Source organism: Carassius gibelio, chromosome A7 (genome assembly GCF_023724105.1).
Source record: "Carassius gibelio isolate Cgi1373 ecotype wild population from Czech Republic chromosome A7, carGib1.2-hapl.c, whole genome shotgun sequence".
Lineage (NCBI taxonomy): Eukaryota > Metazoa > Chordata > Actinopteri > Cypriniformes > Cyprinidae > Carassius > Carassius gibelio.
The window spans coordinates 11,544,881-11,616,969 of NC_068377.1; the positions used below are offsets into that span (position 1 = coordinate 11,544,881).

General features: G+C 37.6%; 2 protein-coding genes and 1 long non-coding RNA gene across 4 annotated transcripts; 2 read left to right on the top strand and 1 right to left on the bottom strand.

Moving 5' to 3' along the window:
* The first annotated feature begins 14,921 nt into the window (after positions 1-14,921).
* LOC128017691 (calponin homology domain-containing protein DDB_G0272472-like) lies at positions 14,922-28,250 on the top strand. 2 transcript variants are annotated; one of them, XM_052603140.1, is made up of 6 exons: positions 14,922-15,078; positions 17,253-17,402; positions 20,242-20,313; positions 21,491-21,577; positions 26,341-26,379; positions 26,812-28,250. In XM_052603140.1, exons 1-6 carry the CDS (start codon positions 15,042-15,044, stop codon positions 27,903-27,905), a joined length of 1,479 nt encoding a protein of 492 aa, XP_052459100.1. In that variant the 5' UTR covers positions 14,922-15,041; the 3' UTR covers positions 27,906-28,250. The 2 variants fall into 2 exon arrangements, with proteins under 2 accessions (XP_052459100.1, XP_052459101.1); XM_052603141.1 differs by lacking the exon at positions 21,491-21,577.
* A 48-nt stretch (positions 28,251-28,298) lies between these two features.
* On the top strand, positions 28,299-36,079 carry LOC128017719 (uncharacterized). The gene is made up of 3 exons (XR_008184515.1): positions 28,299-35,567; positions 35,854-35,939; positions 36,057-36,079. It is a non-coding gene; the product is annotated as an uncharacterized LOC128017719 (long non-coding RNA).
* A 16,922-nt stretch (positions 36,080-53,001) lies between these two features.
* On the bottom strand, positions 53,002-68,090 carry LOC128017701 (gamma-glutamyl hydrolase-like). Its single transcript, XM_052603156.1, has 9 exons — positions 67,847-68,090; positions 67,644-67,752; positions 64,175-64,225; positions 64,018-64,102; positions 54,992-55,130; positions 54,624-54,730; positions 53,832-53,922; positions 53,589-53,723; positions 53,002-53,435 (listed from the first exon to the last, which is right to left on the bottom strand). The coding sequence occupies exons 1-9, from the start codon at positions 67,944-67,946 to the stop codon at positions 53,314-53,316; spliced, it is 939 nt and encodes a 312-aa protein (XP_052459116.1). The 5' UTR covers positions 67,947-68,090; the 3' UTR covers positions 53,002-53,313.
* Between the last annotated feature and the right edge of the window lie 3,999 nt (positions 68,091-72,089).

Here is a 72,089-nt window from a genome sequence, read left to right on the forward strand (position 1 = left end):
CCCCTATTGTTCCAAACCCGTATAAGCTTCGTTTGTTTCCAGATCATATTTTATGATATTTTGGATGAAAACAGAGGGTTGAGCCAATGATATGCAGACTAATCCAGTTATTAATGCAGTCTTGCAATTATTAGAGAGAGAAAGAGAGATTAAGCTTTGTTGTAATTAGCCATATTATGTATTTATTTTACATATGTAAGACAAAATCATCATCACTAAAAACTGTATTATTTAAAACTTTTGCAGGCCAGCAGAAACAGTCCAAGTTGTATTTATTTTGTTTAATGTTTTCATGTTGCCACTGAACAAGGGCACTCAATCACAAGTAATGTGCTGGCAGAAAACCTGTGGGCATTACATTCATTACCTCTGAGATCCGGTGTTCTGAAATATTCGAGATTTTCGTTGACGCTGGGCGGAGCATATATTAATATCCATGAGTTTCCTGTTTCGCATTAAAGCGACTCAGAAAATATTAGTACGTTGTCACTGAAATTGACATAAACAATTTTCAAAAAGTTATGTTTTAGACATTATGACATTATGATTAGTTTATTGTTGTTTTTACTAACTTACTATTCATAAAATGCAAAATTCTTTTATACTTTATAGATTGTGTCATGGTTAGTGATTTTTGTAATGATTTACCTGAGGTAGGCTATGCTCCAAATGAGCCTACAATGAAGCAATAATATTCTTATTTGACACAAAATGTGTCGTTTAATAACTTGATGATTATTCTGTGTCATTCCTAATCGTTTGCTTAATCATTAAAAAATTGTTTTTAATAAGTGAAAGCTGAATGTTTTTTTTTTTTTTTTTTTTTTTTTTAATGCACACATGAACTGGAATATAAACATTATTAATTTCTGTATTTTATTTATTTATTTATTTGCCCTAAATATTTGTAGTAGATAAAAATGCACTATAAAATTAAAAAATGTCTTATACACTTTATTTTTGTATTTAATCATATACTGCATTGTGGTGCACTTGAAAATCATTTTGACTCTAATGTGTATTGATCAAGTTTTGAAATCCACAACCTTGCAGAACTTTAACAATGTTTTGCTTATTTTCTACAAACTTATATAACAATTAAAATGTTTTGTAGTTTAATAAAAAATGGCTAAATGAGTATATTTGTATATTTTCATTTCAAAGATAAAAGTAGATTGCTGAATAAAGACTTCAATTGATTCTGTGTTAAAAGTTTTATTAACCGATGTGGTGAAGGCATTTCATAAATGACATTTACTATACCTGCATAAATATAAAATACATGTTTAAAAAAAAAAAACTGCTGAAAGCTACACAAAGGTTTACTTGTATATGTGTTTAGGGATAGACCTACTGATCAACACAAGCAAGCACATGTTATAAGATTTCTGTTGTAAGTAAATTATTAAATACATTAAAATAAATTCCTATATGAACAACAAATGGCAAATAGAGATTTAAACACTATGAACAAACTCAAATAAATCAGTCTAAATGTTGGGAGAAGAAACATGCTTCCAAATCAATGGGACCACCGCAGAATAAGCTATTCAAGAATGACCCACATGTTTTTAATATTAGTATAATATCCACCAACATGATCTTTTTGCCAAAACCCTTTATCCATGAAACTTGTTTTATTAGGTTGTGCTTGGTTTGATTACCTTTGGTTATTTTGATTTCAAAAGTGTGGATTTCAGGAAAAAAAAGGGGTAAAACGTTAAAACTGGTTAAATAAACAACATTTGTATCAAATAGTAAACTATACAATTTATTTTGCATATGATTTGTCTAACTGTTACACTAAAGTATACATTCTGTTGGTCATCATCCACCATCCCCTTCATTAGATAAAAAAACAAAAGTTAATTCTGAGAACGTTTACTCATGTCTTCATGTGCGCAATAGAGGCCTCATATAACACAAGAAAATATAAGTTTCCCCATTGGGAGAGCTTCTGCAAACTAGGGGGAAAAAAAACAGACAGAAGTGCAAGTATCAAACTCTGCTGATTTCTAACAGATATATTAATTACAAACAAACAGCTTCTCCACATGAAATGTAGGCTGCACTTCCATGTGACACCCTTTTTAAGCAGAAAAAAAGTTAAACAGTTGTTACTTCATAAGAGTCTTAAATCCGTCTTTATTTCTCACCTTACAGTTTTACAAAACAGTGAGCAAGTTTGTGCCACCATATGATACACAACTTTAAACAAAATACTTATCAAATTACATGCTTTTAATAGCAAAACAGAGGAATATGAGAAAATATTTAACATTTGCTGGTACATTTACTTGTAGCGTATTCTAACAATGGGCTGCCTCTGGCAAATAAGTGGCTGTAATCATTGAGTAAACATTTAAAACAGCAAACAATTAATAACATTTAGTGCACAAACAAATATATTCTACGTTTGCTTATCTTCATTCAAAGCTGAAACGTAATTAACCGAACTTGTTTTGTGATCCGGTGAAAACGTACTAATATTTTAGGGTCGCTTTAACACGAAACAGGAAACTCATGAATATTCACGTATGCTCCACCCAGCATCACCGAAAATCTCAGAAACTGAAAATATTTCAGAACACCGGTGAACTAAATCAGATCAGATACTATCAAATAAACTGGACGGACAAGAACTAAATCTGTTTAATACTTTTTTTGGTGTGCATAGACTTCTGCTTCAAGGTGAGTGTGCATCATCCTGACCATATTCTTACGCTTCAGGAAACGAGTTAACGTTGACTTGTTACACTTACAGCTATTATGTATAAATATTAATTACTATGAATTACTATAAAATAGGCTATATTTGTGCTGTATTTTATTCTATACTCTGCTAACGTGCATGCTCCACATTTACATTCAGGAAAACCTTCCTTGTGCGATCGACCAGTAGCCTAATAGCTAATAATTTATCTATTAGTAATAACTGTAACTAATAATAACTGTAATTTAATATCTTTCTAAAGCAAAAATTACTGTTTCACCTTGACAAAATTAAGAAATATGCGCCTGCGATGCACCCAAAAACATGTACAACGATAATAACAATAGCCTAAATAAATACAATAATAATAATTATATGGGCTACGTTTGTATTACCTGTTTTATGTTTTTGAACAGTAAGCTCAATTGTATTTCTGTTGTTACGAACTAAACGTGAACTTTTCTTCCGAAAATGCATCTAGTGTTCTCGAAACAGGATAATGACATTGTATCCATCTCTAGAAGACATGAAGGTGGACAAGTTCATACAAGTTGAACATTATTTGTTTATTAATTAAAGTATTTATTAAAATATATCTGACAATCCAAAATTCCAAAATGTACAGACTGGACGGAGATGATCATAAATAATGCTCGTGTTTGCAGTGCACACTTCATATCAGGTAAAATAATCTATGCATATGAACTGGTGTGTTGGTTTTATCTAGTAAATCAGCAAGTTTCTGTTTTATAGGTAAAAGTTACCAACCTTCAGCGCACTAGTTAGTTTAAATGTTAAACAAACATACAGATGTGTGTGCCATCCTTTGAATGGTCTCTTGTGTCTGATGTGTAAAGACACATAACAATCGGTCTGTGCAAGAAACTGAACAGTATTTATATTGGGGGTTTTTTTACCTCTGTTTTAACGCAGCGGCGGTAATGCAATTAAGTCTGTGATCCGCTGTAAAGTTTTAGCTGTGATTCCCATTCAACTCCATTATAATACTGACAGACTGCAACGGTTTGTGCTAAAAATCTTTGTTTGTGTTCTACTGAAGGAACAAAGTCACTTACATTTTGGATGCTCTGGGGGTAAGCAGATAAACATAATATTTCCATTTTTGGGTGAACTAACCCTTTAATTAACAATAAGACCCTGTAAAGCACAAGCAGGTGACTAGTTAAAGACATGATTTCATTTAAAGCTACTTTCCTCTCTTTTAATCTCTTTTATTAGGACTCCCAAATCACAGACATCCTTCCATCCTCCAATTCCAGTGGAGGTGTTGTCACAGTAACTGTGATGCCAGTGGTTATTTTTGAAGACATGATGAAAAGGTATGGAAAATAAACTGAGGGTGGACAAACGACTATGCCAATCATTAGTCTATTCATGTAACTTTAATAAAAAGTTAATTTAACTCTGATGGTCTTCGTTTCCTGTATACACTCCTGTTCTTTGGGGTCTCCAGTGACCCCAGACAATAACATTTAACATTTTAATTTTTTTTTTACAAATGTAATTTTACTCTGTTTGTTAATGTTTTTACTCAACATTTGTGCAGTTTTTGGAGGGTTTATGATATCTTTTAAATTTCTATAAATAAATAAATATTTATTTAAATAGGCTTTTTACAAAAAAACAGCATTTTATGTAAAATTCACTTTATAAAAGACCCAGATTTCTAACTTTCATTCATGGGGATTACATGGATCATTTTAAATGATTTAATGTAACATTTATACCCATTTTTTGGAAAATGCAGTTTTAAAATAAAAAAAAAATCATTTTAACCACTAGATGGCTATAGAGCTCCACTATATGCTATTTGCTATTTGACTACCTGAAAGATATCTTTTCACAAGTTGGATTCAGTTGGATTCATATCTAAATATTATAAAATCACAATTATAACAAAAATATAATATTTTTTGTCAAAGTTTAGCATTTTTTTTCCTGTTTTTCAATAATGTTACATTACAATGCATTGCAGGCAGTAAGCATGGTAAACCGCATGACTTCTGAGAGGTTGGAGCAGGTTTGTGTGTGTGTGTGCATGCTAAATTGACATCTCATCCTGTCATCTCTCTCTCACTCCCTCTTTGGTGGTTCTGCATTTTGCAGTTGTTTTATAACCTCACAAGTGTGTGTGTGTGTGTGTGTGTGTGAGTGAGTGTGTGTGTGTGTGTGTGTACACATTGTCGGTGTTAGTGTCACCACTTTATATTTGTGTTGGTTCTGCATTTTGTATGATTTTATTTGACAAATGATAAGAGAACAGTTTTTATAGTCTCAAAAATGTATTTCTCTATGTGTGTGTGTGTGTGTGTGTGTGTGTACGCGTGTTGTGAGCAATATAATTTAGCATTGTGGATTTTTTTTGCATTGGTGGAAGTGTGCCACTTTATTTGTGCCATTTCTGTCGATTTGTTCTGCGCTGTTTCTGAGTTTGATGATGAATTTTGTCTTATTTTGATTCAGGGTCTCCAGAGACCCCAAAGACCCCGAGTGTCACAATTTTTGTCACGCTAACATAAAAACAGATATCATTCCAATTTTTTTTTTTTTTTGTAGATCTAGAAAGTGTTGAGAGCCGTAGAAGGTTTCATACCATTTGGACAAAGGGAACATTTTTTTTAATTTGAGCAAAAGTCATTTGGGGTCAGAAAAGACCCCAGAAACCATCTGAGGGTTTTAATAAAATGTCATATTTTTCCTTCTTTTATTGCTTCTCACAAAAGTGTTCTTAACATTCTCTTTCATACTGCAGGATGTTCAGGAGTATTAATGTATCATTCTATTCCTGAAGTGTGAGAACGTTTGGATAAAACTGTACATCTGAGGATGATTTGGCCACAGTTTTGGGACTGACATTTTGTATGGAGCACAAGTTCAGTTGTGTGTCCACAATCATATGAATTTATATATGTTTATGTTTGTTTAAGAGGTTATTGTCAGGCAAAGAAAGGGCGCTTTCACATCTCTAGTTCGGTTCATTTGATCCGAACCAAGGGCAAACAATTATGCATTGTAGCTTTTTTGGTTCCTTTTCACACCACACTGATTGCTTTGGTCCAAACCAGTTGAAACGAACCAAAATGCAGTCACATGACAACATCCACATCACTCATTGGCCATGACGTATTTCCCTTAACTGCTTTTCAATTGGTCATAATTTATGTGTGGCAATATTCCAGCATAAGAGGGAAAGCCTGCAAACAACACAGAGACAACACAACTATGGAGAGACATCTGCGCGGGCTGATTTTGTCCCTGGCCATAATCTAGTACATTGTTTGTTTACACCACAATATACAAGCAATACATTTCTATAATGAAGCGTGGATGCGGCTTGAAAACAACATTCTAATGCACTGCAAAGAGTGAGCGTTAATTCTTCTTAACTCTGACATACTCATGGTCATCTGACCAAATTTCTATGAGGCTCCGCACCTCCTCACTACTCCAAGTTTGTCCACGAGCTGCCATGCTAAAGTGTAAACTGTCAACAAACACTTTTACTCATCCCATAATGCACAGTGCAGCTGACTACGGCAGCTGGTTTAGTCCAAAAATGATCAGTACTTTATGCATTTGGGTCTGTTCGAGATCGGATCACGTTCTCACCACAAACGAACTGCTCCAGAGTTCGTTTGAAAGCGTAACGAGACCACGCTTGTTTGGTCCGCTTTTGGTGTGCACCCGAGTGCAATTGCTGCTTTCACACCTGCCCAAACAAACCGCACCAAATGGGGAAACTTTTGTCAGTTTGCTTCACAATTTTATATACATAAACACAAATAAGGAGCTGCTGTGAAGAATATTTTCCATAAATAATTTAAACATCAGTATGTTTACTGTATAGCTTCATAAGACTTACAGTACACAAGTCATACAGTTTTATGACATTTTCATAGTGCTTATTTGTACTTTGATTATTTGTAGTGCATACTACTTGTTTCATATTATTCTGTAGTGAGAATGCTCTGCTTAACTTCTCCTTAGGTTTAGAATAAGGTTTGAAACAATATGAAAATGAGGAAAGGTTGACAAATTTTCATTTTTGGGTGATGCCTTTAATTGATCTCCTTCATCTTTAGATGGTTTTTAAGCCTGAAGCTTATTTAAATTTCTCACAAAAAGCATTCTGGATTATCGATTATCATGTATTACAGCATGCTGATGCTGTAAATCAGTCATAATAATGGTGTTAAAATTACATTCTGAAAGCCATTCAAAACAAAAAACGATGCACTGCTGAAGATAATTTTGATTAAAAAACCTGTACAGAATTCAGAGATACATTATATGACAACTTTGTGTCCCCGTATTCTTCTTTATTGCCGTTTTTCTTCATATTGTTTATGTTTGTGTGGCTTGTGTGGTTTAGTACTTAAAACAGTAGTTTTCTTCCCTCACCTTGGTTTTTTTGTTTTGTTTAATTTTTTTCCATGTCTCTACAGACAGGACTACATCTGTTCGGCAAATTGTTTTGCTATCTTGCAATTGCATGTTCATCTGAAGACAGTGTCAGGCTGTGAATTATCAATGAAAAATCTATTATTTTCACTGGTTCCCAATAATAAAATTATACATTTTTATTTTTAGCAATATATTTTTTTCTCCAAAAAAATAATATATATATATATATAGGTACAAAAATCTATAGCAATCCTGACAAAATATAAATTCAAGTCAGCTAGATAATGTTGCCATGGTCATATATTTAGTGTTGGATGCATAAAATATTTTTTTTTCTTTTTTTTTTTTTTTTCTTTTTTTTTTTTCCAATTCATAAAATCACATGTATATGACCAGTGGCATTTCCAAAGCTAACTGTTTTATCAGGCATTCATTACACTTTGGGTCTTCAACCTTGCTCCTGGAGAGCAATCTTCTTCTTAAAAAAAATAAAAATAACAAATTAAAAAAAGGACAATGAAGCATTATGCTTTCCTTTTTGTTATTAATGATTCATACTGCTAAACTGTGCATTAACGTAGTGGTTCCCAATCCTGGTCCTGGAGAGCCCCCAACACTGCATGCTTTTGATGTCTCCCTTATCTGACACACACATTTGAGGTCTTGGACCAGCCTTGAAGCTCAGGACTGGACTAGGACAGATGTGTCCTCTCCTCATAGTATTTCTATGAGGAGAGCACGATGTACAGTAGGTGGCGGTATGTGCTTACGACACCAATCTACTATTGGACCCAAATAAGAAAAAGAAGAAAAGCTTTGTGGACAAAAGCAGAACTTTTAGATTATGCAATATAGCCAGCCTCTCCAAACTGGAGACTACTACATGGACTACTTTGATGATGTTTTTCTTACCTTTCTGGACATGGACAGAATACTGTACGTACAGATTCAATGGAGGGACTGAGAGCTCTCTGACTTCTTTTAAAATATCTTAAACTGTGTTCCAAAGATAAATGGAGGTCTTACTGGTTTGGAACGACATGAGGGTGAGTTATCAATGACATAATTTAGATTTTTGGGTAAACTATCCCTTTAATGACCTCATGTCGTTCCAAATCCGTAAGACCTCCATTTATCTTTGGAACACAGTTTAAGATATTTTAGATTTAGTCCAAGAGCTTTCTGTCCCTCCATGGAAAGTGTGTGTACGGTATACTGTCCATGTTCAGAAAGGTAATAAAAACATCATCAAAGTAGTCCATGTGACATCAGAGGGTCAATGTAAATTAATTACTCTGGGATATTGGTTTGTTTTAACTGCGTCTAGACAACTTGCAGTTTCAGTATTGTTTAATTCCGGTCCCAATGCCACAGTGCTCTGCACATTTTGTATGTCTCTCTTATCTAACATGTCTAATTCAAATCATCATCATTAGAAGAGAGCTCTGCAGACTGATTGTGTCAGACAAAATGGATTTAAACCACGGGTGTCGAACTCAGTTTCTGGAGGGCCGGAGTTCTGCAGAGTTTAGATTTAATCCTAATTGAACACACCTAATCCAACTAATCAAATCCTTCAGGCTCATTTGAAAACTACATGGTATGTGTGTTTTGCAGGGTTGAACCAAAACTCTGCAGGGACCCAACCTTCCAGAAATTGAGTTTGACATCCCTGATTTAATGTTTAGGCAAATTTAATGCCATTGGACAAAAAACATAAAATGAAAAAACATTTGTTAGAAATTAAATAGATAACTACAATGAAATATCATACCATCAAGTTTTAAATGGGTGTTTTAAATAGTCACAGTTTTCTTCCATTGTCATGATTTCTGTAACCAAATTTTGCCATGAATTGTTTGGAGTTTTTTGTATTCTTTCATCACAAAGCAACAATTCAATGATTTAATTAAATTCCGATGGGCAAAATCAAGTCCTACTCTACATTTTTTTCCTTCAATAATCAATTTCAAATAAATATACAGGGGTTAGACAAAATAACATTTCACCTGGTAAACAGGACATATTTAATTATTAAGGTGTTGTAGCATCATTTGCCTTTAATACAGCTTCCAACTTTCATTGAATAATTCATACAACTGCCAGTTGCTTCAGAGATGTTAAAAGAAGGAAACAGTTTCTCACTCCTTTTTTCAAAAGTTTTCCAAAAGATGTTTGATAATATTTAAATCAGGTGACCTAACCAGGGAAGATGTTCTTAGTGCTCCAAATGTCCAAGTTTATGATCATGACACCATCTTTTTTCACATTTTGGGATTAGTGTTTATGATTTGTAGAAGTTCTTTTAGCTCTTTCATGGATGTTAACTTTCTGAATTTTTCTGAGGTCAGTTTTTGGTCAGGCCTTATTTTTCAACATGGAAGTAAGCCTATGGGCAAGAGTTCCAGTTCATTAGCTGCTATAGACGGTTTCATCGAGCGCATGCGCCTGGCCCCAAGTTAACCTCCAGTCTGTGTTGTTTATATCGGTCTGGCTGCAGTGCCTTCTACAAACACAGTTAAAGTCAAGGTGATGAGTAGACTGAATTTGGGCTCAATTGGTTGTGCTGTGAGATGTGTTTCCCATACATTTATTTAGTTTGGGAGACTCTCTACGATTTTAAAACTGATTGATTTTCAAAAAGGCTTTGTTGACTAAACATGAGTAACATTACATACTGCATGTTTAAAAATAATAATTCCTTACATTTATATGTTTAAATATCAAAAACGAGGCACAGGTGTTTTTATATCACTATTTCTGAAGGAAGACATGCATGTTATATGCCTGATAACGCAGCGCTTGTGAGCGTAGCTCTGCTTTGTTTACTGCTGTTTAAAAGGGAAAAATCTATTTCTCGCGCTTTATGCATCTCCTGCTCGGAAATAATTAATTTGCATTTTCATTAAGTACACCTGATTTACGCAGCAAACATATTTAATTTGTTATCAAAAACAAAAAAATCTACTCTAGAGGGACTTGGCTGTTGTTATTGATTCTATTTGGAAGTCTACCAGAAGTTAAGTTAGGACCACAAAAGCGCGCATGCACAGTAAAGTTTTTTTATGTTGTAGCCGTTGAAACAGTCTATAGGGAAATAACGAGAAGAATAACAATGTGTAGTTATGGCCATAAGACTGAAGGTCTGGAATTCATGGCAGCTTTCATTGGCCAAGGCCGCCCATGAGGCCGCTTGACCGACATGTCAAACAACCAATCACATTTCATTTCGTTCATCATCATGTTTTGAGGCGTGGAAATGTTGCCACAATAACAGACCGGTGTTAAAAACTCTTGGACTTATTTTTAAGATTCTATTCTGCGAACTTTAAATATTTCACATACTTTTGAAAATCCAGTGTTTAGTTGATCCGAAGTGCTCATCATCACAGTTGTAAACACGGCAGCTTTCTTCTTTCGTGAGGGGGTTTGGTGTCACAGTATCTTTGTTTCCTGGTGGAATGTTAAAGAATGCGACACACACATCTTGCAGAAGTTCTGTAGAACTTAAGTTTTTCCAGTGTTTTTGTCCCATATGTGTAACGATCGGGAACACAGGAGACAAGAGATCCAAAAGCAGCGTGAGTTATATTGGGTAATCCAAAATCTAAATCCAAAAACAGGCAAAAGGTCATAACTAGAAACATCCATCCAAAACAAAACAAACAGGAAACAGGAAACAAGAAACTAGAACCACAAGGAAACACGAGGAAACTAGGTGACAGAAAGTAAGGTCTCCATGTAACAAACAGAAACAGACTGGTTTAAATTGGCAGGATAATGACTATGAAGATAAGACCTGAGTGCAATTAACAGGGGTGCACTTACTGTGATGAAGGGACAAGGCCTTTTGGGAATTGTAGTGCCTGCGGTGAGGTGCCTATGGGGAAGTGAGACCACTAGTGGAGAACCAGGGAAACAGAGACCAGACACCATGACATGACCCTCTACTCTAGGGAGCAGCTACCAGATGCTCCACCCGAACATAAGAACAACCCAAGGAACACAGAGAACGGGAGGGAGGACCAGGGGGAGGGGCGGAGGGCTAGGTAATAGAGGGAAACAGAGACAGTAAGTGCAAAAACAAAACAACAACAAGGACACCAGGAGGGAGGTGGACCGGCTGAGGACCAGGGGGAGGGACGGAGGGTCAGGTCCATAGAGGGAAACAGAGAGAGAAAAAAAGGAGAGAAGGCCAGGAGAGAACAGAAAGTTCAGGGGCCCAGGGCCGAACCAACAGCCCAGGAATCCAGGGTGGAGCAATGTGGAACTGGAGCCATGCGGTTGAGACAGAAACCCACCAGGGCGGCGCAGAAGACCACCACAGCCATGCGATCGAGACATAAGCCCACCAGAGCGGTGCAGAAGACCACCACAGTGACTTGCCTTTGCTCATGAAGACTTGACTTCTGAGGTCTAACTGTGGTAGTGATTAACTCATGAGTGTCAAAGGTGATTTGACCCGACTCTGGAGTGTAAACGGTGACCTGACCCGACTCTGGAGGGTCAACGGGAACCTGACCTGACTCTGGAGGGTCAACTGTGGCTGTCATTTTGTGCTGTAGCACTGGGCTTGTGGCCACCTTGTGCTGTGGCGCTTGGCTTGTGGCCATCTTGCGCAGTGGCGCTGGGCTGGCGGCCATCTTGCGCCGTGGCACTGGGCTGGCGCCCATATTGTGCAGTGGTGCTGGGCTGGCGGTCCTCCTTTCTGTAGACCCCGGTCTAGAGTCGGCCATCCCACCGGGAGAGACAGGTATGGCTGGGGTATCCCGCGGAGACCGATGCTGTAGGGACAAAATTAAACCCCAAAAATCAAAGGCATCCAGCTGGTCCATTTCCCTTTCTGTAACAGGGTTATCCAGACCGGCATTGAAAAGATCTTTCAGGGCCGCATCATTATATACCATTCCACCCGCAAGGGTCCAGAACACTTGTGCCACACCACCCACCTCATTCCCCTCTTGACATAGGGTGGTTCATTTGAGGAATTTCGCCCTCCGCTCCTCCAAACTTGCTGGGGACGGACACAAAGTCCCAAACCACCGGGTCTAGACATGATGGAGTCCTTCTATAATGATCGGGAACACAGGAGACGAGAGATCCAAAAGCAGTGTGAGTTTTATTGGGTAATCCAAAATCAAAATTCAAAAACAGGCAAAAGGTCATAACCAGAAACATCCGTCCAAAACAAAACAAAAAGGAAACAATAAACTAGAACCACAAGGGAACGCGAGGAAACTAGGTGACGGAAAGTAAGGACTCCATGAAACAAACAGAAACAGACCAGTTTAAATGTGCAGGGTAATGACTATGAAGTGAAGACAACTGAGTGCAATTAACAGGAGTGCAATTAATGTGATGAAGGGACAAGGCCTTGTGGGGAATTGTAGTGACTGCGGCGAGGTGCCAATGGGGAAGTGAGACCACTAGTGGAGACCCAGGGAAACATAGACCAGACACTGTGACAATATGTATCAGACATTTAGCCAACGGTCCATGGGCGTGATGTCTGAGGCTGAGACTAATAATATAGTTTAAAATTTGTGATTATTATATATATATGGTTTGTTTATTAAGTTGTGGTACTTAAAAGTCATAACATAATACTGGTACATATTATGTAATACATAGGCCTAATGCATAATGCACAGTGTTGTTAGTCCCCTTTTGTTCAAGCCAAAGGCTACTGTGGCAAGGTATGAAAACTCCATGTGATATTTGGATAATGGAGAAAAAAATGCCTTAGGAGAAACCAGATAACACTGATTTGTCTGTAAGTTACAATTTTATATGGATAATGTTTTTATGTTTTTAAACTTAATCAACAATTAGACTAAGTGAACATTGAGTCACATATTTAAATTATTTAAAAAATTTATGCCATGATCCTTTTAAAAGTCAAATGAATCTCAGTTACATAGTTGTTTGGTTTTGTTAGCTCTGTATTTTCACTTTTAGAATTTGTTTAAAAACAGTGCAATTAACATTTATCTCTTAAATGAAGTATGTTCTCTATTCTTGCATTGTTCAAGTGTTCACATTGTCTTCTGTTTATTTTCCTTAAAGGGGGGGTGAAATGTTCGTTTTCACTCAATATCCTGTTAATCTTGAGTACCTATAGAGTAGTACTGCATCCTTCATAACTCCAAAAAGTCTTTAGTTTTATTATATTCATAAGAGAAAGATAGTCTGTACCGATTTTTCCCGGAAAAACACGAGTGCCTGGAGGCGTGACGTGTGGGCGGAGCTAAAGAATCACGAGCGCCAGTAGGCTTTTGTGTTGAGCACGTCTGGAAGCTGTGACACTGTGAGGACAAAACCAACCAAAACAAACCACGGCTAACAGTCAGATTCAGCGTATATTTATGATCCAGAATCAGATCCAGAGGCTGAAATTGAACAAGAGCAGCATCAGCAATCAGTCTCTATGTGGTATGTACTGAAACTGTATATATTTGCTTAGCAGTTTTGGAAAATGACTAAGTTCCACTTTCTTTGTCGTCTTTTTTTTTTCTTTTAAGCTGTAGATGTGGAAAGTGCAGTTGGCAACATCGCATGTTGTTTACTTGATGTGCTTACGCGCCGATAGCTAAGTTAACAACACAGAGATATTTGAAGCAGTTTTACTCGTGCAGTTTGATGACAAAATCGCATGTTGTTTACTTGATGTGCTTACACGCGGATAGCTAAGTTAATAACACAGAGATATTTGAAGCAATTTTACTCACCGCCTGCGGTTCCAACACACGATCGTGACCCTTTTTCGTTGGGACTGCATTATCCTTAAGAAATAAGCGATGTGCAAATCCATGGGTCAAACTGGACCTTGTTGTAAAACAAGCATCTTCGAAATGCAGGGAACAAACACAAACACTTGCACAACTCCGTTGATGCTCTGTAAAAATAAACTCCATCCACTGGTCCCTTAATGCTGTTTCTCTTTTGGTAATCTGTGCAGGGTTGTCTTGCCCTGGCAACCAAAAACACACTTCTTTTGTGACATTTCGCGTCGCTCTGATCAGTGAAGTGTGTTGTGCTCTCAGTGCTGTGCTATACGGGGGCGCGCGCTCTTCTTCTTCTCTAGTAAAGAGCGCGCGCTCTTCCGGCAGACGTGCCCTCATGACCCATATAAGGAAATTCCGCTCCATCTAACGTCACACAGAGCCATACTTGAAAAAAACTTTCCGAAACTTGTGACAAACCGGAAGTAGTTTTTTTGGAACAGAAATACTCCTTCAAACATACAACTTAATTTTTTAAACTTTGTCCATGTTTAGCATGGGAATCCAACTCTTTAACAGTGTAAAAAACTCAGTATGCATGAAATAGCATTTCACCCCCCCTTTAATAACACTGGCTGATGCATCATCATCATCATTCTCAGTTGATATATTATATACAATACAATATAAAATTAAATACACATTATTTTTAAGGGTTTTCACGCATCCTATCCTATGTTATTTTTACACGAACAGAATATGCCATAGAATATTTAGTCTGGGTGGATTTTGGTACTTTCATGATTTATTTAACGTTTTATTACAACAAAAAAAAAAATTATAATAATTAACTAATCTGTACTAACACTTAAAAAAAATATGAAAAGTAAAAATATATATCATAAAAGTCTTATCTTTGTCTTGAATGAAATGTAGGGAGGTGGTCTCAGTGGTCAGTTGTGACAAGCTTTTCTCAGTAGTCAGTAAGTATGTGTGTGTTTAGCTAAAACTGTTGTGTCCTTATGAGGTCCAAAAGTGGTTGTGTACAGCAGCTCTAAAAATACCTAGGAGGTAGTGCATATATCATGTTGCAGCTAAACCAGTGAGATGTACTTCATGTGAGCAATAAAACCTTTGCTTTTTTTTGCAGTTTAGTCTGCAAAATCTAAAAACCCCAAAGGATGGGGGAAACCAGTGTAGCTGGAGCAAAAATGACAGGTATTGTCTGACATGTTTAGACGTGTTTTTTTTTTTTTTTTTTTTTTTTCTTGTGTGGTGAGAGCAAAATCTACATCTGTCAGATATAGTGTAATGTTTCATGTGGGTTTGTTGAACTGGTTGGAGCATGAAGTCTAAAGTTAATCTCTGTGTGTTTGTGTATTGTATTTTTCATAAAATCTGAGCTTGTTAAATTGTTTATAATGTCATGCCATTTGTAGTTCAATCATTCATAACATACCACTGTAGTTTTACTTATAACAACTTTCTGTAATTTTTACATTTGAATTGATTTCATTTAACAAATGTATGTTTGATGGTTTGATAACTGGTTGTATATATATTAGGGCCTGACCGATATGTATTTTAGAACCAATATTAGGGAGTAAAAAAAAAACAGACAGATACCGATATATCGGCCGATATTCTTCATGTATATTATAGTACAGTATCAGTCAAATGTTTGGACACTTTCCCATTTGTGTGTCCAAACATTTGACTGTTACTATATATAGAAAACCGAATATATACATGTGCTGGTCATATAATTATAATATCATCAAAAAGTTGATTTATATCACTAATTCCATTCATAAAGTGAAACTCCTATATTATATTAATTCAATACACACAGACTGATATATTTCAAATGTTTATTTCTTAAAATTTTGATGATTATAACTGATGAGGAAAATCCCAAATTAGAATATTACTTAAGACCAATACAAAGAAAGGATTTTTAGAAATCTTAGCCAACTGAAAAATATGAACATGAAAAGTATGACCATGTACAGCACTCAATACTTAGTTGGGGCTCCTTTTGCCTGAATTACTGCAGCAATGCGGCATGGAGTCGATCAGTCTGTGGCACTGCTAAGGTTTTATGAGAGCCCAGGTTGCTCTGATAGTGGCCTTCATATGTTCTGCATTGTTGGGTCTGGCATATGGCATCTTCCTCTTCACAATACCCCATAGATTTTCTATGGGGTTAGGGTCAGGCGAGTTTGCTGGCCAATTAAGAACAGGGATACCATGGTCCTTAAACCAGGTACTGGAAGCTTTGGCAATGTGTGCAGATGCCAAGTCCTGTTGGAAAATGAAATCTGCATCTCCATAAAGTTGGTCAGCACCAGGAAGCATGAAGTGCTCTAAAACTTCCTGGTATACGGCTGCGTTAAACTTTGACCTCAGAAAACACAGTGGACCAACACCAGCAGATGACATGGCACCGCAAACCATCTCTGACTATGGAAACTTAACACCCGACCTCAGGTGGCTTTGATCAGGGTTGGAGCCAAACTCTGCAGTCCATTGGACCTCCAGGGCAAGATTTGAGGAAGGGGGCTCTAGACTCTGGGATTCTGATTTCCAAAGGAAATGCTAAATTTACTTTCATCAGAGAACATAACTTTGGACCACTCAGCAGCAGTCCAGTCCTTTTTGTCTTTAGCCCAGGCGAGACGCTTCTGACACTGTCTGTTGTTCAAGAATGGCTTGACACAAGGAATGCGACTGCTGAAACCTGGTGGACATTCCTGCAGTCACCAATTGAACACTCCCTCAAAACTTGTGACATCTGTGACACTGTGCTGTGTGACAAAACTGCACATTTCAGAGTGGCAATTTTATTGTGGCCAGCCTACGCACACCTTTGCAATAATCATGCTGTCTAATCAGAATCTTGATATGCCGCACTCGTGAGGTGGATGGATTATCTCGGCAAAGGAGAAGTGCTCACTAACCCAGATTTAGACAGATTTGTGAACAGTATTTGAGAGAAATAGGCCTTTTGCGTACATAGAAAAAGTATTCGATCTTTGAGTTCAGCCCATGAAAAATGGGGGCAAAAACAAAAGTGTTGCATTTATAATAAAGTTCAGTATATTTATCAAACCATAGTACCAAATTTTTTTTAATTATTAATGTTCTGAAGATGAATTATTTTTTTCATGGATTTGGAATGAAATGAGGTTAGTAAATGATAACGGGTGAACTAACTCTAACATGATATTTATTTTTTGTATTTGCTTAACTAGCATTTTTGAAAACCTATTCTGATTCTAATTCTGTATTAAGGTTTTCAGTGTACATTTAGTTTGTATTCAAATTAGAATGATATCTTCTGACAGATACGGTATCTTTGAGTATCTCATTCTGTGTACGTGTCTTCTCAGACTCTCCAGGTGGAAATACAGCCATTAAGAATGAAAAAAAGACAGAGGGAAACTCTTTCTTTAGCTGGCTGTTGGTGCTGGCTTTGCTGGGGGCTTGGCTGTCTGTGGGTGTTGTGTGGTTTGACCTTGTTGACTACAACAGTGTGGTTGGTAAGTATTTTTTAAAACAGAAATCTGTTTAGAAATGTAGACTGTTCACTTTTTGGTGAAATTACTACTTTTAACACAAATTGAGATATTTGGTAGGGCTGTGCAAAAAAAATTGAATGCGATTTTCATGTGCATCTTGTCAGTAAAGCCACTCCTATGATTAGTAGTATATCTCCAGCATGTGTGTTTAGATCAGGGTTGCCAGGTTTTCGAAACTAAACCTGCCCAATTACGTCTCAAATCTAGCCCAATTGCGTTTCGTTCCGGGTGATAAAATACAAATTTTTTGGTGGGGTTCCCTTGGTAAAATTTGCATTTTAGGGGCTAAACATTACACTATTTGTATCAGGGTCGCTTCGACCCGCTGACATGAAAAACAACCCCAGACTTGGCCAAATTGGTTAGCCTTTACTACACAGAGCCATAGTTCACAGAAAATCCTCACAAAATTAATTTCAAAATCGCAGGCGATTCTTTGTCGATTTTGAAAGCGATTTTGTGTAGCTTGTCAGTGGACTATGGGTCCAGTATAGGCGTAGTAAGTGCCGCTCCACCTGAACCAGTGTTGCCAAGTCCACAGTTGTTTTTCACGTCCACGGGTTGAAGTGACCCCGATACCAATAACTGGATGTTTAGCCCCTGAAATCTGAAGTTTACCAAGGCAACCCTCCTGAAAAATGTGTATTTAACCCCGGGAAACAGTTTTTATCAGGAAACCTCATGGAAACGTGATTGGGCTAGTTTTGGACTAGTTTTGAGAAACAAGTGGGCAGGATTTGTTTTGAAAACCTGGCAACCCTGATCTGAATGCAAATGGTGGAGATGTACTTCTAATCACAGGAGCGCCTTTACTGACGAGATACAATTTCTGGCACAGCACTAATTTCTGGAGTGTTTACAATTTTTTTATAGTGATGTAAAATTTATGAATGTATGAGATAACCCTTGAGAACCCTTGTCTTTATTTTTTCTTTTATTATTTTCCCTTAATGATAACAAATACAATTCATAGAAAGATTAAATATAGTAAACATATAGTAAATTATTTTGTTAAAGAGTTGCAAAAAACACTGATTAAATGTTGACTAAACTTGATTAAAAAAGTGTAAATGCTCTTGTACTTGGTATATCCTTCATAACTTAATAAGTGTTCTGTTCTACCCTTCTTGGCATTGAGTGTACAAGTTCATAACACATTTTCACATCTGTCCACCTTATTTTTTAATGCAGAAATAAGCTGTTTTCTGTGAATGTGTGAGACATCCGGTTTACTAGACCCAGTTGGGAAGTAAAGAGAAAAGTGCAGTAAACGGTAAAACTGTTTGCACTACAAGCCAGTGTGTTCATAATTAAGAATACATTAAAATAATGTGGTAAGACACAACCGTTTGCAATATCGAGCAGCAAAACAAGCTGTTTTGTACAGCTAAAAGTAGATGGAAGTGGATGACACTAGAAGCCAGACACCTTAAATTTACAAATGGCTGGAAGAATAAGGATAGAAATGTGGAAATTTACATATTTGTTAAACCAGTAGAATATGAGACAAATAATCTGTGAAAAAAATCAAGCTCCTCTGGCTTCTCCCAGTGGTCCTATTGTCATTTGCAGAAAGTCATCTGCTCCCGTTAAGAAACAACCAATCAGAGCTGCGGTTCGTAACTTTGTTTGTGTTCAATATGTAGAAAAATGTATATAATAAGCGTAATACACCATGAATCCATTTTCTAAACCGTGTTTTTAGCTTGTACTGAATCACTAGGGTGGTACCTATAATAAGTGTTTATATTCTGACTATTTTAGATTGCTTCGGGGATACCGCGGCGGAGTAACCCAGTACCTTTGTGATTCTTCATAGACATAAACAGAGAGAAGTAGTTCCAGCTACGATGTTCTTCCTCAAGACGCAAGCAGTTCTGTTTATTAACCGCTAGAGCGTCAATAGTTACCTACCGCAGCTTTAAGTAAAACTACCATCATATCATATACAGTAAACACTGAAATTTAAAGGTATACAGCAACCCATCAAAATAAACATTTGGTTTAATATTGTGCCAAAAATATATTACTTTTTCAGTAGAAATTTATGTAATACTATTACTACTACTGCTAAAATTATTAAAACTTATTTTTTTAAAGAAAAATAACACAATGATATTCTTCCATATGTTTTAGAAAATAGTAAATCCCCTTCACCTCTACAAAAAATGTCTCTACAAAACTGCTTGTGGATTGTTTTTCAGTTTTCATTAAGAGCACCGCATTTTTTAGTTACTGAGCGTTTGTTTCACACTAAATGTTGTGTGCTCTGCATTTATTTTTTCTCACCACTGGGAGTCTAAGAATGTTCAACTTCTATTCAACTGGGTTAATGCAGAACTCATCACTGTCAATTTTTAGTCAGCTAACTAATTATAGTGAAGGTCGAAACTAATACAACACAAACCAAACCATGCTTGTACGACAGAACACCAGTGTAGAATTTATTTATTGCTTGTCTCTGAGTATTCATGTCTTGACAGACAAATTTAACAGGTTTTTTTTTCAGTCTTTGATTTTTTTGAAGGAGACATATAACAGAGAGTTCACATCCATCAGTAAAGCTTTTTATTGTTCAAACCAGAGATGTACACTGTGAAGTCATGCTCAGTGTGAATGGGTCTTAACCACTTCATTATTCATTGTAGGTGTACAAGACCGACAAAAGCACAAACAGGGTTTTAGGCAAGAAATTATGTTTGGATATGCATTTGGTTTACAGTGTTAATGTGTTGGACCCTGTTTGCTCTGCATATTTACTTGTTTGTTTCACAAGTCTTTTATCCTTCCTCAATGAAAGGTGCTCTTGAAGGAATATATGATGCTGATGGCGATGGAGACTCTGATGTAGAAGATGCCAAAGTTTTGTTGGGTGAGTGGAATTTACTTGTGTATGTTACTTTTTCCCTGCATCACTGACTGAGGTTACACACACACACACACACACACACACACAAAGTCTGGTTCACTATCCTTGTAGGGACTCCCCATAGGTGTAATATTTTTTATATGTACAAACTGTATTTTGCATCGCCCTAGACCTACACCTACCCCTCACAGAAAACTTTGTGCATTTTTACAATCTAATTTCTGTATGATTTATAAGCTTCTGTACCCATGGGGACCTCAATTTAGGTCCCAACAGTGACACAAGTCCCCATGAGTTGGTGTGTATTCCACCAGTATAGAAAAACCTGTACACACGCACACACACTTTTTTCAGACTTAAGATAACTAATTGGTCTTAAGAAGCTTTTCCTGTGCCACTAAATTTAAATGTGATGGTAGTAGACTCCTCCGCCATGTCTCAAGTGTGTCTGCATTTGAGGTTTCCTGTCATTTGATAATGTGAGCAAATACTTAGCATTAAAACGATTTATTTTTGTGTTAGTAAGACTGGTGTCTCGTAGCTCATAGTTTGTTTCTCTTTTCTTAATTCTTTCTCGGTTATAAACTTTATTTATAGTTCTGACACGTTCAGAATAATCACTAGCAATTGATGTGCCAGATTTGTTACCTTGGTAGTGAGCAGTAAGCTTTGTCTCATTAAATAACAGATGAAACATTGTCTAACTTAGATCTGTTTCACATTATCTCCACAAACACAGGGCCATTTATTGAAAATTAGCTACTTTAATCAAATTTATTTAGTTTTTATTATTATTATGGAAGTTGAGAGAGTCACCTGTTTATTGACCTGGAAATAATTTTTTCCACTTAACCTGCACATAAATGTATGCTTTCTACAGCAAACACATATTGCATAGTTAAGTGACTCCACAAATGATCCAGCTTTGCAAACTTCACACTTATTTGCTTCCTGAATGGGTTCTTACAATCTCTGAATAAAATCAAGATATATATATATATATATATTTTTTTTTTTTTTTTTTTAAGTCAGGTAAGTGTGAAGTGCTTGTTTTATATGCAGTGGTTAATAACTGCTGTAGTGTTTTCTTGTGGTAGTTAGCATTTATTTATCTTTCTATGTGTGTACATACATGCATTTCTATTTATAGGTATCATTCTTATAACTTTCTCTCCTTCAGAGATTGCTAATAAGGAAAAAACCTCACAAAGAAAAAATATCACAATAGAGGGAGACCGTATCCAAGCAGGCCATTCCAAGCATACATGTAAAGACATTTTGTGGCTATCACGGGCACTTGTACCTAAGTTTTATATTTGTCGATTGTGTTTGCTTGCACTGGAAAAGCTGCAAAAAGTTTTAGTTTTTGTTACACTGGCATGTTGAAAGGTATCCATTGGTTTGTTGTTTGATGTCTTTGAGGATGCATTTTGTTCTCACTTGGCTCTTGGCAACCAAGATTGACTGAAGTTTTGGTTAAAAAAACTTTTCAAATTGACAAATTAATGGTTATTTGTAACCGCAAAACAAAATAAATTTACTTCAATTTTAAAATGATTGAATTCATGTTTAAAATATGATGTAAATGTATTTTATGAATAAATACAATTCATGTTTTTTTTTTTTCAGAATGATTAAAAAATATTTGGTGAATAGATTAAAAAAAGCAATTAAAATTATTAATCAATTTATTATTATTGTTTTATTTAATTGGGGTAATTTGGTTTTAAAAAATTCTGTCAATGTGAAATGTTTTTTTTCCTGTTTTTTTTATTAATATAATGATCATTTCTGTTTTTAATAATCAACACTTTCGATAATTTTTATGTGGCACTACTCCTCCATGAAACTGTTGGCTGATGCATCACTTTGTAGATCCCTGCATGGTTCAGTCTTTGTTCCAACATTTGAGAAGGTCATCTGTGTAATGCAATGTGCTTCAACAATATTGGCTGTTAATTTGCACAAAGTACTTGTACTCATCTTGTACTTGTACGCATTAGGGCTGGTCAGAATACCATTTTCTCAGCTTCAAAGCTTCGGTAGTAATCAGCATTGAATATTCGGAGGAAAGGGCTGAACATATTCTACTCTTTAACACTGTCTACACTGGACGCAAGCAGCGCCAAAATGCAATAAAAACTATTAAGCTGTCTTCACTGGATGCGCTGCAGCAAATTTCCAACAGTAAACTGCTGCTGGGTTCTGTTTATGATGAACTGACACAAATTTCTAAATATTTTCATACATGTGAAAGTTGTTGAACTGAATTGACACTATTGAGCGATAGTTGATTATAGCAATAACTAAAAATAACAGATGAATCAACCAATAGTTTTTAAAATGAATACTGAATAAAAACAAATACAACACTTCAAGTAAAATAGTACTGAGGTTTATAACAAAACAAAAAAAAAACACTATTTGACCATTAAAAATTTACTGTAAAGTTAAATATTAATATTTTAGTTATACAGTGATAATTTGCATTAATGATAACAAATAACAACTTTAATATTTAACGACTTTTAAAGTTTAAAGAACTATAAAATTATTTATTTATATTAAAATTATTATAAAATTAAAGGTATTAGAAAAAGTTTAAAGTTGAGAAAAAATTAGCAATCTAACAATAAACAATATTTCTACAGCATTTATTATCCTTAGTGTTACCAACCCTACTTCAGTATCAATATTTTACGATTTACCATAACAAATAGTAACTTATTCATGCTTAATCAAATTATTTATCATTATTTCATATTAAAAGATAAATAATTAGAAATTGATGACAGGAATGCACAAAGCAACTTCATTACAGAGAAAAATATTGATAAAACCTTGTATGTTTCTGTCACATTTCTTTAGAAAGAATGAACATTTATATTAATTTTCCATGATGCATGTAATCTGAGGAGGTTTGACCGCCATCCTTTCTCACTGTACTGTTATCCTTTCAGCCAAAGCAACAGAAGAAGCTCACTGACAGAAAATCTGAGTTACACAGAGTATATGAAATTTATGACATATTTGGATGTAGAAATCGGGTTTAAACAAAAATGCATGGAAGAGGCAGACATATTAAACCAAATACATGTAAATACATAATTATAATCTGATATAATTTGTCTAAGTTCTTCAAGCGATCTCTGGTAATTTCATAAGCATAACAAGTTTTTACTGTATGTTACCAAGTAGCCTTTAGTATAGTGTATAATACATCTCAGCCTAATTTGGTGATCAGAATTCCCATCGAGTCGCAATCATAAGTTAATTCAGGCAGTCGCTGTTGTCTGAAAGATAGTTTTGCCATTAAATTTTTTTAAATGTCTTAAATGTCGATGCTAGTTGATTGCTTGATTATGAAAAAATGGGAAATAAACAGGGGTGTTGTCTGTCTCTAACTCGGATAAATGCTCCGTTTTGGACCAAGGTATTTGGTCGACTGAAAATCCCTGGCCATTGGCCCCATTGATGCCACGATGAGGCAACGATCAAGCATCGGAAGTGACGGTGAAAACGCAACTGGACTTGGCATACACTAGCAAGCTCACTTTTGGTTTAACAGTGGAAACACAGATAATGATTCTGTCTCTAGAGTCTGCTCTAGTACTGTAAGATGACAACGGACCTTTGAGAAAAAAAAAATATGCCGATGTGCCTTGCTGATAAGATGAATAGGTCACAATGTACTCAGAGTGTGCTAGCAATAAAATCACATAAACAGTGTGGTCTTTCTTGAAGAGAACTTTTGCCTGAATGATGTTTTGGATTGCTGCATTTAATTAGAGAATGCACTTGCGATAGAGTCAACAGTTACTAATGCATGCAGCAGTGGCAGCCTCCCCCATGCCATAATGCCTAGCCTTTAAGGCGTTTTATGTACTTAGGGGGCACTTTTGGCCTACTTGTAATAAAAATGAAATTAAAATACGCAAATATCATCAAGATACTTGTGTTTGTGAATAAATAAAGCAGTGATTGATGTAATAAAATCACATGTTTTGATTTAAAGGTCAGAAGCCAAAGTTTATATGAATAAAAATCACAAACATGAACCATGAAAATGAAATAATTTAACAGTGTTCCTGTAGCTGGGTGGTAGAGCATTGAATGCACTGGATATCACTTTGAATAAAAGTGTCTGCTAAATGCATGAATGTAAATGTAAAGTTGACTCACCTTCTAGGTTTTAATAATGCATTTACCAGTTCTTTACCCAATTCCAGCGATGCACCCTAGTTGATGCAGACCAATATTTTGCCCCTTCTAAAACCCAGTAACATAACCATGGGAGTATTTCTTCTGACAAGAATAATTTTCTAAAAGTTCTGAAAGTCTTTTTATTTTTATTTTTACAGTGTTTAATTGCTGTGGATGACATCGTCTGGTGATAGTCAGTGTTACCTGTCTGTGCATGTGCCTTTGTGAGGGTCTGTTTATCATTCTTATTTTTTCTCCTACAGACAATGCTATTTGGATACTAAGGAGGAAAAACAAACTTAAGTTGAAGGGTTAGTTCAGCCAAAAATGGAAATTAGGCTGTGTTTTACCCCGTGGCATCCTAGGTGTATATGACTTTCTTTTTTCAGACGAATCAAGTCAGAGTTAATACAAAAAAAAATGTCTTTGATCTTTCAAGCTCTATCAATGCAGTCAGCGGGTCCTGCATTGCTTCAGTACAAATGAAATTAAATAAAGAGCACCCATCCATTAAAAAAAGTGTCTCACATGGCTCCTGGGGGTGAACAAAGGCCTCCTGTAGCGAATTCATGTGTTTTTGTAAGAAAAATATCCATATTTAAAACATAATAATCAAATGAGTCTCATGAAAACCAATGTTTGTTAACAGGATCAAAGGAACCAAAGTCTCCTCCTGGCTAAGGCTGGACAATATATCGAACGATATGATCAAGCACATCTCATCAGTAAATTTGGTTCCATGATTGGCGGTAAATCCCCATCACCTGCTTTCAAATGAAGTGGCAGTTAATACACAGAGCCATAGTTCACTGACAAGCTACACTATATAGAGTTCATTATTGAAGATGAATCGCCTTCGATAATGAACTCTATATAGCGTAACTTGTCAGTGAATTACAGCTCTGTGCATTAACTGCCGCTCCATTTGAAAGCAGGTGATAGGGATTTACCGCTAATCATGGAACGGACTTTACTGACGACATGCGCATGATCATATTGTTCAATATATTATCCAGCCCTACTCTTGGCTCATATCGAAATCCTCTAACATTCTTCTTTACAAATCCTTGTTGTGTACTAATTCTTGACCATGGTTTTGTTTTAATCTCTCCGCTACATTTCCAAGTGCGTCACTTCTGAGCATTGCATTCGCAAAGCTGACCTCATACGTCATTCCCCCGGAACTGCTTCCATGTACAACAGTGAGGGCAAGCTAGATTACATTTTGAATATGGATATTTTTCTTACAAAAACGCATCTCTTCACTACAGGAGGACTTTGTTCACCCCCCGGAGCCATGTGAGACACTTTTTCTTTGTTTTTTTTTTTTTATGGATGGAGTGTTTTTATTTCACTTCTTTTTGACTAGAGCAATGCAACATCCACTGACTGTAATAATAGAAGTTGAATATACACCTAGAATGCCTTGGAGGTGAGTAAAATGGAGCCTAATTTTCATTTTTGGGTGAACAAACTCTTTAAATAGTTTTTAGAAGAAATAATTAAATATCTTAATTTCTGTTCTGAAGACAGATAGAATGACATGAGGGTGAATAAATTATCATTTTTGTGTGAAATAACCTTTTGAAAAGTAATATATTGAATTAACTAATGCCATCTGATATGATTCCTTACTATCTCTTACTAGTTGATTTATTTATTTATTATTATGTTTTAAAATTAAGCTAAAGATGTTTGTGCCGGGTATTGGATTGCTATTTTAGTAGAGCATGTGTTCTCTAACTTGGCAGTTGCAACAATTACACAGCTTTCAATTACACCGGTTATTCATTCTTCTAACTTCTGTTTGCCCCTCTTTCAATGCAGATGAGAGCCCTAAAGAAGTGGGGCATAAAACAGACAGAGGTACTTAGCATGAGCTATGGAGTTTGTAGCATAGTAAATTAGCTTCAGTGACCCTTAGAAATAAGTCATGTTTTACTCACCCTCATGTTGTTCCAAAACCTGCATGACCCCCCCCCACCCCCCCCCCCCCCACTGCAGAACACATTATACGTCTGTTTGATTATATAAATGCATACAAACTGTGTGTGCATGCGCAGCATGTAATGTTTTACATTAACATGTGTTTTAAAATACAAGGGACATCAATTGCAAAAATGCAACAATAAACTCAGCATCAGAAAAATTTAAATGTAAGAACTGAATCATGAATTTATAAACAGGTAGACAGTTATTCATTTACCTAAGACAGCTCAGTCACATAATATATGTGTTTGCATGGCACATGAATGATGAGCCTTCTGAGATGTAAATTTTTGTCCCATTCATTCTCAGAACATCCTACCAGGGATATTGGCCAAAAGCTGAAAGCAGCTCTAAAGGAGCAGCTACAAATTATTCATGAGAAGATTGAAGTCAAAAAGATTGCCAAACTAGCCCTTGCTGAGGTCCGTAGTGTTTTGGCTCAAGATAAAGAGGACAGACAAGCTGCTATTCCAGCCAAAAAAGGCAAAGAAGAGGCAGAAGTTAAGCTTCAAGAAGAACGAATACAAAGAGAACGGGAGGAGAAACTAGCCAAGGGGAAAGCAGATAGAGAAAGAGTGGAACAAGAAAAACTGTCCAAAGAAAAAGTAGTAAAAGAAAGGATGGAGAAAGACAAATCAGAAAAGGAAAGACTGGCTAAAGAAAAAGCAAAAAAGGAAAAACTCGCTAAAGAAAAATCAGAGAAAGAAAAACTGGAAAAAGAGAGGGCAGAAAAGTTAAAACATGAAAAAGAAAAGGCAAAAAAAGAAAAAATGTCTAAGGAAAAAGTAGAACAGGAAAGACTGGAGAGCAAGAGATCAGATAAAGAAAGAATGACCAAAGAAAAAGCAGAAATAGAAAGATTGGCTAAAGAAAAGTTGGGAAAAGAAAGACTTGCTAAAGAAAAAGCAGAAAAAGGAAGACTGGCCAAAGAAAAGGTGGGAAAAGAGAGGCTGGCCAAAGAAAAATCAGAAAAAGAAAGATTGGCTAAAGAAAAGTTGGGAAAAGAAAGACTTGCTAAAGAAAAGGCAGAAAAAGAAAGATTGGCTAAAGAAAAGTTGGGAAAAGAAAGACTTGCTAAAGAAAAAGCAGAAAAAGGAAGACTGGCCAAAGAAAAGGTGGGAAAAGAAAAGCTGGCCAAAGAAAAATCTGAAAAAGAGAGATTCGCTAAAGAAAAAGCAGAAAAAGAAAGATTGGCTAAAGAAAAGGTGGGAAAAGAAAGACTTAAGAAAGAGAGAGTGGAAAAGGAAAGACTGGTCAAACAAAAGGAAGAAAGGGGAAATCTGGAGAAAGAGAAACTTAAAGTAAAAGAGAGTGCATCAAAGGGGAAAACCAAGAAAGAAGTAAAGAAGAATATGAAAACTGCGAAAAATTACAAAGTAGAAAAAGAGGCAAAATATAAATAAGGCTCATGGAAAATGAAAAAGTATCAGCTGATGAAAAAAAATACCAAAGAAGAGAAAATATCTACTCGTGGTTTACTTAAATCTTCATGGGAATAAATAAATAAATAAATATTTTAATTACGTATATAATAAAGATAATATAAGATGATAAAGATCTGAAATGGGACACATTCAAAATGTGTAGTGTTGGGGGACTCAAGGGAGAGAGTCGAAAACCTCTGCTATAAGTGATTTAGCCCAAAGTCTGGCCTAGACTGCACATAAAAAATATTTAGTGAGGTATATTCATTTGTGTGTTTTAATAATTTTACTCTGATAAAATTATATATATATATATATATATATATATATATATATATATATATATATATATATATATATATATATATATATATATATATATATATATATATATATAATATTATCATTATTATTTATTTATTTATTTATTATATTCTTTTTTTGTCGGATAAAAACTGCTCTAGTTGTGAAATTAAACATCAATTAAAAGTAATGCATTTATAAAGTGTATACTCTTAGCTTCAATTTAGTAATTTTTTTAAGGATATCTTGATTATGCACTAATTATAGCTGCTTTACACTTGGCATCAATCTGTTTTCGGTATCGAATGACAATTTTAACCTTATTAAAAGCCAAGTGAAATGCGCCCAAGATATATTATCAGATAGTGATCGGATCTCTCAAACTACAAAAGTTTGGTGGTGGTATGGTTTAAAGGTAGATGTCCCAGATGTCCATTCCCAGAGAGTACAAAGATCTTACAGGTGACTTCAGTAAGGAAAAATCATCCCAGTCACAACTCCACATATTCTGGGACACTATCTTCTAAAAAAAAACAACAACAACAATGTCTACAACATCTAATTCACTGCAGTTTCAAACTAAAACAAACACTAATAGACCAGGAAAAAAAAAAAAAAATTGGTCAAACACTAAGAACGTTTATTCTTCACGAAACATGATTACAGGGCAGTATATTGATTAATAGATAATTATTTTCATGTGGTTCCTAGCACAATACTATCGTTACTAAATGATATGGATTATTTTGATGGCATATGCTGATATTTTAAAGAGCAAGGTGGCCGAGTTTAACTTTGTATTTTAGTAGAATAACAAGATAAGTGCTGTTAAAACCTTTAAGACCCATTTCTGACACTCAGCCAAACAGAAAAACTAACACCTGGCGCAGATAATTAAATAGTCTTCTATATTGGTTATAATATCAGCCAAACAAATAAATTTTCATGTTTGCATCACATAACCAGTTGAATATGTATTGTTTTCCTGAAGTGGTAAATTTGCCTAGTAGCTCACCAGTACATTGTGCAGTCCCATGAAACACGTGTCAAGAAATTCAATTGAAAAGCTCAAAGACTTGTAGTGTAGTTGTACTTTATTATATGTAACACATCATTAAGCTCTCTGAACTGTCGACATGTACAACAGCCAAGGTAATAAAATGTTGGCACGTTCATCTGTTTTTGAGATAATCAAAGACCGATTTTACTTATGTTTTTCTGATCACACTGGAAACCAGAATTAAGGCATAGATGCAGTCAAGCTAAACAATATGCATATACTGTGTGAATACAGAACACGTAAATGCCAGGTGTAAACTTTACTTGGGAGCCTCAATGACTGCTCACAAAATCACATAATAAAAAAGAGGTTTATATAAGGGTGCTGCTAACTCAAATCCTTTTAGTAACTTGAAATGCAGTAATAATTTTTAAGTTTTTAAATTGCACTTCAGGCTGAAAAATTATTATATTTCAGTCTTTGTTTTTCATTTTTATTGCAACATGGCATATGAAAACATTTTAGTTTGTACAGATGTGCCAGAATTTGTTCATATAGTGAACTGTGACATTGATTGTAGCGATTCTTGAATGAGCAGATGAGTGAGTGGTTTTAATCATTGTATGTACATGAATGTGTAAAACACATATTCGTTTAATTTGAGTTAAGTTCAGAACATGAGTAGATTTTTTTTTTTTTTTTTTTTATAATCTATTCAAACTGACAGTTGTTTTCACTTCTTGTTGAATTATCTCACTGGCATTTAAATCATTGAAATTCAGTAAAGATATACTGTACAGATTGATCCAATTTCATCTGATTACTTGCTTAGTGATTGCAGAGATTCTGTACTTAAAGGTCATATTTTAAAAATGAATTACACTTGGGTGCAGTGTAAACAAATTCTAAAGTGCAAAACATATCAGATAATGAGTTCTGATTTAGCATCAGTTTAGCTTTTTCTGAGTTTTTTTTTTTCCATTTTTTTTTTCTGAGGATTATGTTTTTACCATTTGCTTATATTTATTCAGCAGCTGTTAGACTAGAGTATGTCTAACCTACTGTCTTCAAACTTTTTTTGTATTATTTGAAACTAAATTTTCAGATCAGACGGTGTCTGCTAAATTATCTAAAATATATATTTTAGCTGATAGTTGTTTTACTTATGTTTACATTTTGGGTTAATTTTTTATAGTATTAGTGAGATCTTATCAGTTCTTTGATGGATAACCAATTTATTATTGAGTGAAACTTTATTTGTGCGTGTGTGTGAAACATTTTAAGGTTTAATTATGTTGATAATGATATAACAATAATTCTATAGTAGAATGTTGTTAGGGTGTTGAAGTTGAAGTGTTATTTCTTTACCACTAGTCTTTCCAAACAGATAAGAGTAATGTTTCTATATAGGTTTATGAAAAAAATAAATAAAAATATTAAAAAGCCTGCTGAGCAATTGTCCCATATGCCATTACTCAAACTAGCTGGGTTATGGGTCTGTTTCAACATACAGCAATGCTTTCCAACATACGATAGACTATGTCTTATTGTGCATATTTGACTAGGATAATACACATACTTTTTTAAAAGGGATGTAATTTTTATTTGCTAATATATTCATTGAAATGGTTTATCAAATATGTTCACTGAAACTAAAGTGTGTGGTTAAAAGTAGCTAGGTAACTGCCTCTGCCCCCAACCCCCCACTCTTTTTTTAATTATTATAAACATTGTCAGGTTTACTCATTTATGTGAGCATTGATAAGACTTTCTTTTCACAGTTTATTTGTATTCTTACTGACCCAATATGAATAGTCATTTTATTTATGTTGTATGATAGCAATACTCAAATTTTTTATTGGTACTTTTTTGTAGAATTTCATTGAGAAAAACAAACAAAAAACAACAACACTGTTCTGAGGTTGTTATGGTGGCATCAACCGAGAAGCATTTCCTCATGCCATGACAGACTAAGTGAAAGTGAAAGTCGTGACTTATGCCAAGTATGTTAACCCATACTCAGAATTGGGGCTCTGCATTTAATCCATCCAAGTGCACACACACAGCAGTGAGAAGTGAACACACTGTGTACACAGACCCGGAGCAGTGGGCAGCTATATATCCAGTGCCTGGGGAGCAACTGGGAGTTCAGTGGCTTCCTCAAGGGCACTTCAGCCATGGGTATTGAGGGTGGAAGAGAGCACTGTTCATTCACTCCCTCCCACCTACAACTCCTGTCAGCACCGAGACTCAAACATGTGACCTTCAGGTTACAAGTCCAACTCTCAACCAGTCCAACCATTAGGTCACAGCTGCCCCAGACTAGGGTTCCATGGTTTACCTCGCCAAGCTTCAAAATACTGGCGATGCCACAGTAATTTCCAAACTACAGTACTACAGAACAGTTGTATTCTCATATCTGTTATCACTGTACTTTGTGACCAAACTTGGTGGTGCTTAATATGACCAACATCGTTTGACTCCATATCTTGCACCAAATCAAAAATGTTTTTTAAAAATACATAAATGGTAAAACTGTTCAGAAGTTGCAAGCAAAAATATAAATTTTTCATATCTCTTTACCAATAGTTGGTGCTGTGACTCGGCAAGTATCAAGCTGCAGGCAGTAAATATCAAGGTCCAAGCACCAGAGCCGCAACCAGTAGATAGTGAAGGAGATAGAGGTGTAACATGGGCTCTTTTGGTCATGCAGCTGCATTTTGAATAATTTTTAGAGGTTTGATTGTGCTTGGTGGAAGTCCAACCAGAAGAGCATTGCAGTCCAGAATAAAAATGACAAGGGCCCGGACAAGAAGTTGTGCAGCATGCTCCATTAGAAAGGGCCTGATCTTTCTGATGCTGTCCAATGCAAACCTGGAAGATTGAGTCTTTGTAATGTGGTCTCTGAAGGTCAGCTGGTCATCAAAGATTACACCAAGATTTCTGACTGAAGTTGATGGGGTAATTGTAGAAGAACCTAGCTGGATGGTGAAATCATGTTGCAGAGTTGGAGTGGCAAAGAAGATGGGGGGTGGGGTGGGTTGTGGTGGTGAGACAAAAAAAATTGTTAGATAGAGCAGCTTGGGTTGCGGAGTCTTCTGGACGAATCCAGGTCTCAGTCAAGCCCAAGATGCTGAGTGTGGATTGTAAATAAAAAAACATAAAATTAAGTCTGCTTTGTTGACAGCTGTCTGACAATTTCAGAGACCCATAGAGAAAGAAAGAGGTACAGTATAGGATGTAGAAATAGGATGCACATTAGCAAGATTGCATTGCTGTCTGTGTGTGAAGTTAGAGCGTTGTCGAGAGACACGTGCGAGACACATGCGAGAGGTCACGTAAACCGTTCCTATGTAAGTTAAATATTAATAATAATTAGATATTACATATAATTTGGTAGTAAAAGAAAGTGCTACATGTTTTAATGCCGAATAGATTAGTATATTTATTCTGTACAACATTTGGAACTGCTTTTTATCACTTAATTAAAAGCACCACAATATAAAATTGTCATGTTATAGGGACTACTGAACAGACATTTAGAAGTCGATTTTAAAATGCTAAGTATTTAAAATTTAAATAAAGCTATGTAAACACTTGCATTTTTACCACACTATAAGTGTGTCCCATCAGGTAAAGAAAAGTTTGACACAGACTTGTGGACTTCTTCCTAACTTGAACACTTGGGCCAAATACAGGAAATATGTCATAGAATTAAGTAGTCAAGTGCAAAGATGGTGAGTGTGGGTATTTGGACAAGGCTTATCCAGAGTGGCATTCAAGGCTTAGTGTATACCATCATGCATCATGTTGTGGAAATACATTGCAAGAGGTCACGGAAACCTTTCCAGTGTAAGTTAAATATTAATAACAATAAGATATTAAATATAATTTGGTAGTAAAACAAAGTGCTACACGTTTTGTTGGTGTAAACGTGAGTAGCCTATATTTATAAATTAGAAATTAAAGTGTGTCCCATCAGCTAATGAAAAGTTGTTCACACACTTGTGGTCTTCATCCTCACTTGAACACTTGGGCTAAATATAGCTAATATGTCATAGAAGTAGTCAAGTGATCAAGTGCCAAGACCACAAGTGTGGGTATTTGGACAAGGCATATAGTTTGCACTTAAGTTCAGGATGGGAGCAATGCAAATAACATAGGCTCCTCAACTGAAGTCAATTATTGTATTGCCCGTAAGTGCAATCAAAAATACAAACTGCAGTGACAATACAAAGTAGAAAAAGATATAGATAGAAAACTAAATATTTCTGCCTAGCAGCAAACAATAATTTAAACAATCAGGACATAATGACAGGTTTAACAAATATGTAAAAAATATATTTTTACAAAAGTTACCTACTGCAGCTTTAATTTATTGAACCATTTGCACATATTTGAATCTCTGATCATTTCTGCTATCTGAATTTATTTATGTATTTATTAAACATATACAGTATAAATTGCTGTTTACTTGAAATGATGAAAAATGTATTTCTTATTTTTTTCTTTCTTTGTTTTTTGAATATACATGATTGACTGATTCATTGGAAAAACTGTATTTGCTCTTTATGGTCCAGTGTTATTGAATGTCATTATTCTTATTACAGTACCACCTTGAGACTGATTTGCACCAAATCTAATACACAGCTTAATCTAGATTCCTTCTGCATATCTGCCAAATATCATTGAACACATATATACTCCTCCAAATATACTCCTCAAAAACTTTTACAGGTGAACAATAGAGAGTGTGCTGGCATACGGTTGTACAGTGTGGTTTTCTAGCTGCACTGTTGAGGAAAAAAAAGATCTGCAGCGGGTAATTAAAACTGCCCAGAGAATCATTGGTGCACCTCTTCCAAGCTTTGGGGATATATATTCCAGTAGGCTGCAGAGATGAGCAGCAAGTATCAGGGCAGATCCTACACATCCTGGCTATGCCCTGTTTGACACCCTACCCTCAGGCCGGCTCAGGGTCATGAGGGCGCGGACAAACCAAATGAGAAACAGTTTTTTTCCAAAAGCCATAAATGAGCTGCTGAAAGGCTGAAAGCATGGAAGACTAATTAATTTGGACTTGAATTATACTGTGTATTTTTAAATGTTTATATATATTTATTTATTGACTTGTTGATAGAGTCACTTTTTTTTATTCTTTTAGCTGCTAACTGAGTGATTGATGTCATCTTAATTTCGTTGTGTAGAGATATGCAATGACAATAAAACTAAACTAAACTAAACTAAATATCAGTCAGCCATTCGGATATGACATAATAGGGTGCTGAAGTTTGATTGGCTCCTGGTGGCCATGTTGTTGTGTTTTTATTTATTTATTTATATTTTACTTTAAAAGATTCATATTGATACAGACCAGCGTCTATATAGACTGATACTTGTGTTTCTGAGAAAAACCATTATATTAATCGGTCTAAAATCGCAAAAGCATCTCAGGTCTAATAAGTCCTTTTTGTTCAAATCAGCCTTTGTTCAAGTTATATTAAAGCATATGTAACAAAGTCCAACAATGACAGTGAAAGCTAATTTTCTACTTCACTGATCCATATGGTTAATGCTTTAATAATGATTTCTGGTTGTAGCACCCTCTATAGGAGTCATTTTTATGTGTCTATATGTTTCAAGTCTTTTATAACATTTGGTTGTAGCAAGGTGAAGATAAAGGTCTGTTTGTGAAAAATAAAACATCAAGACTAATTCATTCTTATATATATTTAACAAATCAAATATGATGGAAAAGGCAGAAATTAAATTGAAAATGAAGACAGAAATTTCATTTTGCTTCTTGCCCTGAAGGATCTTGAGTATCTTAATGTGCATGGATATAATGCAGTGTTTGGCAAAGTATTTATTTTGTTAAATGAAAATATGTTCAGTTTGAATTCTGGATTAGTCTTCAAATCTCTTATTTCTGTAGTTGCAGTAGTTGTTCTAAAGTAGGTTTTAAATGTATAGCATTGTGTTTTTTCTTTCTTTATTTCTTACTTTTAATTGTGTAAATCTGGTGAAAACAAAGGTAAGATAAATATTTTACTAAAATACTTATGCATAGTTTATGTAATGTGTACTTTTTATTATATTTATAAGCTAAAGTACACTATATGTGTCCTGCAAAGAATCTACATCACACTCTCCACATGGGTCTGCATCCGATGCTGAACCTTCATTAGAGTTCAAAACAGAGGAATTTGAAAACCAAATTTCAGCAGAGTTGCCACTTGCAACTCAACCTGTGCCTACATCAATCTCCACACCTGAATCAATTACTGATACAACAGAATTCAAAGAACCCTCATTAGTGTCCAAAGAAGAGAAAGAAGGTATGTTGAGCTTGCTTTTAATACGATTCTGTTTAAACAAACAGAACAATGTTCTGATAGCACCACACAATCACAGTAACCACACTTTTAGAGGGAAATCAACTTATTTTATTTTATTTTTTATCTCTGCTTATGTTTATTTATTTAGTTGGTTAGGTAGTCTGCTATGAAATAGATTCTTGTTGTGAAAAGCACTATCCAGATAAACATATATTACACACTTTGTCTTTGATTCATTAAGTTATTTTAAGTTACTGTATGTCTAATACTGTGAATTCTTTTACAGCGAAAAAGAAGAAACCAAAACTTCTTAATAAATTTGACAAAACAATCAAATCTGAGATCGATGCTGCAGAGAAATTACGCAAGAAGGTAAAATATATATAGTGTAAAAAATTGTTCTTAGTAAATTACCGGAGGAATAAAATGTTTTTTGTATAATTAGGCAGACAGTATTTATTTTTATATTTTATAATTTATTTTTTTCAGGAGAAATTTGAGGAATCTCTCTGTGCTTTTGAAGCTCTTGTCCAAAAATTCCCACAAAGTCCGAGATGCCGATATGGCAAAGCCCAGGTAACACATAATCATAAAGGTTAACAATATGGTCACATTATGTTCACTCTCATTATTTGGCTTCATTAAAAAATCCTAGTTTTTTTTCTGAGAAATGTGGTATGTGTCCAGACAGAAGATGATTTGGCAGAGAAAATGCGCAGCAATGAGATGCTCCTGAAGGCAGTAAACACATACAAAGAAGTAGCTGAGCTCCCAGACGTACCACCTGACCTCATCAAAGCCACATTAAAGAGCAATGCAGACAGACAACAGTTCTTAGGTACAGTATACAAGTTAATGTATCTTAACCCTAAATATTAAAAGGGACATAGGATGCCCATTTTCCACAAGTTGGTATGGTTCTTTAGGGTCTTCATGAAATATCTGTAACACACTTAAGTCAAAACTCATGTAGACACTTATTTTCACTTCTACATCCATCTATGTAACATCCGCATTGCTTACCAAACACAGCTGCATACAACTTGCTGAGGATGGAAAAATGCACATTTTGGACAGTCCATCAGCGGTCATGGGCTGGGCTTCAGAAAATCAATATGGCGTGATAATTGAGAGTCGAGACCATTTAGGTTTTTTGGGGAAATAAAAAAGGAGCAAATGTATTTTTTTGCATTGTAGGGTGGCTGTGTCCACACACTGCTAAGAAACATTTATATGCAAACGCCATGTAAAAGTGAACTTTGCATCCGATGTCCCATAAACTAAAAATTAAACTCCCATCAGGGCTTGATGTAACGTCTCGGTTACGTACGTAACCCTGATGGAGGGAACAGAGACGTTATGTCGACCGACAAATGGGGTCTCACTTGGGAGGCCAATCATCTCTGATTTTAAGAGAAAACGCCAATGAAAATTGGCTAGTGGATTAACACACCTGAGCCACTCCCATGCCGACGGGTATAAATAGGGCGACAGGTGCATCCACTCATTAGGTTTTACGCTGAGGAGCCGAGAACGTGTCCCGGCAACAGCGAATGGTTCAAGGTTGTGGCATGGGGACATAACGTCTCCGTTCCCTCCATCAGGGAACGAGGGTTACGTACGTAACCGAGACGTTCCCTATCTGTCGGTCACTACGAGTTATGTCGACCGACAAATGGGGTCCTATGGAAAACGCCACAACCTGAACCTCGTCACAACCCTGTGGCGCTGCAATTGTTGACAAGCCCTGGCGTGCCACAAAAGCTAGGCTTAAGGTCGTAACCTTCCCAAAGCCCCAGCGCAATTCACTGACCTTGGTACCGAAGGGGCCAAAGGGTGAGTACATCGCTGCTGGAGAAGGCCATGCTGCTGTTCCGCCCACATAAAGTAAATGGAAGGGATTTCAACCTGGAAATGAGCGCGATCAGGAGCGACCGAATCCAGCGGCTCAAAGGGACCCCTCTGAAGTCCCGCCAGGACAATAGAGAAGGTCCCAGGAGGGAATCAGGGGTGTCCTAGGAGGATGTAACCTTCTGGCACCCCTCAGGAAACTAACGATCAGGTCATGCCTCCCCAGGGACCGGCCGTCCACTGCATCGTGATGGGCTGCAATGGCAGCCACATACACCTTCAGGGTGGAGGGTGACAGCCCACGCTCCAGCCTTTCTTGCAGGAAAGAAAGCACGACTCTGACCGGGCATCTCCGGGGGTCTTCTCGGTGAGAAGAACACCAATTCGTGAACAGACTCCACTTCAGAGCATAGGCCTGCCTCGTAGAAGGGGCTCTAGCCTGAGTGATAGTGTCTACCACCGCTGGGGGCAGATCAGTTAGGTCTGTCCAGGCCTGTCCAGGACCCTGAAGCTGCCTGCCCTTTGCATGTCGCGCCCCAGCCCGAGTTGGAGGCATCTGTTGTGACAACAACGTGCCGGGACACTTGTTCTAAGGGCACGCCGGCCCGTAGAAAAGCAAGGTCTGACCAGTGACTGAATAGGCGGCGACACATCAGTGTGACGGTGACACAATGTGTACCGCGGCTCCATGCCCATCTCGGGACTCGGGAGTGTAACCAGTGCTGAAGTGGTCTCATATGAAGCAACCCAGACTCACCGAGTCTAACTCCATACCGAGATAAGAGATTATCTGCACAGGGGAGAGCTTGCTCTTCTCCCGGTTGACTTGAAGCCCCAACTGACTGAGGTGCCGAAGCACGAAGTCCCTGTGATCGCACAACTCTTCTCGGGAGCTGGCCATAATGAGCCAGTCGTCGAGATAGTTGAGGATCCTGATGCCCACTTCTCAGAGTGGGGCAAGGCGCCCTCCGTGACCTTCGTGAAGACACGGGGGGACAGGGAGAGCCCGAAGGGGAGGACCTTGTACTGCCATGCCTGACCCTCGAAAGCAAAGCGCAGAAACGGTCTGTGACGAGGGAGGATAGAGACATGAAAGTACGCGTCTTTCAGGTCGATCGCTGCAAACCAGTCCTGGGGCTGGACGCATTTGATAATGCGTTTCTGCGTCAACATCCTGAACGGGAGCTTGTGTAGAGCCCGATTCAAGACTCGCAGATCCAGGATAGGTCGAAGGCCACCGCTTTTCTTGGGCACGATGAAGTAAGGGCTGTAAAACCCCGTCCTCATCTCGGCTGGAGGGACCGGCTCGATTGCATCCTTCGCCAGCAGGACAGCAATCTCCTCGCGCAAGACAGGGGCGTCCTGGACTGCCACCGAAGTCTCGAGCACGCCATTGAACTTGGGGGGTCGCCGGGCGAACTGAATCGCATAGCCGAGTCGGACCGTCCGGATGAGCCAGCGTGACGGGTTGGGCAGCGCAAGCCACGCTCCCAGACTCCGTACAAGTGGCACCAAGGGGACAGTCGACATACCCGCAGTGGTGCAGCAATGGGGAGTCGTGCCGGAAGGCCCAGAAGGCACTGCGTCCTGGGTCATCACAACCACACTCCCCGTGTTCCTGGAGGAACTGGCCAGAGACGAGTGGAGAGGTGTTGCGTCTCTGAACCGCGACCTCTTGCCCGCTGGCGAAAGGGGGCGTCGTGGGTGAGAGTGAGGAAGCTGTGCGTCGCTCATTGTCAGCCCACGAGCCTTGCGAATCGGAGGAAGTAGAATTTGCTCTTTTATTGAAAATGTGGGTGCCACTGGCCGCTCGACAGAGAAAGCGAGCTTTGTCCATGTCCCTCATCTCAGCCAGGTTCAGCCAGAGATGCCGCTCCTGGACCACCAGCGTGGACATCGCCTTCCCGAGGGACCACGCCGTGACCTTCGTCGCCCGTAAGGCGAAGTCAGTCACCGTGCGCAGCTCCTGCATCAACCCCGGGTTGGTACCACCCTCGTGCATTGCTTTGAGTGCCTCGGCTTGGTGTACCTGCAGGATGGCCATGGCATGCAGGGCAGAGGCAGCTTGGCCCGCAGCACTGTAAGCCTTGGCAGCGAGTGCGGCCGACAGCTTACAGGCCTTGGACGGAAGACGCAGACGATTCCTCCAAGTGGCGGCGTTTTGCGGGCACAGGTGCACCGCAACCGCCCTCTCCACCTGGGGAACCTCTACGTACCCCCTGGCTGCCCCGCCGTCGAGGGTGGTGAGGATGGAAGAGGGAGACGAGCGGCTTCTGGCCGTGAAAGGGGCCGTCCACGACTTCGTCACCTCTTCATGCACCTCCGGGAAGAAAGGCACCGGAGCAGAACGAGGTTGTGAGCCGCGTCCCGCGCCGAGAAACCAATCATCCAGCCGCGAGGGCTCGGGACTGGGCGGTGTAGTCACCTCCAGCCCGATACTCACGGCTGCCCGGGCAAGCATGGCCGACAACTCCAAGTCAGAGTCGGCAGCAGCGACAACACCCGAGGGGGGCAGCCCCGCCGAACCCTCATCCTCAGAGGTCGATAACCCATCCCCCGATGCAGCAATCGACATCTGGTCTTCGGGCGGCGCACCGAAAGACACGCTGGGACCGCTGTGAGACGGCCCAGCAGAATCAATCGGCAGCTGCACGGGACAGGCGCTGCGCGAGGAGTGAGAGGTCCGTGGGGCGTGGCCCGGCGGAGAAGCTCTCACTGTAATCCTCAGATCTCCCAGAGCGCCAGCCGGCGGCCCTCTGCTCGAGCCAGAGAGACCGGGATGGGTGGCGACAGAGGGGTCTGCTGCACTCCCCTTGAGGAGTGAGAGACGCGATCGCAGCGCTGCCATGTTCATACGCCCACAGTAGACGCATGAATCATCCACGAGCGCAGCCTCAGCGTGTTGGACGCCCAGACACTGCAGACAACGCTCGTGACCGTCAACCGAAGACAGGAAACGACCACATCCAGAAGGACACGGACGAAACGGCATCTTGAAAAAGACGCGAATCGTCCGTGATTTGCTCTTTTAGAAAACTGTCTCTTTTAGTCGAAGCGCCCAGGGGAATGGCCGTTCGTAGGGACACCACTGCGCCGTCACACCGACCAGGAACAGCTTTACAAAAAACAAAGATGATGGCTTTGTAGCGACTTCTTCTCATCAGCTACTCGGCTCCGAAGCAAAAATCTAATGAGTGGATGCACCTGTCGCCCTATTTATACCCGTCGGCACGGGAGTGGCTCAAGTGTGTTAATCCACTAGCCAATTTTCATTGGCGTTTTCTCTTAAAATCAGAGATGATTGGCCTCCCAAGTGAGACCCATTTGTCGGTTGACATAACTCGTAGTGACCGACAGATAGGGAATGATGCATTCTTACAATCATCTACAACATATTGCAAGGTAAACGCCATTGTCATAATTTAGTCAATCGTCAATCATAGTCAATCATAAATAATCGCGTCCAGTTACAATATCATAAATATGCAATATTCATTGATTGTGAACTGCTCTAAGTGTGAGCCGGCAGAACATGTGACAGCACCATGTTTTGACTTTAAATGAGCAGTGTTAACATTTACTTCATAAAATCCTAAACTTTTGAAGTTAAAGTAGACTGTATTGCAATTCCTGTTTTTTTTCCACCCCAAACTTAAAGACCTCTTAAAAATTTATTAATATATTTGTTATGCTACTTGTGCAATTAGGTTACTTTTAAAATGTATTTCACTACAGATTACAAAATACAAGCTTTGTAATACAAAGTAACATAACTTCATGTCTTGTTTTTATGCTTTTCGCATCTGCCAGCTATAAGATTTGTGTTTCCTTTACATTTTATTTTAAAGAACATCAATTTTCCACAGAATTTCTATGAACAACAAAAAACTTTTTTTATGTCATTTAAATCTTCCAATCAATATAAATTCAATCTGAATACAATGAATGGGATTCCGTGCTGTTTCATGCTGCATTCCAAGGTTCAAAACAAATCCAGACACACCAAACACATAATAAAAGTAGCTAAAACAACTGGCACAGTTGTCCAAGTTATACAATAGATTTATTTAATGAATGGACCAAACTTTAAGTGAAAAGTGAGTCATAATTGACAGGGCTCGTTTCCCACAGTCAAAAGCAATGCCGTTATTAACAATACTTTTGGGAAACACACCTTGGGTCACAAAATCTCTAAATCCCTGGTAGGCCTTCAGCCAGGCATTCTTCAGGTTTTGGTAGCCCAAAATCAATTTAACTAGCCCGAAATAAAAAAAGACATCAGCTGAACTGTACTATTGACAAATCAGCATGAAGAGCAAAAACTAGTAGCATATCTGGATGTAACGATTCAATTAACTAACGATGCGATAAAATTCAAAGTGCAGATTACACCATACAATTTTCTTACAATTTATTTTGTATAATTATTTATTTTTTACAAAATGAGATTTAAGACAATTATAAATGAATGTGTCCTTTTATTATTAGAGAAAAGACAAAATGCTGCATATTAATTTATTAAATGTTAAATGATAAAACTAACTTGCCATAGCCCCTCCGCATGAAGATGATGGCCACGGTGAGTGCATCTTTTGCCTGAGAAAACCCCACGCTGAGGTGGGAAAGAGGGGCTCAGCGCCCGGATTTGGATAAGCTCACACCGCCCAGCACCCACGTTCCTCACCCTCTCCTATGAGAGAGCCGTCCCCCATCCTCTTCTCATGCACAGAGCAGCGTCCCTCGGCTGAAACGAGCAACCTTGTCTCTTTTGGCGGATCAGAGGACGAGCCTCTTGATGACTCCATGTAACTCACGCCTTCCGAAACAGAAGATTGGGCCGGTGATTTTGACCCCGCCCACATGCCGTCACTCTGATCTTTTGACTGAGATCAAAGAGAGCGACAAGGTGGCCTTTCTCGATGCCCCAGTCTCTCCATCTGGTCTCTTTGGGCCAGCTGTAGAGGGATTCGCAGAGCATTTCACTGCAGCACAGAAGTCGTCCCAGGCCATGCAACACTTCCTGCCCAAATGCTCCAGATCTGCCTCTGCCTCGAGTCACCCCAGGACTGCTCCGACACAGCATCAGAGCAAGCGTGCCCCTACTATCTCACAGGAGGTGCCCCCTAAAGAGCAGCATCAGCAAGCTCACCCTGCTAACCATGCTAAACCGCCAAGACATCAGGGTCCCTGGCCAAGGATTGTTCTGGACCCGACCCCCTCCAAATCTTCCTGATCTTTGGGGATGAAAGAGGAAGGGGTAAAGTCCTGCCATGGCCGGACCACCCCAAAAACTCTCTCACCTGCCTGCTCTGCGACCTGGGCCCACTTTTGATGCGCCCACGCAAAACAATATTATTATGGCGAACACAAATATTTAACATTTTCAAAAAGAGAGAATTTTTACTCTTCCACATTTGTCAGTGTTTAGGCCCCTGTTCAGCGGCCTGCCATCTGACGCTATCCAGCGTCTTGTCATGCGAGCCGAGGCCTGGCAGGCCATCCCCGGAGTGTCCAAGTGGCTTTTGGGGCGAATAAAAAATGGCTACTAACTGCAGTTTGCCCAAAGACCCCGCATTTCCGTGGGGTGATTCCCACTTTGGTAGAATCGGACGACGCTTAAGTCCTCCACACCGAAGTCATGACTCTGCTAAGGAAGGGAGCCATAGAAATAGTTCCTCCCTCAGAAAGCGGATCGGGGTTCTACAGCCATTATTTCCTTGTCCCCAAGAAAGATGGCGGTATCAGACCCATCTTAGACCTCAGGCTCCTGAACCTCCCCCTCATAAGACGGAAGTTCAGGATGTTGACATTGAAACAGATCCTCACGCAGATTTCCTCCGAGGACTGGTTCTTCTCATTAGACCTGATAGATGCTTACTTCCACATCCAGATAGCCCCCCCATCACAGATGAGATTCTCGTTTAAGGGCATGGCTTACCAATATACAGTCCTTCCCCTTCGGGCTGTCACAAAGTGCATGATTGAGGTGCTTTACCCTCTGAGACAGATGGGAATCCGTGTATCGCACCGCATCGTAATAGCAGTGAATCGTATCGCATCGCATCGGTAGCTGCCTATATGTATCTTTAATGTATTGCATCGTTGGCTATGCATCGAGATGCGTATCACATCAGCCTCAGTTACGGAGATGCACATCCCTAGTCTATATATATGTAGAAGACATGCAGTGCAGTACTAAACAGTCTCTGGCTGTCAGTGCTTGTAATGATTTTTGTGTCTTTCTCTAACAGTTTTAAATGCTTCCATACTGCTGACATGTGTGCTGCATTTATAAAGAGTGTCACTCTTCACTGGTTGCTATTTGATTGTGTCATATCATTGTTCGGTACAATTTATTCGGTTTTTCCAGTTGCCAAACATTCGGTGAATCCCTACAGTACATTTCTTGTAACTGCTGATCAGTCCTGCACAACAGCTTATAGGAGTTTTAGCCCATTCCTCTGTACAGAAGCACTTCAACTATGTGATGTTTGTCTGTTTCCTCCTATGAATTGCTTGCTTAGGTCCTTCCAACATTTCAGTTGGATTAAGGTCCGGACTTTGACTTGGCCATACCAAAAAACATTTCATTAACTTTGTTCTTTTTTTAACCCTTCTGTGGTAGAACGACTTGTGTGCTTGGGGTCATTGTATTGCTGCATGACCCATTTTCTCTTGAGATTCAGTTCTCGGACAGATGCCCAGATGCAGCAAAACAAGCCCAAACTATGATATTCCCACCACTCTGTTTCAAAGATGAGATAAGGTTCTTATGCTAGAATGCAATGTTTTCCTTTCTCCAAACATAACACTTCTCATTTAATCTCAGAAGTTATATTTTGGTCTCAGCATTCCACAAAACATTTCTCCAATAGCCTTCTGGCTTGTCCACATGATCTTAAGCAAACTTTCAGACAGGTAAGCAATATTCTTTTAAAGGGCTGTGACTTCTCCTTCCAACTCTGCCATGCACACCATGTTTGTTCATTGTTCTCCGGATGGTGAATGTTAGCCTTTAGTTGCATAGAAGTTACCCTGGGGTCCTTTGCAACCTTGCAGACTATTACAAGTCTTTCAAAATACCTCTGAACAAATGGAGTGTAATTTTGCCTTCAAATTAACTGCTAATCCTAGAGATTAACATACTTTTGCCACTCAAAGATATGCAATACTAGATAATTTTCTAGAAAAAAAGTATGTATTTTTTATAAAGATCTAATTATCTTTTAGGGGTAATATTTATTCAGAAAAACATAAAATTTTATAGGATTCACATACTTTTTAGACACCATTGTGTGTGTGTATGTGTATATATATATATATATATATATATATGTGTGTGTGTGTGTGTGTGTGTGTGTGTGTGTGTGTGTGTATATATATATATATATATATATATATATATATATATATACACACATACGCCCTTTGACATTGACACACAATCTTCAAAAATTGGAACGTGGCAGACTGAACTGCACCACAACAGCTGTCTACACTGTTTAAACCAGAACTGCTTTAACATTTAACTTTACACTTATTTCATTCAAAGCTGTTGTATGTAACTTCACAATTATAATGCTCAAAACCGCTATTTCAAGTCATTTAAATATATTCATATAGATAAACACTTAAAATTCACATAAACAGCATCTTCTCCTGAAATCCCCAGTGGAGATCCATTACACATTGTTTGGCATGCTTTTTCAGTATTGAAAATTGAACCTACATATTACTAGTCTGACTCCCTAACCATTTGGCCACAACTGACATTATGTAATTTGACCTTCCCTTAATTATGCATTACTTTAACAGTGAAGAAAGTGCTTCTTGTATGCTTATCTCTTCTTTGCTTTGGTTTCATTGTGTTCATATACTGTATGTCTTTACAGATGTTGGAACATAACTGGTTGACCATAAGAGATGAAGCACTGTCAGTGTTAGACAGCAACGATGGGCAGTTCTTGCCTGAAGATGAAAATCTGAGAGATACAGGAGATTGGGGCCAGTTTACACTGTGGGAGCAGGGTAAAATATATAATTAATATATAATATCCACAAACATTTACCTTACATTTACCAACAAATTTCTTATATAATTAAGGCCTGTTCACACCAAGAAAGATAACTATAAAGATAACTATAAAGATAACGATATTAGCGTCCACACCAGCGAACGATATTGTCTGTGTATTCTAAGCGGACGCGCGACTGCTGCTTTAAATTCACGAGCTCATTACAGCAGGATTGATTCTGATTGGTTGTCAATGTTTTTATCGTTCATCAGAAAAAAAAAATCGTTCTGAAAGTGATTCCAACGATATTGTTTCTCTTTGCCTTTATCGTTATAATTGTGGTGTGGACTCTGCTAATTCTTTAATATTGAGAACGATTTTTAGAACTATATCTTTATCGTTATCTTTATAGTTTTCGTGCTTGGTGTGAACGGGCCTTTAGACTGGATATACATCCATCCATTTATTTTTTTAAACACTTGTCCTATGTAGGGTCACAGGGATGTTAGCAACTAACTCTGGATTTTCATTTTTAGTGGTCTTTGCTTCGCAAAGTTGTAGTCACAATTACCATTGATGTGCAACATTATACCTCCAAAATCTGCCATTCTAATAGGAATTTGTAAATCAGAAGTGATTATATTATAAGAGAAAACAGATTCACTTCCTTTAGCAACCTTATGTGCATTTCTTTGAATATGATAGTAGTGTGGTGTTACAGCATTTTTCTGCATCTAATATTGAGACACTTTTGAGGAAGACACAATGTGTATACAAGTTTTACTCTTTCTCAGGTTGAAAGGTTGCTGCTTCATGTCGCTATGTCCCAAAAACCTGTGCTTTGCTGGAACGTTACCCAGAGGCCACTAGCTGCGAAAGAGGCCAGGTCAGCCCCCAGAAATCAGTTATAGTTATGTTTTACCCTCTTGCCTAGCTGTACTTTTTAGTTTCACCATGTCCCCCTTTTACAATGCTTATTTCTGTTTATTAACTGCTGCCTAATCATTTAATTATTCCTCTTTTAAATAAATTTTTCAGTAATACAAGCTGGTACTCATGTATGGCCTCACACTGGTCCCACCAACTGTCGTCTACGAATGCATCTAGGCCTCGTCATCCCTTCTAAGGGATGCAGGATTCGCTGTACAAACCAAACAATGTCAGTTAAATCATACAAACAGAAGTTTACACACATTGAGTAAAACTGCTATTATTTATTCTAGGGGTAAGACGTAATAAAAAAAAAAAAAGGGACCAGGGTGTCCGCGGGGTTGTAAAAGGTAGTAAATTAAGGTTTATTAGAAGTATTAAAAAGTAATAAACGTCATCTGACGAGGTATTACATTTTTGAGCCCAATTTTTTATAGATAATAGTAGTAGTAGTACTCGATGGCGCCGTGCATGGCTGCTTCAGTGCTTGGCTCTCCAGTGTTTGTACTGTTTTTGTTCGTTTTTCCTGTTTTTTGTTTAACAAACACTATCAGTTTCACCAGGGATGAACTGCTGAACATTCGGCAGAACACACCACAAGATCTTTTACCAGATTTAAATTATTCAGACGTTTTACTGAACGTTGTTATCGGTGGAGCGGCGGCGCTGATCAAACGCTTCAGGACGCGCAGACGGGGGAAGCGAGCGGGAGCGCTCGTCAGACTCAGGAAGCGCGGATTTCGAACGCCGTTGCCTAGCATCCATCTGGCAAATCTCCGCTCTCTACCTAACAAAACAGACGAACTCCTTCTGCTCTCTCGGACAAATAAGGATTTCTCTCACTCTGCTGCTCTGTGTTTCACGGAAACCTGGCTGAATGACGCCATACCGGACAGCGCGCTCCATCTGCCGGGCTTTCAGCTGTTCAGAGCGGATCGCGAATCAGAGTCAACTCGGAAATTGCGCGGCGGCGGGACATGCTTTTACATCAATGAGCGGTGGTGTACAGATGTAACTGTGTTAAAGAAGATGTGCTGTCCTGATCTAGAAATGCAGTTTGTCAACTGCAAGCCGTTCTATTCGCCGCGGGAGTTTCACTCGTTCATTCTGGTCAGTGTTTACATCCATCCGCAAGCGCACGTGAGCTCAGCTTTAAAGAGACTCACTGATCAGATCACAGAGACAGAACAACAACACCCGGACTCTGTTTTAATCATTCTGGGGGACTTTAATAAAGCCAATCTCTCCCGTGAACTGCCAAAATACAGACAGCATGTTACATGTCCCACCAGAGACAGTAATATATTGGATCACTGCTACACCACAATAAAGGACGCATATCACTCTGTTCCACGAGCAGCTTTGGGAAATTCTGATCACTGTCTGATTCATCTTATACCATCCTACAAACAGAAACTTCAATCTGCTAAACCTGTAGTAAGGACTGTGAAGAGATGGACCAGCGAAACGGAGCAGGATTTACAATCTTGTTTTGACCTCACTGATTGGAGTGTTTTTGAAGCTGCTACCACCGATCTGGACGAACTCACAGAGACTGTAACATCCTATATTAGTTTCTGTGAGGATGTTTGCATTCCTACCAGGACTTATTTAACATTCAACAACGATAAGCCATGGTTTACAGTAAAACTCAGACATCTTCGTCAGGCCAAAGAGGATGCCTACAGAAATGGGGACAGGGTCTTGTACAATCAGGCCAGGAACACACTGAACAAAGAGATTAGAGTGGCTAAAAAGACCTACGCTAAAAAGTTGGAAGACCAGTTTTCTTCCAACGACTCAACTTCAGTGTGGAGAGGTCTAAGAGCCATCACGAACTACAAGACACCATCCCCTTGCACTGAGGCTAATCAACAGCTTGCTAACGACCTGAATGAGTTTTATTGCAGATTTGAAACCCCCAACACCCATTCTGACCATCTCCCTGCACAACCATTAACACCTCCTGCAATCCCCCGTTCCACACCTACTGCTCTTCAAATCTGTGAAGATGATGTGCGCCAGGTCTTCAAGAAGAACAAAAGAAGAAAAGCACCAGGCCCAGATGGTGTTACACCAGCCTGTCTGAAAATCTGTGCTGACCAGCTGGCCCCCATCTTTTCACAGATCTTCAACAGATCCCTGGAGTTGTGTGAAGTACCTTCCTGCTTCAAACGCTCCACCATCATCCCCATCCTAAAGAAACCCAAGATAACAGGACTTAACGACTACAGGCCTGTGGCTCTAACATCTGTCGTCATGAAGTCGTTTGAAAAACTGGTTCTGGGTTATCTGAAGGACATCACTGGACCCTTACTGGACCCCCTGCAGTTTGCTTACCGAGCAAACAGGTCCGTGGATGATGCAATCAACATAGGATTGCACTTCATCCTGCAACATCTGGACAAAACAGGAACTTATGTGAGGATCCTGTTTGTGGACTTTAGTTCGGCTTTCAACACCATCATCCCAACAACCCTCCAGACCAAACTGACCCAGCTCTCTGTTCCTAGCTCTATCTGTCGGTGGATCACCAGCTTTCTGACAGATAGGCAACAGTTAGTGAGACTGGGGAAATTCACATCAAACAGCTGCTCCACCAACACTGGCGCCCCTCAGGGATGTGTTCTCTCCCCTCTGCTCTTCTCCCTTTACACCAACGACTGCACCTCTAAAGACCCCTCTGTCAAGCTCCTGAAGTTTGCAGATGACACTACAGTCATCGGCCTCATCCAGGACGGTGATGAGTCTGCTTTCAGACAAGAGGTTGAGCAGCTGGCTGTCTGGTGCAGTCTTAACAACCTGGAGCTGAACACGCTCAAAACAGTGGAGATGATCGTGGACTTCAGGAGAAACCCCCCTGCACTTTCCCCACTCACCATCATGAACAGCCCTGTGACTGCAGTGGAGTCATTCAGATTCCTGGGAACCACCATCTCTCAGGACCTGAAGTGGGACAATCACATTGACTCCATTGTAAAAAAGGCCCAACAAAGGTTGTATTTCCTTCGCCAGCTGAGGAAGTTTAACTTGCCACAGGAGCTGCTGAAACAGTTCTACTCAGCCGTCATTGAGTCTGTATTGTGTACTTCTATAACTGTCTGGTTTGGCTCAGCAACAAAATTGGACATCAGAAGACTACAGAGAACTGTTCGGACTGCTGAAAGGATTATTGGTGCTCCCCTGCCCACCCTTCAAGAACTGTATACATCCAGAGTGAGGAAAAGGGCTCATAAAATCACTCTGGATCCCTCACATCCAAGTCACCCCATTTTTGAACTTTTGCCATCTGGCCGGCGTCTCAGAGCCGCAAATACCAGAACAGCAAGGCACAAAAACAGTTTCTTCCCCCAGGCAATCTACCTCATGAACAGTTAAATGTTCCCCACTTATGCTTATGCAAACAAAAGTGCAACATCCTTATATTTATTTGTTACCCCTCCATCCTAGTACATCCCTGCATCTTTTTCAATCCTATCCCATTATCATTTATAGCACAATTGTTTATACACTTATTTATTTGGCTACATATATTTTTATTTTATTTTTTTTTTTTTTTGTCTGTGTGTTGGTGTCTCTGTGTACTGGAAGCTTATGTCACTAAAACAAATTCCTTGTATGCGCAAACATACTTGGCAATAAAGCTCTTTCTGATTCTGATTCTGATAATATTTTTTATAGACAGTTTCAATTTGTGTTAAGTCCAGGCCTTTCTTCTAAAATACACCTGGATTTATTTATATGTTGAGAGTAGAAACAGAGCGATATCATGCGAGGTGTTCGTTCGTGTGTGCGCTGAAACAAACTGGGTACCCGGCTGGCTTGCTACCAAACATGTACGCGAGCTCGCTTCCATTCAGTAATAAAAACATGGGGAAATGCAAGTTTTCAGACCAATTTTCGCAAAAGATTGAAAATTTTCGTAATTGCCACAACATTTCCGCATAATTTGGGCTTAGAAGCACCCCGTGACATCATTGCGATGCGCATTCAGTCAAAGAAAGGCCTCTTGAAATTGACTTCATCCAGTGTTCTGATTTTTTTTACTAGAAATGTATGCAAATGTCTCAGTGTCTCGTCTTAATCTGGAGGTTTAGCATGGCTCTGATAAAGCCAAACATAAATTATAGGGATTTTGTTAAAATTATTTTATTGTATGTTTAATCGTATCCTGAGTACCACCAGTAGTGAGCCACAGCTGGAGAACCAATGATCTAACTTTGACAAAACAGTCTTGACATATCTGTCACTGTCAAATGTAGACCAACACTTGGCTCATATTTTAATTTAGGATAATAATGCTATAATTATAGACTAAGGTTGTCTAATAAAGAAATAAGCCCTGCGAAGCAATGTTTTCTGCGAAGCTTTGTCCAAAACTATGGACAAAGGCCCATTGTGACAACTTGATTAATCCCCCCGCTTTACTTAAATGTATCAGCTGAATTTATTTTAATAACACCTGTGCTTACTTCACGACCACCTCTTTTATAGATTGCTCTAACATCAGACTTACTGACTAATGATCTATGAAGAAGATGTTTCCTTCCTCTTCTGTCTTTATTTCTATTCTTGTCTCTGTGGGCAGTTTTTGAGTCCAGTGTTGATGTTAAGTTATAATGACCTGTTACATTGTGATGCAATATGTTTAATTAATGCCACCACAGTTGCAGATTGAAGTCACGATGGTATTAAAAAAATAGTTTGAAGTTATTAAAAAAGGTAGTAAAAGGTATTAAATTCAACTTAAGAAGTTCTACATACCCTGGGGACGAATATAAAGAAATATAAAGTAAGAATAATAAAGTGGTATTATTCATCAGAGACCCAAGGCCTAAAATAACAAATAAAACCAATCTAATAAAATATAACCGTAATATAAATAATCTGTCACAAAGAAAAAAAAAAGAACATAGTCAACATAACCTAACTACTCTTTAGTCGTGTTTCTCCTCGTCTTTGGAATTCTCTCCCAGTCAACATCCGTAATTCAGACTCTTTAGCTCAATTTAAAGTCAAACTTAAAACTAATTTATTCAGAACTTCTTATCTTCTATGATTACTTTGTGCACTCAAGCCCAGTATTTTTTTTTTCTTATTTATTTATTATCATTGCTGTTTTTTATTGACATTGTTATTTGCTGTTATTTTCTGTTTTAATATTGTTACTGTTATTAGTTGTTGTACGGTGACCTTGAGTGGTTTGAAAGGTGCCTTAAATAAAATGCATTATTATTATTATTAAACAAAACAAAAAAACATGGTAGAAATGAGATTTAAACCAAAGGGCAGGTCTCCTCTACATTATTACCACATTCCAAAGGAAACAAACAATCAAAAGAAAACTCAAAAACATTAACAATACATTTTGGTCTGGCGGCTAACAGGGAGTCTGGATCAGTTTAACCGGCCTGAAGTCACACCTCCCCTTCTGAAGAACGGAAGAGGCATTTTAAAAGGAACGCCAGCTGATCACCCAATTACCTGTGATAGAAGGCAGCACTCTTAGTAAATCGGCAATGATCTGAAACTCAAAAAAGAAAACAGAAACAGAACACAAGTATTATGAAAACACAATGAAAAACATCATAACGTAACACTGCATTAATTACAAATCTTGAAATGTTTCAGGGAACACTATTGACAGCTCCATTTCCACTTCAACTAGTTGGTTACAGGGTTTTAAATGAACACTTGGCAAGCATCAAATGTGAATAAAAATTGGCGAGTAGAAGAACCTTGGATAGTTGGCTTATTTTAGATTGGATGAAAGAATGATTGATTAATATGTGGCATGACTTTTCTTTATTAAAAAGGTATTCTGTGAATGTTGATTCTCTTTGATTCACTCACAGGGAGTGGGAAGAAGGAAAAGTGTTAATATTTGATGACTCATTCAAGCGTGAAGTCTGGCAGGAAGCAGAAAGCTACAGACTCATCTTCATTGTGGATGCCTGGCACTCAGAACTCACTCAATTACAGAGCCAGACTTTGTCACCAATATAGAAGATTTGTCCAAAAACTGAGTTTTGAAAAGTAGGTTCACAGCCAGTCTGAGTGACAGATTTACTGTTCTTAGCCATTCACAGATTTCATAAATCACAAATATCTATTGTGCTTTCCTGTGGTGTAGATTGCAAGGCAATGTGAATGTATAAATCTTATGATTGAAACGATGGATTTAGAAGTTGAAGGGCTTTAAAAGGACAGTTCAGCTAATATTCAAGATCTTAATTCAAGATATTTAAAATCATGTTTCAGAGGGATGTTTTTAGGTGTCAACAGTAAAATTAAAGAAAGAATAAGGATTAAAACATAGACATTTGAGATTTAAATCTTTTATTAGATTGAAGGGTTAGAAGGGTATAAGAAGGGTTACCTTTAGTGAAATAACAGTACAATGAGATGCATTTGCTCTTTCTTACTGAAAAAAGTAGACCTCAGTCACTTTTATAGATAGGTGAATACATAAATGAGCATATGTTTTGGCTATAAGAGATGTATGCACAGCCATAAAAAAGAAGAAGAAAAAAAAATGTTGTGCCTTTTCCAACCTTGGAAACTATTCTGTTAAGGTCATGTGTACTTGGGAGACCTGCTAAGAAAATGTACAGGTCTTCAAACAAAAGAAATGTGACTTTTATTTTTTTTTATTTTTTTGGTGAAATGTTATGTTTTCTTCAGAAACATTACAAGCACACTTTATTAACAATACTAATTCTGCAAGATTTTTGTATACGTTTGTTTACATAATTTCATCATGCCAATATTTGGTATTGTTTGGGAAGATTACAATTTTGAGACATTGAAAAAAAAAAAATTATCTAAATTATAATTCATTTTGATTTGATCTTTTTCATGTATGTGAAGTTCCAAATTGAAAGTTAAATGAAATAATAAAAAGAAATTAAAAATGCTAATAAAGACAGAAGTACATTTAAAGAATTATCTTAATCAAAATAATATTTCTGTTCAAATGCACTTTGGGTTCCAGTGTATTCAGGTTTGTAGTTATAGATCAAAGCTTTCTCCTCTTCCTCTGTACTAGGAAAGCTATGAAAATTTTTCCTTGCTGTAAAAACAACAAAATAAAGAAAAGTTAGTCTGTGAAGGTCTAACTTCTCAATTTGATAATTCGTTGCAATCAAGGAATCAAATTTAATTAAAAGCTAGTAAAAACACATTGTATGTTGCTCAATAGTAGTAGTAGTAGTATTAACCATACCTTCATTCACAAAAAAGTAAGCCATGTAGAATGAGGTCTTAATGGCTGAAGGTGTGTGGGGAATATAAGGCCGGGTCCACTCAAAAGCATTTTTCTCTGGATGCCATTGAGTAGCATAGATAGGGAAATTATATGCTGTGGATATGAACAGAAACAATAAATGGCAATGTTGCTCAATAGAGAGAGGTGAAAAGTACAGTCTATATGCTTCCTCTATCAACCCATCTGATTATCATCACTCACCTTCCATTGTGGACACAAACTCCTTTTGTCCATCTGTATTGGTACTTAAAACTCTGTAGAAACATTTCAGGGACTTACTCTTGGTAAATTTCTGGATTAAAAGGTTTGGAAATGCCTCATTTTAGTTCATCGAGCAAAAACAAATATATACATTTGTGATGTTATTTTTAATTATATATTTTTTACATTGCAGTTTTAAAATAACCCTCTAAAATTAACATTGCCATCCATCATATGAATATTGCAGTACTGGACCTATTTTCCTGTGAGAACTAAAACATCTCACTGTCACCTCTGTTTGACCAGACCAGATCACAGACATGATGTTTAGGTTGTGCATTATCTATAATAGATAAAGTCTGGTGATATCGTAAAGTGATAAACTATAACTAAATTTAGTGAATACATTCCAAACAATCTATTAGACACTGTATTAGACACTGTTTTCTAATAAATAAATGTGTATTCTTTTCCTGTTGTGTACAACTGGGTACCAGTAAAGCACACAATGCAGAAAAGTTAATTATTTGAAAATAATTATTAAATGAAAAGTTTAATAAAATGTAACACCAATTTGTTAATCATTTTTTTTATATATTGTTAATTTAATCACTAGATTCATTTTGTTGTAGATACCAAGAGATACCAAGAGACCCAACATATATGGTTATTTTCATGGCAAGATTGATATATTTTAAAAGAAACAACTAGTAGTATCACAGTAGTAATGAAAACAACAATTGAGAAAAATAAATCAGCGTTGAATGTTGATAGTAATATTTGACACGCTACCTCTGTAGTAAGACTCCATTGATGAGAGTTCTCTGTGAGTGGTTCTGTTTCCAGCGATTTCATGAGGTCTACAGGGAAGTCTTTGAACATTCTACTGTCTCTAACATCTAAACAGCATTGGATAAATGAATAATATCTATATATTTATGATGACTACAACACTTATTTGAGAAATGTATACTAGCCACACTGCAGCGGTACCTGACAATTAAGTTACATTACTGAGTACCAAGTTAATAGTCAATTTTTATGAATATTTTATTATTATTTTTTTTATTATTTAATACTGGAGGTAAGCGGACAATGTACTCGCATTGACCATTTTATATAAAATTTTTCAGTTAAATGTTATGTAAACAGGGCTTTACCGTCTGTGAAGTTCAGTGGCAAGGCGATACCACTAGTGTCGGTGCGGGACAACAGCGACTTTCTCCTTGTTAGAAATGTGAGCATTTCAAATCCTAAACAAGTTCCCCATATAGGGAAATAATCACCTTTTGAATTGGCCTGTTAACACACACACACAGACAGACACACACACATTTTATTTAATACAATTGAATTAAATCAATTGGAAAAATTGGTTGGAAAATTTATATTACACTAACAAATTGTACTGAATAAAAGAAGCACCAAACAACAAAATGCAGTGTGTGTGTGTGTAAAATGAAGATCATTGTGACTCATCATGATTTTCACAAAATTGACTATTATATGGGATTTAAATCCTGCCATGATTCAAAACTGAAAATACAGTTCTGAAAGGTTGAAACGAAGTGTTCGAAAACTCAAAATCTTACAAAAAAAAGTTTCGCAAGTTCGAAAAATAAGATTTGCAAGCTTGTAAAATGTAAAAAAAATAAAAATATCTCTGCAAACATTATGTTGTTTTTGAGATTTCTTTCTTCAGAACTGCAACATTTTTTTACGATGTTGCGCAAAGAATTTTTCAGAGTTTCAAATTTGTCAGTGTTCTCCCACTGTATTAGATTGTTTTCCAGGTTTGAAACCTTGTAAATGGTGATCTGAAAAATGGTGTGCGAATGTGTGAAAAAAAAGTTTTGAAACTCTGAAAACAGCTTTGCAGGCTTGCAAAGTGGTAAAAAAAATTAAATCTCTTCAAACATAATTTTGTTTTTGAGTTTTCCTTCTTCAGAAGTGCAACACTCTTTTTAATGGTGTTGTGCAATCATTTTTTCAGGGTTTCGAATTTGTCACTGTTCTCCCAGTGTATAGTTTGTTTTCAAGATTTGAAACTCTGTAAATAGTGATCTGAAAACTGGTGTGCAAATAGGTGAAAAAAAGTTTTGAAACTCTGAAAACAGAGGTTCGAAAGGGCGAAACTTATTACATTACATTACATTACATTACATTTGCACTCCTATGCAGACTATTTTTTCAGAGCCGAGTTTACAACACCCACTTTGCGGAGATACGTTCACACAGTTGTGGGTTTGCGACTCACGTGATTTGTGGCAGTGTTGTCACGCAGCTCTGCTCTGAAACTCTGAAACTCAGACTGAGCGAAAATGAAGCTTCGCAACCTCGTAACTAAAAAAAAAAGCCTGGAGGGAGGGCCTTCTGCTCTTGGCCAATGCTTTGCTGTCTGCTGACGTACAGTCCAATCACAAGTCGTATTTACCTGAAAGGTGGGATTGACCGACTGCTCCGCCAATGACAAAAGCGCACAGGATACGCAAAATAAACGGTCCTAAAATTTAAAATAAGGTTACCAACTTGTCGCTGGAATTCACCATACAATTGCCAGCAGCCACTAAGTTAACACTGATAGTCCGGCGGTGCATCAGTATACACACTTTCCTCACCTGGCGAAAGTGTGAGCATTCACTTTCCTCAACTCAGTTTCTTTTTCGGGGTGGGGGCTGGTAGTACTGGCACCTGGTTACTGGCTACTCAAGAATTAATGTTCAATGAATATAAAAATGTAAAACATTTTTTTTTCATGGCTTAAATTATAAGGACATTCTAAATGTATTTATTAATTCTGCAAGCTTCATTGCGAAGTGAATGCTTTTGGACTCTTAGGACGTGTTTTTGTTGGGTTTTTGTCGGTGACTCAAAATGTAAGCATCCTCTCTCAATCCGTCACAAACAGCGTATGAGGACAATGGAAGCAATAAAAAACAACAAATATACACGTTCTATAACAAGTTTCAGTTAGCTTACACGTAAAGCTTTTAAATAATATAATAAAGAAATACAGATAACAGATAGAATAGAAACATTACAGGGCAAGCTAGTGTTAGAGGTATTTTTTTGCCTTTGTTAATACTAAAAGAAAACCAATAGAATACAAAAGATTAGAAAGCTTAATATTATTCTTTTTTTTTTTTAAGAATAGTGAGTGTTAGAGTTAGAGGCTCAAATACATTTGGAAAAGATCGGTTTTAAGCTATATATATATATATATATATATATATATATATATATAGTCGCGGGCTGAAGAATCACACGGCAGGCTGTGGTGAAAGTTTAAAGCCCCGGAGGGTGTATTTATTGGTGGTTGTGTTTGTAAAGGTGCCAGGGGTGTCCGGTGCTCGTCCTCGGTGCTGCGTGATCCTGTTCTCCGGCCGGCTGAGTGCAAGGAGAATCGGTGTTCGGTGCTCAAGTGGCGGGCTGGTCTGTCACTCGCTTTCTGGAGCGGTAAGAGACACACCATTAGCTGGCTTTCTGCTGGAGAACTTTCTCACCCGTGTCTTCTCGGGTGCAGCTTTTGTAGTCGTCCTCTGAGCGGTTTCAGCTTGGACCGATCAGCCCGCGGTGATTGTGTGCAGGTGGATCTCCTCTGCCTGGGTGACGCTGATCGGAGCCCGGGACACGGCTCATATATATATATATATATATATATATATATATATATATATATATATATATATATATATATACTACTTATATAATATATGAAAATACAGATTATAATTCAGGTTTATTTTTTATTATTTTTTACAAAATATAGATTTTAAAATGTCTCAATACATATAGCCTATATGTGTGATTACAGAAAAAAGTTAACCATGCATTCATAAATTTGTAATAGGCAATTATTTATAATTTCACTGAAATATTTTAATAAAAGTAAAACATACACTGTACACCTTTCTGAATATTTAAATATAATATCTAAATATTATTTTGGATGCATGAGGAATGCGTGAGGAAAGTGAGTCGCCAGGGGAGGAAAGTGTGTATACTGATGCACCGCCGGACTATCAGTGGTAAACTCAGTGGCTACTGGCAATTGTATGGTGAATTCCAGCGACAAGTTGGTAACCTTATTTTAGAACCAGACCGCAAGCCATCCGGGACCGTCTTTGTGGCCAGAAATCTGCGCATCCTCTGTTTGCGTATCCTGTGCGCTTTTGTCATTGGCGGAGCAGTCGGTCAATCCCACCTTTCAGGTAAATACGACTTGTGATTGGACTGTACGTCAGCAGACAGCAAAGCATTGGCCAAGAGCAGAAGGCCCTCCCTCCAGGCTTTTTTTTTTAGTTACGAGGTTGCGAAGCTTCATTTTCGCTCAGTCTGAGTTTCAGAGTTTCAGAGCAGAGCTGCGTGACAACACTGCCACAAATCACGTGAGTCGCAAACCCACAACTGTGTGAGCGTATCTCCGCAAAGTGGGTGTTGTAAACTCGGCTCTGAAAAAATAGTCTGCATAGGAGTGCAAATGTAATGTAATGTAATGTAATGTAATAAGTTTCGCCCTTTCGAACCTCTATTTTCAGAGTTTCAAAACTTTTTTTCACCTATTTGCACACCAGTTTTCAGATCACTATTTACAAAGTTTCAAATCTTGAAAACAAACTATACACTGGGAGAACAGTGACAAATTCGAAACCCTGAAAAAATGATTGCACAACACCATTAAAAAGAGTGTTGCACTTCTGAAGAAGGAAAACTCAAAAACAAAATTATGTTTGAAGAGATTTAATTTTTTTTACCACTTTGCAAGCCTGCAAAGCTCTGTTTTCAGAGTTTCAAAACTTGTTTTCACACATTTGCACACCAGTTTTCAGATCACCATTTACGAGGTTTCAAACCTGGAAAACAATCTAATACAGTGGGAGAACACTGACAAATTTGAAACTCTGAAAAATTCTTTGCGCAACATCGTAAAAAAATGTTGCAGTTCTGAAGAAGGAAATCTCAAAAACAACATAATGTTTGCAGAGATATTTTTATTTTTTTTACATTTTGCAAGCTTGCAAATCTTATTTTTCGAACGTTCGAAACTTTTTTTTGTAAGATTTTGAGTTTTCGAACACTTCGTTTCAACCTTTCAGAACTGTATTTTCAGTTTTGAATCATGGCAGGATTTAAATCCCATACTATTAACCCACAGTCTGACCTCTGCAGCTTTATTAAAGGGTCATGAAACCCCAGACTATTTTTCTGAGATTTAAACAGATGTGTTTATGTTGAACATCATAGATGACATTGTTATTATTCAAGAGTTCTAACTGTTGGAGAAAACTGGTTAAATAAGCTTTTTTGCACTATTTTCATCTTATGGGTTTAAAATCTACATCGAGTTGAGGTCAAAATTGGCATGACATGGACTATAGTCAGGGGTGCACAAACAGGTGCATCTCAATAAATTTGAATGTTGTGAAAAAAAAAAATTTTTCTCAGTAATTCAACACAAATTGTGAAACTTGTATATAAAAAATTAAATAAAATCAATGCACACAGACTGAATAAGTTTAAGTCTTTGGTTCTTTTAATTGTGATGAATTTGGCTCACATTTAACGAAAAACCCACCAAAAATCTCAACAAATTAGAATATGGTGACATGCCTAACAGCTAATCAACTCAAAACACCTGCAAAGGTTTCCTGAACCTTCAAAATAGTCTCTCAGGCTATGTCCACACGAAGCCGGAGCTTACCCCAATCTGATCTTTTTTTTCCCCTCATTAAAAAAAAAATCCTGTCCACATGGCGTCATATCAAGAAATATCTACTTCCACACAAAACCAGTGAAACCGACTGAAAACGATGTAGTATATGCCAGATCAGTATGTGTCGCTATAAATTTGCCACAGAGATACACTGAAAATGAAGAAGAAAACTTAAAGCATGTGCATACACCTTGTGCGCTGTAAACAAACCATTGTTGTTGTTGCTCTTTACATGACGTATCGGTGTCTGAATAAGGTCGACCCGTGGGGTAAGGACATCATCATTTCAGAAAATATACGAAAACACAAAGACAACGTTTTCAGATTTATCCACATGGGACCCGGTTTAAAAAAAATAGCGGGTTCACCTTTTGAAACACCGGATCTGTTTGGACGATACACCTATCCGATAAAAAATTAGTGCGTATTCAAAGAAATGCATCTCCATGTGGACGGGGCCTCAGTTTGGTTCACTAGACTACACAATCATGGGGAAGACTGCTGATCTGACAGTTCTCCAGAAGACAATCATTGACAGCCTTCACAAGGAGGGCAAGACACAAAAATTCATTGCCAAAGAAGCTGGCTGTTCACAGAGTGCTGTATCCAATCGTGTTAATAGAAAGTTGAGTGGAAGGAAAAAGTGTGGAAGAAAACCAACCGAGAGAACCACAGCCTTATGAGGATTGTCAAGCAAAATCGATTCAAGAATTTGAGTGAACTTCACAAGGAATGGACTGAGGCTGGGGTCAAGGCATCAAGAGCCACCACACACAGACATGTCAAGGAGTTTGGCTACAGTTGTCGTATTCCTCTTGTTAAGCAACTCCTGAACCACAGACAACGTCAGTGGTGTCTTACCTGGACTAAGGAGAAGAAGAACTGGACTGTTGCCCAGTGATGCAAAGCCCTTTTATCAGATGAGAGCAAGTTTTGTATTCCATTTGGAAACCAAGTTCCTAGGGTCTGGAAGAAGGGTGGAGAAGCTCATAGACCAAGTCGCTTGAAGTCCAGTAAGTTTACACAGTCTGTGTTGATTTGGTTTGCAATGTCATCTGCTGGTGTTGGTCCATTGTGTTTTTTTTTTAAAAGTCACTGCACCCTTTTACCAAAAAATTTTGGAGCACTTCATGCTTCCTTCTGCTGACCAGCTTTTTGAATTTGCTTTTCCAGAAGGATTTGGCACCTGCCCACACTGCCAAAAGCACCAAAAGTTGGTTAAATTACCATGGTGTTGGTGTGCTTGACTGGCCAGTAAACTCACCAGACCTGAACCTCATAGAGAATCTGGGCTTCCATGGCACCTCAGCAGTGCCACAAACTGATCACCTCCATGCCACGCCGAATTAAGGCAGTGATTAAAGGGGGGATGAAATGCTCATTTTCATTCAATCTCCTGTTAATCTTGAGTACCTATAGAGTAGTACTGCATCCTATCTCCAAAAAGTCTTTAGTTTTATTATATTTATAAGAGAAAAATAGTCTGTGCCAATTTTTTTTCTGGAGGAGTGACGTGTGGGCGGAGCTAAAGAATCACGAGCGCGAGTAGGCTTTTGCGTTGAGAGCGTTTGGAAGTTGTGACATTACCCTGAGGAAAAAAAAAAACATCATCCAAAACAAACCATGGCTAACAGTCAGATTCAGCCGTTTATATATGATCCAGAATCAGATCCCGAGGCTGAAACTGAACAAGAGCAGCAGCAGCAACGACTACAACAGCGTGTCTATGTGGTATGTATTGAAACTGAATATATTTGCTTATGTAACCCCTCTCTCCCGGGTCCTTTCTGACGCTCCTCGCACTCGCTCCGAGCGGGGCTCGAACCCGGGTCTCCTCTACCAAGGGGGCTAAATGGCTACAGCCACTAGCGTCTGTTGCTAGTGCGTCTCATGAGATTGGGGAGGTTTACCTGCACAGCACTAACTTGCTGGCCTCTGTTGCACTTAGCGGTTTTGGAAAATGACTAAGTTCCACTTTATGTCGTCTTTTTTTTTTCTTTAAAGGTGTACAAGAGGTTTACTTGATGAGCTTACGCGCCGATAGCTAAGTTAACAACACAGAGATATTTGAAGCAGTTTTACTCTCCGCCTGCGGTTCCAACACACGATCGTGACCCTTTTTCCTTGGGATTGCATCATCCTTAAGAAATAAACGATATGCAAATCCGTTGTCAAACTGGGCCTTGTGAACAAGCATCTTCGAAATGCAGGGAACAAACAAAAACACTTCCACAACTCCGTTGATGCTGTGTAAAAATAAACTCCATCCACTGGTCCCTTAATGCTGTTTTTTTTGGTAATCTGTGCAGGGTTGTCTTGCCCTGGTAACCAAAAACACACTTCTTTTGTGACTTTTCGCGACGCTCTCGCTCTGACCAGTGAAATGTCTGTGCTCAGCCTCTCAGTGCTCTGCTATACGGGAGCGCACGCTCTTCCGGCAGAAGTGCCTCAGGACCCATATAAGGAAATTCCGCTCCATCTAACGTCACACAGAGCCATACTCGAAAAAAACTTTCCGAAACTTGTGACAAACCGGAAGGAGTATTTTGGGAACAAAAATACTCCTTCAAACGTACAACTTAATTTTTGAAATTTGTCCATGTTTAGCATGGGAATCCAACTCTTTAACAGTGTAAAAAACTCAGTATGCATGAAATAGCATTTCACCCCCCCCTTTAAAAAATTTTTTTGCGTCCTCCCACAAGTTAAGAGATTTTAAACAAACACTTGCAGTTAACCAAATGAAACAATACACATTTTAATGCTATAAAAGTGTGCACATCGAGAGAAATAAACAGATGTTCACGGTAACAACTTCTTTAACTTGAGCAAACGCTGCTAATACACATACATTTGTTAATAAAGTTAATAAAACGAAAACATGAATGTTTTAATGCTATTGAATAAAAAGAAACGATCCACTCGAAAGTCTCGCTGATCATGACAGGACCTGGATCAGTGAGCTGCGTCTCCGGCCGATGAGGTCACTTCCAGGGAGGCATGTTGTACAGGCCCCCGTCCCTTGACTCCACCCCCACGTCAAAACAGTGCCACAAAGAGAGCGTGCAGAAAAATGAAGCGCAAAGGCAATACGGTGTCGCAAGCTCAAACTAGACTGACACGCAAAATAAAAGCAGCGCTGTAGAGAAATGAATAGATATGACCATGGAAAATATGTATTGCAAAATCATTGCTTTGGCGCGGTTTCATGTATGTTTTGCAATTCTTAATTTTTGTTTGCAAAAAGCAAATTTATTTTCCTCAATACTTCAATTTTCGTTAGCAAAACTTTATTTTCTTTTGCAAATCGTAATTTCTTTGCATATATATAAGGCGTTATTTTGACTCCATAAGTGGCAAATGCTTTAAATGTTACAGATGTAAACGCACTTACAGACTGTGAGTCAGAACAGAACATTGTAGTCTTCTCTCCCAGGATCAGGAAACAGTCCTCCATAAAATCTACTGCACACATCTGAATATTTGTGTTGAACTGTTCTGGAATAGTGATGCAAATACAACTTAACCACTAATTTCTATTTATGTCCTCTTTTGAAAGGCCAAACTAAGTTTGTTCGCTTTTGCAATGAAACAACATCTCCATAACATGGCATCGGAGACGAAAGCAAGAATAAAACTTAAGCCTTCTTTCTTTGCATGAACATTTATTTGGGCGGCATTATGCAAATCTTCCCACATGTGGGGGGGTGTTTAAATGATGCATTTTAGGAGGCCGTAACTTTTGTAAAGAATATCTCTTTGGGTTTGAGACTTTAGTCTTCGCTACTTTTTATATCTTCTTTATGCACCAAGAGCTTGTAACACTCCAAAGAGAAAGGAAAACATGAAATTGCATTATATGACCCCTTTAATTATTCACAACAGAATGTGTTGATTTGCTGTGACAGAGCTTCAGACTGCAAAACTGCGTACATCAAATGAGAGAAACATTTATGGATCGAAGGAAAGTTGTTTTTGCTTTGTAATAAGAGTTCGACACAGATGCGATTCATTCACTTAGTGAATGTGACCATTTTTACAGCTCTGTGACAACCCATCAAAAGACTTATACAAGCACCACAGAATAAACCTAAAGTTATCAGTGGTCAAACAGCACGTTCATATAATGTTTGAGTGCAAATGGCTGTGCATTTATTTGTGATTTAAACTCGATGCAAGCGAAATGAAACTGTTTCCCCTTTCCCCCTCCACTCCACAGCGCACCACGCCCACTTTTTTTCTTAGCGTTTTTTACAACTGTGGTGAGAAATAAATAGTGTTGAAACAGGGTTTCATGACCCTTTAAAATTGAATTTTATTTAAAAAGTTCTCCAAATTAAACATTAACCTTACCTAGTATTTTACATTACTATCAATGTTTAAAGGTGTTGCTTAATGTTTAAAAAATGTAGGCTACTTTGGATTGATTGCTATGCTAAATATTTTTACCAAATGGACCATTAGTACACTAACCTCAAGAGCAAGTCTGTAGAAAATGTTAGCTGCTTTGGAATAGCCAGATGATTTTATACTGACTCCACCTCCAGGAAAAAGAACTCTAGATTCAGAGAAAAGGTGTTACAAATACCTTATTGTAATTACTGCTATAATTATAAAAGAATTTACTCACCCATTTATGAATTTGAAGAGCCTTCTGTACTCATCATCTGACTTATTTATCCTAAATACATATTTTAAAAACAAGTTTCTTTAGTGTTGAGAGTGCCTACAGAGTCAGTAACTGACATGTTACTGACAGTGACAGTAACTGTACTTCATTTACTTTATGAAAGTAATGTAACTGATTACATTTTATTCATACACTTTTTTTTCTCAGTAACTGTGACAGATGGAAGTTACATTTATTTTGTAATTAAATTATGTAATTTAGTTACATGTAACTAGTTACTCCCCAACACTGATTAATTTATGTGATAATAAATAGACACCACTTCTAAAATAAACACGAGATGTGATATGTGACATACTATTTATTAAATGTTAGTTCTGTCAATAATTAAATAATAATAATAATCGAATTAATTACACAATGTGGTGATTAAATTAATCTAAATAATCACATATTAATTGCAAGTAAAATTTGGTTGAGAAATTAGAGACAAAAGATTATTTAAAGCCATTATTGTGTTACATGAGTAGAACATTAAAGTGCAGTCAGTTAGGTTAACATAATTTAGTAAAGTGATCTCCACTTTGAAAAAAAAAAAAAACATGATTAATGTAACCATTTTAAAGTAAAAAAGGATGTTTTGTTATAGCTTTTGGACCAAGGGCACTGCCATCTTGCCGTACCACCGTATGTGATGTCACGGGATTGGTTCGCTCCGATGGCCAGTGCAATAATATAAGTATTTCTTTACATTTTGAGCACACAAATGTTATTTTAACACACAAAGAATTAGATTTTCACCATAATTTGGATGAATATTCAAAATCAAACTGTCTATATGTTAAGTTTTGATTGTGGTATCCCAAACATTGTTTTCATAATGCAAGGCACAACGTGATGTAAACAAAAAACGCTTCATACAATATCATTCATGTCACATTTTATTGTTTTACATTGACTGGTTCACCAGTTGTATGTATCATATTTTATGTTCACATGCTAATACAATTAGCTTCCTTGCTGTTAACATGACGCAGTGTTTAACTAATCACCTATTCGGGGCCCGTTTTCAGAAAGAATGTTAACCATGAAATGAGGGAAACTCTAGGTTCTCTGTTTCAGAATGGGAGATTTGCCAAACCCGAGGAAGCAGGGTAAGTCAAGCCTGTTCCTTAAAGAGAGGTAACTTATACTCAGAGTTTCTTTCGGTCTACTCCCCCTTTTTTAAACACTTCATTATTGCACACTGGAAAAAAACTCTTCCTACTAATTTTCTTATATAAGAAAATTATATAAGATACTTAGTCTTGTTTCCTGGGGGGATCAAAATTAAGTGCATTTTACTTAAGTAAAATTATATGCCAGTGTGGTAATAAAAATAATCTTAATGCAAATGGTCTCTATTACTAAGTGTAAATCTACTGTAGCTCCGCCCTCCATCGACACATAAGGTTAAATATGGCACATGTGAATAATGGCTTCAATGGTGTAGGCAGTAATGTTTGGGCACAGAAAACTAGCTTGTAACGCCATTGATTGGGTTCTTCTCACTTTTCCCATCACATGTCACATTAGAATTTATTTTCAATAAAAATGAACAAAATTTTCTAAAAGTGGAAGTAAAGTGCCTAACGAGTTTTAATAATGATACAACTATTTATAATTGTTATAAATATAATCATTTACAATCTGTTATTATTGCATCCCGTTAATGTACTGAGGTGCAAATGTATCTGCCAGTATAACGTATAACTAGCATCTAATTATTATTTAACTTTACATTATTTAGCCTGTTGCAAAGAACTGCTACTTTTACATGGTAAATAGAATTTATCATGATTTTCACTGTATATTTTTTCTGTAAATAGCATCTAGAGCTACTTGCACTTAACCTACTGTAAATAGGATATATCGCTAAGAAAATATGTTAATACCACTTAATGTAAATAGTCACTGCCATATTTTTCTTACTCTATTGGCAGATCATTTGTAAAATTTAAAAATGCTCTTAAAATATTATTATTAATATTATTATTTTATTAAATAATTTTTGCCCATGAGATACCATAAAAATGATAAGCTATTAGTACATTAATCTAACATTCTGCGGTTTTCATCTGTGATATTATAACACTGACAAGAATTACATTTGTATCGAGTCTGAAGTATGCAGACGGCTTTTTGGTGGGAGCTGTTGCCATGGTGAATCATAATATCAGCGCTCCATTGATAATGGCTTTTTAGTTGTGGTGCACACGCTTAATTTCATTAAACTAACTCATTTCAGAGATTTTAATGTGGTACTCACGCGTTGTGAATGTGATTGATCATTTCTGTACATGCCGGTGGTGGCACCACACACACACACACACAACAAAGTCACAGCTCGGCTCGGACAGCACGTAAGTAGGCTACCAAATTGAGCTTTCTTTCTTGCCTTCATCAGCAAATGCACACAAAGCACTGACAGTCTTGAGGAGTATCCACATAAACAAGAATTTTTTCCGACCCTCACTTTACCTCAAACCAGCAGGTTCATGACTTCTTCAACCCCTAATAGGTCCTACTCCTGGGTGCCATCGCCATATATATTCTACTGCATAGGTAATTGCACTTATTATGGACTAAACAGTGCTTTCAAGGTCATCTTCCGCTATTTCAAAACAAGCATGTGTTCAAAATGTAAAATGTAAAGAAATGCTTATATTATAGCACTTGCCATCAGATCGAACCAATCCCGTGATGTCAAATGCGGTGGTACGGCAAGATGTTGGCGCTCTTGCTCCAAAAGTTATAACAAAACAACCTTTTTTTCTTTAAAATGGTTACATTAATCATGTTTGTTGTGATTAACATTTAGCCATGTCTTAAACTGAATGCAAACTCGACTGACTCCTTCATTTCCACTTTAAATATATATTACAAAAATTAGCTTTCAAAATATTTTTTTAATTGTTTTTACTCAAAAAATAAATAAACAATTATATATATATATATATATATATATATATATATATATATATATATATATATATAGCAAGTTTTTGTAAAAATAATAATTATATATATATATATATATATATATATATATATATATATATATATATATATATATATATATATATATATAGTTTATGTTTGTATATATTGTACATGTTTGTTTGTTTGCCATTGTTTTTCCTTTAATTAAAGACATGGCTAAGTGGTTATCAATTTAAGTTGTATTTTACTGTCCAAAAAATAAACAGTTGTATAATAAAAGAATACTATTGCAATACATTTTCTGTACAAAAAAAGAGCATTTTTATGAATGCCAATCCTATGTTTTAAATTGCATATTGCTTCCACAAAACCGTAGTCTCTGCGCAGAAAGCCATTGCGAACTAAGTTAATGTTTATGCTGCAAGTAGACATTTTTTTTTTTTTTAATCGAAAAAAACAATTTCTCTATCTAGTGTTCTTTTCTTACATTACAGGCACCACCCGAGCTCCAGCAGATTCCAGAAACTTAACATAGGACGCCGCGATATATGAGTTTCTATGAGGCTTCGGGGAACGCACTTCCTGGGCAAGAACACCTAGACAAAATTTAGACATGGTTTACTTCATGGAATATGTAATCATAATACATTGACTTGAAACTAGCATGCACTTTAATGCGTTACAACTCACCGATTATTGGTCTTTCATTCGTTTTTATTGGTGTTCCGATACAGTTAGCAAACACGGCATTTGAAAATATAAAAAGGCAGGCAAGGTAGATTTGAATCATGTTTTCTTTTGACTGGAATTGTTGTGTTTTCTCTTGTGAAGTTGTGACTGTTCAAGCTCTTTTCCGCGTTTATCCAAGTGACGTCCCGTGTGACTCCATTGGTCATTTGAGTGACACCTACAGTCCGTTCATGGAGTTACTTTATACTGCATGCAAAATCTGTAAAACATCATATAAGTAATACCCATTTTTCTGTTATGTAACATTTATAGCACGATACTTTGTTAAATAGGCTATGAGCAAACACTCTAAAAAAAAAAAAAAAAAAAAAACCTTCTTGCACATGTAAATGCACACGTCAAATAGGCGTCGTATGTTTGCTATCAGGGATGATTTCAGCATAAAAAAAAAATCACACTACTGTGATGGGGTTTCTAATACATCTTTATATATATATATATATATATATATATATATATAGCTGCCGAGTGAGTGACTACATCATTTTCTCCTGTCACTATACTGTAATTAATTTACCTTTATTGTTTCCTGTTTTGGAGATTTGGAAATGCACCAGTGGATGTTTACAGTTGAAGCAAAGAGGAATGCAAAAATATGTTTGCTACGTCTCCCATATCTCTTGTTAATGCAGATTTTTTCCCTGCTATACTTGCACTCACACCCAAAGCAGTTATTGTAATTTAAATTATCACACATAATAGTTTTTATGTATTCTGCTTGACTGAAACCTGACTTAAACCAAATGATTATATTGGTCTAAATGAGTCTATTCCACCAAATTACTGTTATAAGCATGAGCCCCGTCAGACTTGTCGTGGGGGAGGTGTTGCGACAATATACAGTGATTTTCTCAGTGTTACCCAGAAAAAAGGATACTGGTTTAATTCATTCGAAATACTTGCTTAATGCTTAATGTTACACTGTCAGATATGCAAAAGAAATCTATTGTATGTCTTGCTCTGGCTACTGTGTATAGAACACCATGGCCATATAGAGAATTCTTAAAAGAATTTACAGATTTCCTCTCAGATCTTTTGGTTATAGTTGATAAAATGTTAATCGTCGTTTACTGAGCTAATAAACTCTTTTGGAGTGCAGCAAAATGTCACCGGGCCCACTCATCATTTTAATCACACTCTAGATTTAATTATATCACATGGAATTAATCTTACTGATATAGATATCGTACCTCAGTGATGTTACTGACCATTTCCTTGTATCGTGCATGCTGCGTATCACTGATATTAGCTATATGGCTATACCATCTGGGCAGAACTATTGTTCCAGCCATCAAAGACCGATTCGCTAATAACCTGCCTGAATTATCTCAACTGCTATATGTGTACCCAAAAATACACATGAACTACAAGAAAAGACTGGCAACATGGGCACCATTTTCTCTAATACATTAGAAGCTGTTGCCCCCATCAAACTGAAAAAGGTTAGAGAAAAACGTACTGTGTCATGGTATAACAGTAATACCAGAAATAAGTTAGCACAGTGGCTAAATTAACAAATAACCAGATGCCACTTGATTCAAATATTCAATTAACGCTTAATAGTAGCGAGTTCATGAATTTCTTCACTGATCAAATAGATAACATCAGAAATACAATAACAAATGTAGATTCTACAGCATCTAATACTTCAGTTTTATCCATCACATCCAAAAATAAACTGCAGCGCTTTACACGTTTTATAGGACAGGAAGAGCTAAATAAACTTATCAATGCAATCTAAACCAACAACATGTTTATTAGATCCTGTACCCACTAAATTACTGAAAGAGTTATTACCTGTAGCAGAAGAACCACTTCTCAATATTATTAACTTGTCGTTATCTTTAGGTCACGTCCCAAAAACATTCAAGCTGGTGGTTATTAAGCCTTTTATTAAGAAACTAGATCCTAGTGAACTGGCAAATTTCAAATTTTCAAATTCAAAATTTCTGTTGCCTTGGAATGCAAAAGCTGGTGGGTGGGAGAGCTGTAGCCTGCGCAAAAATCTTTGCCGAGGAGGTGGCGGGGGCGCAGTCTGCGTCTTTCTTGGCATGCAGAGCTGCAAGGCCTTGTCATCCCTTTTCTTCTCCTCACATCTCTTCTGCATCCATGTCAGCACTGAACCAAAAATGCATTTTGCGATGATGGGTGCATCTAAGATGGCTTCCTTTTCTCTGTTGGAGAGATTCGCCAAATTAAGCCAGTGTCCTCTCTCCTGAATGACATTAGTGGCCATGGCCTTACCCCAAGCCTGAACGGCACATCTCTGAAGACGGAGGGAGAGATCTTGCTGTGATATGACATCTGCATTGGTGCAGTTCTTGTAATTGCAGTTTACATAATTGGTGGGGAAGTCGTGGCCTAATGGTTAGAGGGTTGGACTCCCAATCGAAGGGTTGTGAGTTCTAGTCTCGGGCCAGACGGAATTGTGGGTGAGGGTAGTGCATGAACAGCTCTCTCTCCACCTTCAATACCACGACTTAGGTGCCCTTGAGCAAGGCATCGAACCCCCAACTGCTCCCCCGGCTCCGGGTGTGTGCTCACAGTGTGTGTGTTCACTGCTCTGTGTGTGTGCATTTCGGATGGGTTAAATGCAGAGCACAAATTCTGAGTATGGGTCACCATACTTGGCTGAATGTCACTTCACTTTTCACTTTCATAATGTTACCAATACCAATACCTAACCTTCAGCCCTTATCACAGTGTGATAGCTGTTTTTTCTTCCAACAAAAATGAAGCGATAAACGCCCATGAAAACATTCTTTAGAAAATGATCATGATTTATTTTAATTTACTTTTTAAAATGTAAAACATTTTATTGTGTATTTTGGCATAACATTATGCAGCCATGTACAGAAATGATTAAAGACACTGAAAGCACTAAATGGCACAGTGAGAGAAACATCATGTGAAGTTATTTTGTTTTGTATTTTTAAATATAATTTTGTATTAAGTAATAATAAATCATTACTGTATCATGATACATATATTAGAGTAAGAGTAGAGTAAAGGGATTTTTGATTTTTTTTTTAAAGTCATTATTTATAGAAGTGGCAAATTGATAATTCATGTTGTTAAACATATTGGCAATTAGTCAATTACATTAATACATGTTTTGTCTATATTCTTAATCAATATTAGCTGTTTAGTTAAATGATTTGAAATGAAATACATTTTCAGTGGGTGACTTGATGTATAACCAACCGTATTGGGCCCGGTTTCCTGATAACGCTCACTCTTAGCGTGCTAAGAAGACCTCGAAAGATATATCTTACCAAAGTTGTTAATGTTCCTAAGTGTGTTCCCCGAAGTGTCCCTTAGGAAGCTTCATAGCACACTGCCTCTTACGTCCGACGTAACGAGAGCGCTGTCCAAAGTGAGGGTGCTGAATTAGTTGGCATCGATTCCTCATGAATCGATTTCCACTTCATGTGAAGGTGCAATACTGCGTTAAGAAAGACAACACGTTCTATGCAAATCAAATATTCCTCAACTTATTATAGTAACATTTATTTTAACATATTTTAAGTTATCAGTAGAATATAGACTATAAATTTAATTATCAAATGGTCAGTAATATGTTCACACCATATGTTGTGACGGTTAGACTAACCGGGTATCCCTCGCTAATCATCCACCCTCCTTATCCCGTTGTGCCACTTGTGCCCCTTTTGACATGGGTTTAACGACTTATAAAAATTATATAATACACTTTTATATTAATGGTAAGGTACTTTACAATCAGAATTGATTGGCAAGCAGCTGCAGTTACTTATGTTTAATGCGGTATTGATTGCAATTGGTTTATGTTTTTAATAAAAAGCAACCTATCTACAATGAACAGAGAGAGAGAGAGAGAGTTACATACAAAATATGCTGGGGAAGCAACGTAAAAAAGGGCACCAAGCCTCTCGTCAGAGGCACTTGAAGTTTTGCTGGACCTTGCCATGAGGTCAGATATCTATAACCTGCACGTTTATGACCGCGTATCCCTTTTGTGATATGTACGCCTGATCAATCAATGATGGATTGGCGACAGGGATGAGTGTGCCATCCACCAGGATGTAATCCCCGGCAAGGCGCAGAAGGGCTTTGGTGACAGTGTGGACGCACCTCCACACTGTGACGACTCGTAAGAGAGGAGGAAGCAATTGCAGGTAATTAGAATGGTTGTTTATTGATG

Excerpts from the sequence above, each read along its gene's own strand:
- LOC128017691 (XM_052603140.1), top strand. The coding sequence starts at position 15,042 with ATGGGGGAAACCAGTGTAGCTGGAGCAAAAATGACAG. Across the intron at positions 17,403-20,241 it reads TGACTACAACAGTGTGGTTG|GTGCTCTTGAAGGAATATAT; the intron begins GTAAGTATTTTT and ends CCTCAATGAAAG. Across the intron at positions 20,314-21,490 it reads AGATGCCAAAGTTTTGTTGG|AGATTGCTAATAAGGAAAAA; the intron begins GTGAGTGGAATT and ends TCTCTCCTTCAG.
- LOC128017701 (XM_052603156.1), bottom strand. The coding sequence starts at position 67,946 with ATGATTCAAATCTACCTTGCCTGCCTTTTTATATTTTCAAATGCCGTG. Across the intron at positions 64,226-67,643 it reads GCTCGGGTGGTGCCTGTAAT|GATAAATAAGTCAGATGATG; the intron begins GTAAGAAAAGAA and ends ATATGTATTTAG. Across the intron at positions 54,731-54,991 it reads GCCACTGAACTTCACAGACG|ATGTTAGAGACAGTAGAATG; the intron begins GTAAAGCCCTGT and ends AATGCTGTTTAG.